Source organism: Eretmochelys imbricata, chromosome 13 (assembly GCF_965152235.1).
Source record: "Eretmochelys imbricata isolate rEreImb1 chromosome 13, rEreImb1.hap1, whole genome shotgun sequence".
In the NCBI taxonomy this organism is placed as follows: Eukaryota; Metazoa; Chordata; order Testudines; family Cheloniidae; genus Eretmochelys; species Eretmochelys imbricata.
In genome coordinates, this window is record NC_135584.1 from 37,804,979 (window position 1) to 37,876,808 (window position 71,830).

Below are 71,830 nucleotides of genomic sequence, written 5' to 3' on the forward strand. Positions count from 1 at the left end.
TAAAGGTGTGACAGATACAGGAATTTCCTGAATAAACCTTATTGAATTAAGTTTAATCCCTTTGGGGTCTGTTGTATTACAGATACAATTGTGCATGCATTATTGTGGACTGAATGTAACTTTTCTAGGAGACTGATGAATGAAATCTTGGGGAAATGTGAGAAACTTCAAAGAACTGTTTGGGACAGTACATGTGAAGGGGGTCACGGAGTACTCTGGAGGTCTTTCAAAGCTATGCCGCATGGAGAAAAAACCCATTCTCTATGGATTACCTGCCCCTGGAAACTCCAGATCAAAGACCCCCATCCTGCATAAAGAATGAACTAAACTTGTCGTGCTGGAGCTAGTTCTGAGCTGAGGCTGTTATGAGCTGGTGACCATGGAAGAGACCTGGTTGTGCGGTTTGAAGGACTAATCCCCTGACAGAGCCCATGTTGGAGTTGGGGTGATCTCTGCTAAGCTTATTACTGTGCATGCAGGTTCTTTTATGTTTTTTCTCTGATTTGCTTTTACCTTAAGAATAAAATACGCTTGCTTAGGAAGCACTGTGTGGTAATTTATAACTGAGACCATTACGCTGTACACCACCCAAAGGAAAGAAGCAAAGCAGGGCTGCTTATGCAGGCTGGCTTTGACGGAATAATGCAGTGAAGGGAACTCTTTATCCTGGAAAAGCCCCAGTCAGGAGGGAGAGAGACATGGGTCTCCACCCAAGGAAGCCTACAGTTAGGGAGCTGGAAGCCTGAGGGAGATGCCCCTGCTGGACCACTATGGAGAAATACCAGTGCAGTTGCTCTGAACTGTGACAAGAATCTGGGCCTAAACACCAAGGCCCATTTGAAAATCCCACTAGTTGCCTATCTGCACCTGTAGGTGGCGATATACCTTTGAAAATCTGGCCAATGTCCCCATGGAATTTCAGTGAGAACTGGGCACCTGAATGGCTTTTGAAAATGGGACCTACTCTCCTCAGTCAATTAGGTGTTTTTTTTAAAATTCATCCTCTGCTTAGATAGAACTAGAAAGATAAGTAAAAAAAGGAATAAAAATGCTAATAGAAGATTTAACAAATGTGAGGACTCTACACTCATCACACACAATGTGTTTTGGGTTTGTGCTGCTTATGTATTGTGTCTTCTGCATGTGGTTGTGCTTGAAGTTTGAGTAATATGCGGTGGGAATAAACCTAACCTGGGAATAATTTTTTTTTCTTGTTTCCTGCCCTCAGCTGTTGTTTGATTGGAACTTGTCTCTCAGTTTTCTGTGCTTTTTCTATGCGTTCCAATGAAAAATAAATCTAGAAACCAGTGTCTGGAGAGGACTGGGCCATTTACGAGACCGGCAGAGAACAAGTGAAATTTAAGAGAACAGTAAAAATATGAAATGAAAAAGGATTTTAAGGTTGGAATTTCCAAAGGAAGACAAAAGTCTTTGGCAGTTAGACACTTAGCCCCTGGGAGGTGTCTTTGAAATTTCCATCCTAAAGTAAAAGTGTGATAGGAAGTTCACCAGAGTGCGCAGATGGTCTGCTCACTGGTTACATACCACTTAAGCCCTAAACCGTTTTATATATTTGTACACTTAGCCTGACAAACTCATGGCCACAAGATATTGAGGCCAAGAGCTTTTTAAATTTCAAAAAAGGATCAGACAAGTGTGCAGATGATGAGAACCTCTTGAGTTATATAAAAGCCAATCACTGTCATCATTATTAAGGACTAGTAATAAATGATCCTTTGAAGCTTTTCTTTGGTGGAAAATTGGGTTTTCAACAGACTTGCATGGGAAATCATCACCCACTAGATGGGAACGTGAACCTCTACGACTGAGAAATTGATTACATCGACACACAATGAACTGAGCACCAAGGAAAGTAATTCTACTGGGCCAGAAAGTTATAGAAATCTCACTACATATAGATATGGCCATATGACCAGCCCCTTACTGGTATAAACTGACATGTCCCCACTGACTTCAGTGCAAACCAACTGGAAATCTGAACCATTGATTCCAATGGAACTAAGACAGGTTCACACCAGCTGGGGATCTGCCTTCGCTGTGGCAGGCACTGTGCAGAGTCAGTCCTTGTCCTAAAGTGCCTGGGATCTAAACAGCCTAAAGGGAGTGGCACTAGTCCCATTTTACAGATGGGAAACCAAGGCATGCACAGTGCAAGGGACATAGGCTGTTTGGAGTCCCACTGGCACCGATTTTCAAAAGTGCCGGGGGGTGCTCAACCCCCGGCTCTGCCACAGGCCCCGCCCCCACTCCACCAAGGCCCTACCCCCACCCTGCCTCTTCTTCCCTGCTCCACCCTCACCCTGCCTCTTTCTGCCCCATTTCACCCCCCTCCCCTGAGCGTGCCACATCCTTTCTCTTCCCCCTACCCCCAGAGCCTCCCGAATGCTGCGAAACAGCTGATTGCAGCAGCCAGGAGGCACAGGGAGGGAGGGAGAGGCACTGATCAGCGGGGCCCGGCAGCAGGTGGGGGGTGGGGGCAACTGATACAGGAGCTGCTGATGGATGCTCATTATCCACCAAAGAACTTTGGCCCAGATCCTACCATTGGTTTCAATGGTCTGGAGTTTTATTATTGCTATTTTCCAGATACAACCGAAATAAGTAAAAGAATAAAACCCTAAGGAAGACAACACAGCTTCAGCAATAGTTAAAATGGTCAGACTGTCACTTCTCTTCAGGTCATATGTTGTATGAGATACTTTATCCTAAGGGGTTCACACATGTTGTAGGAGACCACTTGCAAATTTGTTAGTCTCTAAGGTGCCACAAGGCCTCCTTTTCTTTTTACTGATACAGACTAACACGGCTGCTACTCTGAAACCTGTCACTTGCAATGAAGCCGTCACTTTTAACATCTCTGCAGGCAAAGGACAAAGGAAGTTTAGTAGGCACCATATTATGTTACAAAATTGTTATAATGAGCAATAAAACCAGGGTCTCCGGTTGTTGGGATTTCATCCGATGAAGTGAGCTGTAGCTCACGAAAGCTCATGCTCAAATAAATTGGTTAGTCTCTAAAGTGCCACAAGTCCTCCTTTTCTTTTTGCGAATACAGACTAACACGGCTGCTACTCTGAAACCTTCCAAAGCCTGTTCCACTTGGCTGATCCAGCTCTGGGAGAGCACTTCATCCAGTTCCCTGGGGAAACTCACTTCTACTCCACATCTCATCACTCAGGTCCCTTTATTCAGAATACAGCAAAGTGACACTGAGTTGATCTGACTCAGCTCACCCCACTGATGACATGTCTGAGCAACTCGCAAATCTGTCATGGATTTAGCCTCCCAACAACCCCAAGGGAAGCAGAAAAACAACATTAACTGGAGTGGGACTCCACATAGGCGCCGACTCCATGGGTGCTCTGGGGCTGGAGCACCTACGGGGAAAAACAGCTGATTGCAGCGGCCAGGAGGCACAGGGAGGGAGGGAGAGGCGCTGATCAGCGGGGCCCAGCAGCGGGTGGGGGCAACTAATATAGGGGCTGCCGATGGATGCTCATTACCCACCAATTTTTCTCCAGCCCCAGAGCACCCATGGAGTCTGTGCCTCTGTGGAGTCCCACTCCAGTGCTTTCACCACAGACCCTTTCTTCACTGGGGATCATTGCAGATTATTTTTCATAACACCGATGTGCCTACAGGCCCCCGGCAAGGATCACATGTGTGCTGCACAGAGATAGAGGCCCTGAAGAGAGGACGTTCTAATCGGAGACAAGACAAATCAAGTGCATGTGGTATACCAGGGGTGGGGTAGTGGTGGGGTTTACAAAGATAAGATCATGTGGTGACATATGCCGTCATGTCATTTTTATGAGCGGAAGAGCTTGGACAGTTCCGAGGGCTGGGCTGATGGGATGGATGGCCCAATGGTCTGTTGTTGTTTGGCCATTGCTGTGTTCCTAAAGCAAGTCCAACATCTTGGATTCTGCCCCAGGATCCCTTCTTACATGAGCTTGAAATGGCGTTTCTCTAGCTTCTGCGACTGGAGCCTCTCCTCCTCCTCCCAGTCTGTAATGACTTTGGTCTCACAACCCTCGGTGTTAGGCAGTAGGGAAATGACCCGCATGGGGAAACTGTTGCCAAGTGACTTGCCCAAGGTCATACAGGAGCCTGTGGCAGAGATGTAAACAATGAACCCAGGAGTCCTGACTCCCAGCCCTCCCTGATCTTACCACCAGACACCACTCCTCTCCAAGAAACAGAAATACAACCCAAGAGTCTCAAGGGCAAATCTGGGTGTCTCTACCCATAAGAGAATTGGAACAAACTCCAGTAGATCCCAGGAACCTGGAGTTCAATCGGTAGAACCCACTTCCCTCTCAGAGCCAGCGAGAGAACCCAGGAGTCCTGATGCTAATCTCCAAATCCCTCTCTCCCTGTCCAGTTCTCAGGAAGCTTCTGCTGGACACAGGACAATCATGGCTCAGGCCCCAGCAGTTTGCTGTCCCCTAGTCTCATCAGGGCATCCTTCATCTCCTTGTTCCTCGGAATGTAGATGAAGGGGTTCAGGAGCGGGGTCACCGTGGTGTAGAATACAGCCACCACCCTGTCCACAGTGTGCTGGGAACCTGGCCTCAGGTAGATGAAGACCACAGGCACATAGTAGGTCACCACCATGGTGACGTAAACCTTGCAGGTGGAGAGGGCCTGGCGCCTGTCCTCGGCAGAGTGGATACTCAAGATGGCCAAGATAATGTAGACATAGGACATCAGGATTAGCAGGAAGCAGGTGAAGGTTTGGAAGCTGATGTCCACAAATGTCTCCAGCTCATTGAGCGCCATGTCCCCACAGGCCAGTTTCAGCACAGCCAGGATATGACAGAAGATGTATCCCACTCGGTTCCCCTGGCCACAGGGCAGCTGGAAGGTGAGTGCGGTCTCTATCAGCGAGTGCAGGGAACCCCCTAGCCAGGAACCCGCTGCCAGGCACGGGCAGCCTCTGAGGTTCACAATGACACTGTAGTGCAGTGGCTTGCAGATGGCCAGGAAGCGGTCGTAGGCCATGACCGTATAGAGGAAGCACTCTGTGCAGCCAAGGAAGTGGAAGAACGGGCCACGCAGCCCTGGAAGGATATGGTCCTGCTGCCTGGCAGGAACCCAGGCACCACCTTGGGCACCACCACTGAGGAGACCGTCATGTCCAGGAAGGACAAGTGCCACAGGAACCAGTACATGGGCTTGTACAGCCAGGGCTCCCGGGCCACTGCCAGCAGGACGAGCAGGTTCCCACACAGCGTCAACAGGTAGAGGAAGAGGAAAAAGGGGAACAAGGGAACCCACAGTTCTGGGGGGTACGGGACCCCCACCAGGATGAAAGGTGTCGGCTGGGATCTGTTCCCACACTCCATTCACTCGGTCTGTGTCCCTGCCAGTGTACGTGGGGTGTTAATGATTAACCAAGGAGGAACAATGGGTGATCTTTGCAGGGGTGTTAGAGCTAAAACTCTCTGCTATGCAGAAGCCAGTTTGAACCCCTGTTCACCAATCTAGGGGACCCCAATCCCTTCCCATCTCTGGGGATAGAATCCAAGTGTTCTGACATCTAGCCTGCCCTGCTCTAATCCACTAGATCGCACTCCCCATTCCTACACGGGCTGAATCCCAGCCCCCACTGAACCCCATTTGCCTCACCAAGCCAGCTTTGAACCCAGGTAATGTAACCAGATGTCCCAATTTTATAGGGAGAGTCCCGATATTTGAGGCTTTTTCTTATATAGGCTCCTACTACCCCCTCACCTCTGTCTCCATTTTTCACACTTGCTATCTGGTCAGCCTAAACCCAGGAGTCCTGGCTCCCAGCTCCAATGCTTCAGCTCACTAGACCCTGCTCTTCTCCCACACCCAGGAACAGAACCCCAGAGTTAAACAGAGACACATTCAAATTAGAAACAAAGTTCACATTGATACGTGTGAGGGTGATTAGCCGTGGGAATGGACTCTGAAGGGAAGTAAGGCACGCTCTGACTTTTGTGATCTTTGAGTCAAGATGGCCTTTGTTGAAATAGGCGTTAGTGAGGCATGAGTTATTGGACTTGACATTCTGTGGTATCCAGAAGGTCAGATTAGATGCTGCTGCTGGTCTCCTCTGGCATTAATCTATCAGTCTATGAATCCGCACATCCGGCTATGGTGCCTGGCTATGCGTCCAAGCTGGGCTGCAATGGCCATCATGCTAAGCCATACTCACCTGCTCCATGCCATGCCCTGAGATCTCCCTTGGCCTTCACCCCTCTACATCTCCCACACCCAACCCTTCACACAAAATGTAGCCTTGTCCCCCACGTGAAGCCAACCTCAGCCTGGAAGGGCTTAAGGGGAAACTTGCTTGTGGAGATTAGCCCAGAGTTGCCCATTTCAGGGTCCTTGCCCCTGCCTCTGACACAGCTGGTACCAGGCACTGTGGGACACCTGGTTGGCATGAGGCACTGTGGGATGCCAATCCTAACAGGTAGTTGCTCTATTTCTATTCCTTTCTCTGCTCTGTTTAGTTTCTTCTTCAGCTTGGACGTGTCCTTTCTCTCTGCAGCTTCTTATAACCTTGCACCTTCTCTGTTCTCTCTCTACTTTCCCCCCGGTGTATTTCACTCCCCTGGTCACACAGAGCTAGGTCAGTGTTAAACTGTTGACATTGGCTGTGTTTTAAAGCACATAATGATGCCCTCCCATTGTCAAACTCCAATGGGCCTTGTTAGAATCGTTGTTTGGGGCAAAGTGAAAGAGCTAGCTCATGTATTTCATCAGAGAGGAAAGTCTGTGGCCATGCTAGAACGGGTGGCTCGTGCAGGTTCCGTCTGGTGATCACTATGGGCATTACACCAAAGGTCCTGTGTTTCTTTAATGTAATGCAACAATTCTCACAGAAAACTGCTCTCCCTGATATTCCAGGCCTGGCCTCCCTCTCTGAGCCAGTCCTGAACCCAGGGCTCTGCGAGACGGTGCTGTATTGCAGAGAGTGGAGTGAGTTACTCATTAGGATGTGCGCTCTGCTTGGAGTCAGTGCCGAGCCCAGTGTCCCAGCAAGCTCCTAGGGGGGCATTGTATTGCTGGAAGGACAGTGGGGGGCTCAGTAGATGGCCCTGTCCTCTCTGAGTCATTGCTGACCCCCATGTCCCAGCATGGCAGCAAGGGGTACTCTGCTGCAGAGAGTGGTCTTGTGGGGCTCAGAAGGGAATGTTTGGAAATCTCATGGCACTTTTTGGTCAAAGCAGATATTCTACCCTTCACTTTCTGGCTAAATTCTAACTTAGTTAATTCCATTCCAGTTATAGAGGCAGCTCTAATGTAGAGCAGGTCGTACCCCCAGCTGGAGTAACTCACCAAGGCACCATGGGAGTTATTGCCCCTCTGTCTTCTTACACTGAGAAAATTCACTTTGACTCTTGGTTGTAACGTGTAGACCCCTCGGTGCATGGCTCTCGGACTATACGAGAGCAGGTCTGCTTTCAAAGCAGGCCTGGGCAGCAGATGGTTTTCCCATTCCATGGAAGTTTTTGGCATTTTGAAATTGTTCCTGTTATAAATCGGGATGAAAAGTTAAAATGTTTGTGAGTAAAAAATCTGAAAAAAATCAGTTTGGGTGAATCAAAAAAATTGTTTTTAGATAATTTCACAATGTTTTATTTCTATGTTAACCTTCTTTTCCCATTTAAACATTTTTAGTGTATATTTACTGCAATTTCAAAATGAAGTTAAAACCCCCCAACTTTCTGGTTTGACAGGAGGTTTTGACTATCGTTGAAACTTTTCTAGCCAAAAATGTTTTGAGTTGGGTGTTCCACTGAATACAAAACTGCTTTGTGAGCTGCCAAGGTTCCTTCCCCACTCTGAACTCTAGGGTACAGATGTGGGGACCTGCATGAAAACCTCCTAAGCTTACTTTTACCAGCTTAGGTTAAAACTTCCCCAAGGTACAAATTAATTTTACCCTTTGCCCTTGGAATTTCCACTGCCACCACCAAACTCTAACTGGGTTTACTGGGAAACATAGTTTGGACACGTCTTTCCCCTCCAAAAATCCTCCAAACCTTTGCACCCCACTTCCTGAGGAAGGTTTGGTAAAAATCCTCACCAATTTGCATAGGTGACCACAGACCCAAACCCTTGGATCTTAGAACAATAAAAAAGCATTCAGTTTTCTTACAAGAAGACTTTTAATAGAAGTAGAGGAATCACCTCTGTAAAATCAGGATGGTAGATACCTTAGAGGGTAATTAGATTCAAAACATAGAGAATCCCTCTAGGCAAAACCTTAAGTTACAAAAAAGACACACAGACAAGAATAGTCATTCTATTCAGCACAACTCTTTTCTCAGCCATTTAAAGAAATCATAATCTAACACATACCTAGCTAGATTACTTACTAAAAGTTCTAAGACTCCATTCCTGTTCTATCCCCGGCAAAAGCAGCATACCGACAGACACAGACCCTTTGTTTTTCTCCCTCCTCCCAGCTTTTGAAAGTATCTTGTCTCCTCATTGGTCATTTTGGTCAGGTGCCAGCAAGGTTACCTTTAGCTTCTTAACTCTTTACAGGTGAGAGGATTTTTCCTCTGGCCAGGAGGGATTTTAAAGGGGTTTACCCTTCCCTTTATATTTATGATACGCCCCCCAAATCTCAGCTAGGGTGAAACGCTGGCTGGGATTTCTTCCTGGAGCTCTAGGAAAAACAGAGTTAATAAGACACATGCACCTCTAAATATACTACCAAGTACATAAAGACTAACAATATTTTCTACATCTCAAGGACGATTTTAACTAGTTGATTCTGGGAAACTTTCACGGGAGAGTGCATCAGCCACTTTGTTAGAAGCTCCTGAGATGTGCTGGATGTCAAAATCAAATCTTGGAGAGCTAAACTCCACCGAATAAGTTTTTTGTTATTTCCCATGGTGGTATGAAGCCACTGTAGCACAGCACGGTCGGTTTGCAGGTGGAAACGCCATCCCCAAACATATGGGCGTAGCTTTTCCAGAGAGTAGACAATGGCGTAACATTCTTTTTCACTGACTGACCAGTTGCTTTCCCTCTCAGACAGTTTTTTGCTTAGAAACACTATAGGGTGGAATTCTTGATCAGGTCCTTTCTGCATTAAAACTGCTCCTACACCACGCTTGGACGCATCTGTGGTTACTAGGAACGGTTTGTCAAAGTCTGGGGCCCTCAGTACAGGGTCAGACATGAGTGTCGGTTAAAGGCCGACATGGTTAAAGGCCTTCTGACACTTTTCGGTCCACTGAACGGCATTTGGCTGTTTCTTTTTGGTAAGGTCTGTCAGTGGGGCAGCGATTTGGCTGTATTGCGGTACAAATCGTCTGTAATAACCGGCTAAGCCTGAGAAGGATTGAACCTGTTTCTTTGACTTTGGGACAGGCCACTTTTGGATAGCATATACTTTGGCCTGTAGGGAGCTGACAGTTCCTTGACCCACCTGGTGTCCAAGGTAAGTCACTCTGTTTAGGCCTATCTGACACTTCTTAGCCTTAACAGTTAGTCCTGCCTCCCTTATGTGCTCAAGGACTTTTTGTAGATGTTCCAGGTGTTCTGCCCAGGAATCCGAAAATATGGCCACATCGTCAAGGTAGGCGACTGCATATTCTCCCTATCCCGCTAGGAGACCATCTACAAGTCTTTGGAAGGTGGTGGGTGCATTTCGCAGCCCAAAAGGGAGGTCATTAAATTCATACAACCCGAGATGAGTGGTGAATGCTGACTTTTCCTTGGCGGATTCATCTATCGGTACTTGCCAGTACCCCTTGGTTAAGTCCAAGGTAGAGATGAACTGGGCCCGTCCCAGTTTCTCTAATAGTTCATCTGTGCGGGGCATTGGATAGTTGTCTGGGCAAGTTACAGCATTTAGCTTACGGTAGTCCACGCAAAAACATATCTCCCCATCTGGTTTGGGAACTAGAACCACTGGAGATGACCATGCACTTCCAGAGGGGCGGATTACACCCATCTGTAACATATCCTGGATCTCTTGGTCTATAGCAGTTTTAGCTTGAGGAGACACCCGGTAAGGTTGGACTTTAATTGGGTGAGCATTACCTGTGTCAATGGAGTGGTATGCCCATTCAGTCAGTCCTGGGGTGGCTGAGAACGTTGGCGCGTAGCTAGTGCACAGCTCCTGGATCTGCTGTCGCTGCATATGCCCAAGGATCATGGAGAGGTTCACTTCTTCCACACCACCAGCACTTTTCCCTTCATAGTAGACACCTTCAGGCCACTCAGCGTCCTCTCCTCCCTGGGCTGTAAACTGACAAACCTTTAATTCTCTGGAATAAAAGGGCTTTAGAGAATTAATATGGTACACCTTAGGCTTTCGGTTGGAGGTGGGGAATGCTATGAGATAATTAACAGCTCCCAGGCGCTCCTGGACCGTGAATGGCCCTTCCCACGATGCTTCCATTTTATGGGCCTGGAGCGCCTTTAGGACCATGACCTGGTCCCCTACTTTGAAGGAACGCTCTCTGGCATGTTTATCATACCAGGCTTTTTGCTCTTTCTGAGCATCCTGCAAGTTTTCTTTAGCAAGGGCTAAAGAGATTCGGAGAGTGTTTTGTAGGTTGGTTACAATGTCCAGAATGTTAGTTCCTGGAGAAGGTGTAAATCCCTCCCATTGCTGCTTCACCAACTGTAATGGCCCCTTAACCTCACGGCCATATACAAATTCAAATGGGGAAAACCCTAAACTGGGATGTGGTACAGCTCTGTAGGCAAACAGCAACTGCTGCAACACTAGGTCCCAATCATTGGAGTGCTCATTTACGAATTTACGTATCATGGCCCCCAAAGTTCCATTAAACTTCTCCACCAGGCCATTTGTTTGATGCTGGTAAGGAGTGGCAACCAAGTGATTTACCCCATGAGCTTCCCAGAGGTTTTCCATAGTTCCTGCCAGGAAATTAGTCCCTGCATCTGTGAGGATGTCGGAGGACCAACCTACCCTGGCAAAAATGTCTGCTAGTGCCTGGCACACACTTTTAGCCCTGGTGTTGCTTAGAGCTACTGCTTCCGGCCATTGGGTGGCAAAATCCATGAAAGTCAGTATGTACTGCTTTCCTCTGGGTGTCTTTTTTGGAAAGGGACCCAGAATATCCACAGCTACTTGCTGAAATGGAACTTCAATGATGGGGAGTGGCTGGAGAGGGGCTTTGACATGGTCTTGAGGTTTTCCCACTCTTTGGCATACTTCACAAGACCGGACATAGGTAGAAACATCCTTGCCCATTCCCTCCCAGTGGAATGAGCCCCCCAAACAGTCTTTGGTCCTGTTCACCCCGGCATGGCCACTAGGGTGATCATGGGCTAAGCTCAAGAGCTTGGCCCGGTATTTAGTTGGAACTACCAAGTGTCTCTGAGGATGCCAGTCTTCCCGGTGTCCACCAGAAAGAGTTTCCTTATATAAAAGTCCTCTTTCTACAACAAACCTGGATTGATTAGAAGAGCTGAGAGGCGGTGGGTTGCTCCATGCCGCCGTCCAAGCTCTCTGGAGGCTTTCATCTGCTTCCTGATCAGTCTGTAACTGTTCCCTTGATGCTGGAGACATCAGTTCCTCATTGGATTGTGGACCTAGGCTTGGTCCCTCTGGAAGAGATATAGGGGATGGGGCTGTTTCCGTTGATTGTGAACCGCTGTCCGCTGGGACCCTCTGTTGGAGTTCAGGCTCCAACTGAGCCTCTTGTGTAGGGTTGTGGGCTGCTGCTGGCTCAGGTTCGGTGGGGCCCTCTGGTGTTGAGGTTGCAAGTACTTGATTCAGTGCTGGCAATGGGTCTGGTGTTGGTTGTTCCGCTGGTTTCGGTTCTGGGACTGGATCCGCTACTGCTGTTGCAGACATTGGCCTGGGGTCCGGTTCCATCACTTCTGACCAGGTCCTGATAGAAGTTTCCGGAACAGAGCTAGGCCTCACGGCTTCTTTAGCCTGGCTGCGGGTGACCATTCCCACCCTCTTGGCCTGCTTCACATGATTGGCCAAGTCTTCCCCCAACAGCATGGGGATGGGATAATCGTCATAGACTGCAAAATTGGGGTCCACTAAGGATGCACGGATAGCTGACATTTGTGCTCCGGTGTCCCTCCATGCGGTGACCTTCTTCCCGCCCACACTCACAGTTTCCCCCCACTCCAAGGGTATCTGGGAGGTATCTGGGCCTGCGGACCTCTGGTGTGATTCTGGTGCAATGAACTATAATCTGTTGGGGTTCTTGGGGAAGTTGGCCTTTACATGCCCCAGCTCATTACATTTAAAACATCGTCCAGCTGATGGGTCACTGGGGCGAGATGGGTTGCTGGAGAACGGGGTGGTGGGACGATAAGATGTCTGGAGGGTTCTTTGGGTGGTAGGTGGGGCCTTGGGTGGCCCCCGGTAATAGGGTGTGGTTTAGGGTTGTCCCTTCTGGTCTCCACTCCAACTGAGACCAGTTTTCTTCTTCTCTGCCACCTCTACCCATCTGGCTCCAATCTCTCCTGCCTCGATTATAGTTTTGGGCTTCCCATCTAGGATGTATCTTTCTATTTCCTCAGGAACACCCTCTCAGAATTGTTCCATTTGCATTAGGAAGGGCAAATTTACTGGAGTTTCAACACTTGCTCCTGATATCCAGGCATTCCAATGTATCACAATGTGGTAGGCATGTTGGGTAAATGACACGTCTGGTTTCCACCTTAGGGCTCTGAACCTCCAACGAGAATGCTCGGGTGTTATCCCCATTCTGACTCTCGCCTTGGATTTAAACAGTTCATACTTTAGGCATTTCAGCCGCCACCTCAGCTAAGGGTCCACTGAGCTGCGGCCTCAGCTCTACCATCTATTGGTCTGTAGAGATGCTGTACCCAAGGCAGGCCCTTTTGAAGTTTTCTAAGAAGGCCTCAGTATCATCGCCTGCCTTGTAGGTGGGGATCTTTCTGGGATGGGAAGTGGTACCTGGAGAAGGATTGCTAGGGTTTGTTGGTATATTCTGCTGAGCCTTTATCTTCTCCATCTCCTCCATATGCTTCCTCTCTTTTTCCTTCTCCTCCAGTTCTTTGGCCCTTGCCTCCATTTCCCTCCTGTGGGCAGCCTCCTGTACCTCCTTCTCCAGCCGCATGAGTTCTATCTGTCTTTCATGTTCCTTTTGTTTTTCCTCAGCCTGAAATCTGGCTAATTCCAGCTCTTGTTGAGCCGTGGATTCTGTCATCCTAACCTCTCTGTTTTTAACTAACTTTACATCCGAGGTTTAGAAATAAACAAACAAAACTTGGCTGTAAAATTTTACTGTGCTGGAATAGGATACCTATTCTCTGATAGTGATTGTCAGCCTACAGAAAAAGACAATTCCCTTTGTCTCTGCTCTGGCCTCAAATCAAAGCAAAAAACCTCCAACTACTTGAAACCTGTTTACCAGCAGCCCAAAGGAAAAAAAATCCTTTTCAAACCTGTGCTCCTTGTTAAAAAAAAAATCAAAATCCTGAAAAGAAAAAACCCTGCCACTTTTGTCTCCAGGCAAATGGGTACAACATCCCCCTATTTACTTTTAGGGGAAAAAAAACCCTCAGGTTTGTGAAGACTGTGAATTTCCCTGCAGGAGTTAATTACTCTGCCTCCAGGCAAAGAAAACCTGGAATTCACAAAGGTAATCCCCTTTTTGTCTCTGCTCTGGCCCCAAAGCAGAGAAAAAACTAGCTGCTTTCAGTTGGACCTCCTTTCCAGCAGCCACAAAGGAAAAAAAATATTTCCTTTTTAAAATCTGTTTTTCTGGTTCAGAAAATCTCAAATTGATCTCAAAAGGATTTCAGGTTAATCCCACCACTCTGCCACCATGTCAAGGTTCCTTCCCCACTCTGAACTCTAGGGTACAGATGTGGGGACCTGCATGAAAACTAGGGCAGGAATGGGAACAGGGACACAGGTGTAAGGCTCTGTGGTGTCAGGGCTGGGAAGGGGACACTAAGGAAGGAAACTAGAATCATGCTTGCTGGAAGTTCACCCCAATAAATATTGAATTGTTTGCACCTTTGGACTTCGGGTATTGTTGCTCTCTGTTCATGCGAGAAGGACCAGGGAAGTAAGTGGGTGAAGGAATAAGCCCCCTAACAAGTAAGACCTCCAGATATGCCCAGCTGCCCAAACATGTGCTAGCACCTACAGCAGCCCTGGATCCCGCTAGACACGTCCCCACCAAGATCTTCTCCATCCAGTGATGCACCATCCAGCCAGCTGTGCACATACCCAGCCATGCAGTATCCAGCCAGCTTTTCAGGACAACCAGCTGCTAGGTACTCATCCTGCATTTGGATGACTGTGTGGGTGACCCTGAAGTTTCCTCTCTTCCCCCGCCCCCGCAAGCAGATACACCATCCCTGCCCTGACATTAAACATGCAGACCCAGATCTTGCTCCTGCTCCCCATAGCCTTTCTCTTGCTCCCGTGTCTTAGGCTGGTGAGTAAGGCTGGGATCGGGATCCCCTGGGTCTTTGGGGTGAATGGAGGAGTCTCAGGGATGGGGACTGAATGGGTGGTAACTAGGGGCCTTTGACAGTCTGTACCCCTATGTTCACCCCTTTTACAGGTCTATGATAAATTTCATACAAAGTACACCATGAAAGCTCATAATATGCTGATCATATGGCCCTGGTGAAATATGTGTGGCGTGTGTGGTCAGATGTTTGGCTGTGTGTGTCTGTTCTGTGTGCTGTCCCAGCTCTGCACAGACAGCTGACACATCAGACCTCAATCAAACTGCCCAATAACAACAGACTTGTAAGTAGCTAAGGAACTTGGTTAGGTTAATTGTCAACGAAGCAAGGTCCTAATGCCCTGGCTCGGTGGTTACAGCTACACTGAAAGATGTATGCCTGTTACAATGGACCAGCTTAGTGAACGATGGGACTTTCCGTTCACCCTAGGCCAAACAGAGACACTCCCTTTGGGACTTCATTTTATACATCAATACAAACAAGCTACATATTGCCTGACTGGCATGGTTAGTGACTGCCCTCTGATGTGGTCTGTTACAGCCCATTCATTACCTTGTACTTACTGGTTTGATCAAAACATCTCTATCCATCACACTCTCATCCTGACCTTGTCTCTCGGAAGAGTCAGTTTGCTTTCATTATCTTCGGGGTGTGTTTGTACCATACTTGGTATCGGGGTGCTCTCTGGAACGGGTTTGCGGGAGTGCTCTGTGCCTAGCACTTCTCAGGAATGTGCGTTTCTGCAATGTCAGCCCTGTTCTCGCCAGGTTCTGTGACCTTGCATACAGGCAGAGCCTGACTTCCTCTAACTTTGCAAACTTTGCTTTATGTCAGCCAGGCTTGATCACTACTTTAATTCAGGCTCAGGCCTCACACCAGGCCTCTGATACAAGGGCTTATGTCTCAGGCTCTCTTCCCACGACATCCCCCCCAATTTTTTGACCCTTTCATGGGGAAGATATTTACCCATTTTCCCAGAAGAGCATAATGCATGGACTGAAGATGACCAATTGGGCTAAACACTGTTATGTGGTTACCTTACTTTACCATTCATACACTCATGCCCATCTGTCCCTTGGTCTGCACATTTCCTCATATGACTGATGGACAGATTTTATTTTCCAATTGCGTCTAGTCCCTTATGGTGGGAATGTTAGGCCTGGGACTTTGAGGAATGTAGTTTTGTGACTGAGCCTTGGAGGCACTCCCAGATAATTAATATATATGGGTAATATGGATATGGTATTCATATTTGTAGTGTATATGGGTATATATGTGTAGTCTGTATATGTACACATGACAGCACCTTATATCCAAGCATAGGAATCCTTTTCCAGTGTTGTGTGGTCTGGCCCTTTTACTTTGGTGCCATGAAAAGCAACACATTCCTATTAGGGCAATTACAGTTACCACCCGTATTATTATTATTCCTAGTAAGCTGAGTGTTTTGCAATACTAGGATAGGCATTATTACAGTGCTATGTGTATGAGAAGTAGAAGAAATTAGGAGTAGTGACGTTACAAATGAGGCCTTTATATATAAATATTTTGTAATTAGTTACTACACAGTATTGTCCATCCATATTATAGGTTACCCTTATTGCTGGTTGTTACCCTGCGGTAGGCTTTGCTGGGCAGGAAACAGGAATGGCGAGCTTCTCTGTTCCATTGGTTGCATTGCTCTCTGATACACCAGTAGTTGACATAAATCCAGTTGTTTCTGATGGCTGCTGTCTTCCAGATAACCTACGGAATGCACAGTAACCAATTTAACAAATGTTGCTGTGTCAGGATTTAATATGGGTACCCAGACACTGAACAAGATGTTTATTGAATAACATGTGCCTCAGTTTGGATGCAGAGTCACTGATCCCAAATCGGGACTGGTACTAACAAGTATTTTGTCTACCTGATTGGTAGTTACTGTGTAATTTAATTTCCTTGCCGATTTGTTTTGTTTTCCCTTGCCTTCATGTTGTTTGCTGCCATTCATTTGTTGATTTTCACCTGTGAGTTGGTGAAACACTTTCCTTATGCACTTTGTATACGTTGTACAGAAACAATACAGCAGTGACCCAGGAATACAGCAATGATATGGTTGCTTTCACATAGTAGCCAAATTCAAATGAACTGACAGTGGTTTCTAGCTGACTGCCCGATTAATTGTCCACATCTGGGAGACTGAGGTGTGGTTGACCAGTCTGTTATTCATAAAGCACTTCATTTTTTGTTCTTGATTCTTGGGAGTTTCTTCATGGTGCACGGCTATCTTCTGATGCCTGTGGTCTGTGGGATGCAATCTGAAATAGCTTAAGTTAGTTAATATAATAAAGTTGTTTGTTTGTTTTACATTTCTTCTTGTGTTCAGTAACCCAAATTTAATACGCAGATTAACGTAGTGGGTTTACAATGTAGTGGGGACCAAGTCTTTCATAACTCCAGCTCTCCTTCAGCAATTGTTGTGTAGACATTCACTTTTACCTGAGCTGCATTACTAATATTTTATACTAAATATAGTGCTTAATTGGTAAAATAGATGCTGACTATGTCGTGTAAATAAGACTATGTTTTAATCATGGATATTTTTAGTAAAAGTCATGGACAGGTCACGGGCAGTAAACAAAAATTCATGGCCCGTGACCTGTCTGTGACTTGAACTATATACCCTGACTTTATCTCGGGGGCGGGAGGCAGCCCGGGGTGCTCGTGGAGGGCGGCCTGGGGGGCGCCATGAGTGCTCAGGGGGGCAGCCCAGGGGTGCCATGGGTGCTGAGAGGGGTGAGGGGGGCCATGGGTGCTCAAGGGGGTGGCCAAAGGGTGCTGTAGATGCTTAGGAGAAGCAACCTGGGACCCCCACTGGTGCTGGGGTGGGTGACAGCACGTGGCCTGGGACCCCCGCTGGTGCTGGATAGGAGATTGGTGGATCTGGCAGGCTCTCTACCCAGCTCCCCAGAATCAGCGACATGTCCCTCCCTCAGGTCCTAGGTCTACATGCTGCTTCCACCCCCAAGCGCCAGCTCCACAACTCCGATTGGCAGGGAACTGCGGGAAATGGGAGCTGCAGGGGCGATGCCTGTGGGCGCAGGTGGCGGGCGGAGCTAGGAGCTGAGGGAGGGACATGTCATCGCTTCCAGGGAGCCGCCCCAAGGTAAGCGCCACCCAGAACCCTCACCCCCTCCCATGCCCCAACCCCCAGCCCTGACCCCATCCCACACCCAAAGTGCTGCTGCTCTGTGGGGAGGGGAAGGGTCCGAGACTGCCCCAGCCAGCTGGTGCGGCTGGCCCATAGGCTGCCCGAGCTGCTCAGGCAGCCCCCAGTCCACCTGCACTGGCCACTGCAGCAGCCACGGAGGTCCTGGAGTGTCACAGAATCTGTGACTTCTGTGACCGCTGTGAAGAACTCGCAGCATTGCCTATAAGGAGGTGTATTGCTTTCCCCTGCTGAGCACTCTGTTTTAGAAAAGGCATTCGTAACATAACGTTTACCAAGCTTTTTAGAGTCCATTTGCTTGTGATACCAATTCCACTGCTTCCCTTTAACATAACATAAAAGAAAAGTGTGTAAATTCAAACCAAAGTAAACTTTAAATGCAAGTCTGTGCAAACACTTTGAGGGGATTACATTTTTGTGACACTTTGTTCCGTTTGGGAGGTGTGGAAGTATAACATTGTATAAGGGGACATGCTGGATACATTGTATATGAGAGGGCATGCCAAAACATGTTACAAAGTACCTGAGGGAGCACATAGGGACAGTTAGCTTTTGAATGGAGAAGCAATTAAGATAGAGCCAGTAGCATCAGAGAAGAAGGCATCAGAATGGAAGGTGTGAAGGGCAATTAGTTAAGTTAACTGGAAGCTGTTAAAGGAGATTGTTAAGGGTGGCAGGTAATTGAAGATACGTGACTGGTTTCAGGGATCTCGAAGGGTGGTGACTAAAATCTTTTTCTTCTTTTGTCTGTAACTTCTCTGTAACTTGTTCTCCAAAAAACTGTATAAATTAAAAGACACAAGCCCCACTCGGGGGGCTCACTTCTAAATGTATCAGCAGAGTAGCTTTGCTAATAAAACAGAGTGGTCTGATAAATTGTGAGTCTGAGTCGAACTTTGACAGAGGCAAAAGTGGAAACCTGTTGGAAAGGTGTGGAAACCTGTTGAAATTGTTTTGTTCGCTTTATGCTTAAATGATCTTTAAACATTTTTGCTATGACATTCTTATAATTATATATCTAATACTTAATAAAGGTATAAACAAGTTAATAAAGGTCCAAACAAGACACTGACATTTTGTTAATATTACCTTTACCTTAATGTTGGTTTCCCCTTACATTTTTTTCTTTGAATAACAAATTAAAAAACCCAAAATGGTGATTAGTAAAAGAGAATTCTTTTTGTTTGCAATTGCATTATTTATTGAGGCAGAAACATATGTTCACATATTTTTTACTAAGACTTGTTTGAACTTTCCCCCCAAAATTGGTATTAATAATATTATGATGGTTATACCAACCATAATATTAAAATAGTGCAGTAATACTTATATTAAAAAGGCATAAAATTGACTTTTGTTGCAACAAAATAAAAATCAAAGCAGGACAACATACATGATATATTTCAGAGTAGCAGCTGTGTTAGTCTGTATTCACAAAAAGAAAAGGAGGACTTGTGGCATCTTAAAGACTAACCAATTTATTTGAGCATAAGCTTTCATTATGGGAGATGAAGTCCTCCACGGACTCAAGCCCTTAGGAGAGAATGCAGACCTGAACTACAATACCCATAAGCCAATGCATGAGTAGGAAAAAGCAGTTTAACATTTTGTTGAACTGATGACTAACTATGGAATATTCTGATTTGGGTGGAACTGGCTCAAAGTGAAATATTTAATTTCAATTTTCCTGATGCAAACATGGAAAATTCTCAGGAATATCAAAGTATTTGTACGGAAAATTTCAGTGTTGTGGAAACTGCCTTTTCCACAGGTACATCATCCTGCCCAGCTCTAGATTTCTCTCTCTGCCCACCCATTTTCAGGCTGGTTCTGTTTGGCGGCAAGCGCTGGGCCTTTAGCTGTAGAGAGCACTTGTCCCACATGCAATCTGAAATCTTCGGAGGACAGGCCGGGCTGGGAAATGTCAGTCACTGATGTTATTCTCCTTATTGGCAGGGCGATTCCAGTCGGCCCCTGGTGTGCGACAGGGTGGTCCAGGACATCATCTCCAATGGAGATCCAGATGGGTGACCCCCCAGTGTATACACAAGAATCTCCAAATTCAACTCCTGGATCAACAAAACTCTGCAGAAGCTGAGTTAAAGGAGACGTCCCCCTTTAATGGGCCAGGTTTGCCAAACTGGGCTCCATGCCTGTGTGGAACTCCTGATAAGGTTTACATTAGAGTATTTTTTTCTACTGTTAGAGAAATGCTACGGATGGCTCAGTCCTGAAATCCTTTTGAGGGTAGAAATGTCCTTTTGATCTTTGAAATTTTGTAATATTTTATTGTCACCCCAAACGGCTAGTCAACATTTGGGGCTCTGCAGGTGTCCTGGTTGGGAGCAGAAATTGATGATAGGGTCTGGTATTTAGTCTGACGCAATATGGTTTATTTACAAGGAATATCCAAAGTCAGAATCAAACAGCAGTGGACAACTCCTCTGTTCACTGTTCCCGTCCTGCCTCTCCTGCCAAGACTCTTTGCCAAAAAGGGTTCCTCTCTTAGCTGTCTCTCAGGGTCATATTCCTGTACTTACAGGTTGTGCCTGCCTGGCTTTTTAATTTGCATCTGCCTCGCTTCTGTCCCCAGGTCTCTCTGTTTGTGTTGTGACTTTTCTGATCCAAATGCCCCATTACCCCAGAACAATATTCGGTGACAACTTTTTCTCCTGAGTCATCAGAATTCCCCCCTGTGTACAGGGTTTTACATAGAATCATAGAATCATAGAATCATAGAATATCAGGGTTGGAAGGGACCCCTGAAGGTCATCTAGTCCAACCCCCTGCTCGAAGCAGGACCAATTCCCAGTTAAATCATCCCAGCCAGGGCTTTGTCAAGCCTGACCTTAAAAACTTCCAAGGAAGGAGATTCCACCACCTCCCTAGGCAACGCATTCCAGTGTTTCACCACCCTCTTAGTGAAAAAGTTTTTCCTAGTATCCAATCTAAACCTCCCCCACTGCAACTTGAAGCCATTACTCCTCGTTCTGTCATCTGCTACCATTGAGAACAGTCTAGAGCCATCCTCTTTGGAACCCCCTTTCAGGTAGTTGAAAGCAGCTATCAAATCCCCCCTCATTCTTCTCTTCTGCAGGCTAAACAATCCCAGCTCCCTCAGCCTCTCCTCATAAGTCATGTGTTCTAGACCCCTAATCATTTTTGTTGCCCTTCGCTGGACTCTCTCCAATTTATCCACATCCTTCTTGTAGTGTGGGGCCCAAAACTGGACACAGTACTCCAGATGAGGCCTCACCAATGTCGAATAGAGGGGGACGATCACGTCCCTCGATCTGCTCGCTATGCCCCTACGTATACATCCCAAAATGCCATTGGCCTTCTTGGCAACAAGGGCACACTGCTGACTCATATCCAGCTTCTCGTCCACTGTCACCCCTAGGTCCTTTTCCGCAGAACTGCTGCCTAGCCATTCGGTCCCTAGTCTGTAGCAGTGCATTGGATTCTTCCGTCCTAAGTGCAGGACCCTGCACTTATCCTTATTGAACCTCATCAGATTTCTTTTGGCCCAATCCTCCAATTTGTCTAGGTCCTTCTGTATCCTATCCCTCCCCTCCAGCGTATCTACCACTCCTCCCAGTTTAGTATCGTCCGCAAATTTGCTGAGAGTGCAATCCACACCATCCTCCAGATCATTTATGAAGATATTGAACAAAACCGGCCCCAGGACCGACCCCTGGGGCACTCCACTTGACACCGGCTGCCAACTAGACATGGAGCCATTGATCACTACCCGTTGAGCCCGACAATCTAGCCAGCTTTCTACCCACCCTATAGTGCATTCATCCAGCCCATACTTCCTTAACTTGCTGACAAGAATACTGTGGGAGACCGTGTCAAAAGCTTTGCTAAAGTCAAGAAACAATACATCCACTGCTTTCCCTTCATCCACAGAACCAGTAATCTCATGATAAAAGGCGATTAGATTAGTCAGGCATGACCTTCCCTTGGTGAATCCATGCTGGCTGTTCCTGATCACTTTCCTTTCATGCAAGTACTTCAAGATTGATTCTTTGAGGACCTGCTCCATGATTTTTCCAGGGACTGAGGTGAGGCTGACTGGCCTGTAGTTCCCAGGATCCTCCTTCTTCCCTTTTTTAAAGATTGGCACTACATTAGCCTTTTTCCAGTCATCCGGGACTTCCCCGGTTCGCCACGAGTTTTCAAAGATAATGGCCAATGGCTCTGCAATCACAGCCGCCAATTCCTTCAGCACTCTCGGATGCAACTCGTCCGGCCCCATGGACTTGTGCACGTCCAGCTTTTCTAAATAGTCCCTAACCACCTCTATCTCCACAGAGGGCTGGCCATCTCTTCCCCATTTTGTGATGCCCAGCGTAGCAGTCTGGGAGCTGTCCTTGTTAGTGAAAACAGAGGCAAAAAAAGCATTGAGTACATTAGCTTTTTCCACATCCTCTGTCACTAGGTTGCCTCCCTCATTCAGTAAGGGTCCCACACTTTCCTTGGCTTTCTTCTTGTTGCCAACATACCTGAAGAAACCCTTCTTGTTACTCTTGACATCTCTCGCTAGCTGCAGCTCCAGGTGCGATTTGGCCCTCCTGATTTCATTCCTACATGCCTGAGCAATATTTTTATACTCTTCCCTGGTCATATGTCCAACCTTCCACTTCTTGTAAGCTTCTTTTTTATGTTTAAGATCCGCTAGGATTTCACCGTTAAGCCAAGCCGGTCGCCTGCCATATTTACTATTCTTTCGACTCATCGGGATGGTTTGTCCCTGTAATCTCAACAGGGATTCCTTGAAATACAGCCAGCTCTCCTGGACTCCTTTCCCCTTCAAGTTAGTCCCCCAGGGGATCCTGGCCATCCGTTCCCTGAGGGAGTCGAAGTCTGCTTTCCTGAAGTCCAGGGTCCGTATCCTGCTGCTTACCTTTCTTCCCTGCGTCAGGATCCTGAACTCAACCAACTCATGGTCACTGCCTCCCAGATTCCCATCCACTTTTGCTTCCCCCACTAATTCTACCTGGTTTGTGAGCAGCAGGTCAAGAAAAGCGCCCCCCCTAGTTGGCTCCTCTAGCACTTGCACCAGGAAATTGTCCCCTACGCTTTCCAAAAACTTCCTGGATTGTCTATGCACCGCAGTATTGCTCTCCCAGCAGATATCAGGAAAATTAAAGTCACCCATGAGAATCAGGGCATGCGATCTAGTAGCTTCCGTGAGCTGCCAGAAGAAAGCCTCATCTACCTCATCCCCCTGGTCCGGTGGTCTATAGCAGACTCCCACCACTGCATCACTCTTGTTGCACACACTTCTAAACTTAATCCAGAGACACTCAGGTTTTTCTACAGTTTCGTACCGGAGCTCTGAGCAGTCATACTGCTCCCTTACATACAGTGCTACTCCCCCACCTTTTCTGCCCTGCCTGTCCTTCCTGAACAGTTTATAACCATCCATGACAGTACTCCAGTCATGTGAGTTATCCCACCAAGTCTCTGTGATTCCAATCACATCATAGTTCCTTGACATTACCAGGACCTCCAGTTCTCCCTGCTTGTTTCCAAGGCTTTGTGCATTCGTATATAAGCACTTGAGATAACCTGTTGATCGCCCCTCATTCCCTAGGGGATTCTTCAGCAAGGGTAGAATTTTCTCAGCTGAATTCTATAAGCCCCCTACAGACGTTGATTATTTTTATATCTAATCTATTTGGAAGATATAGAAAATGGACACTTGTTTGTAAAACTGATGGCACTTGAGGGGAAAAAATCCATTTTAAAAACTTAAAACAGTCTTGTTTGAACAATTCACTCTCCCTTTTCCATCACTGGCCTCTTGATTGGACATCACAGTGGGAGCAGTGGGCAGGATGCAGGGAAGCTGGGTTGAGCCACAAACAAAATTAGAGCTAAATGAGACCATCTAGGCCTGGATCCTCAGAGGTGTTTGGGTGCCTAATGCCCATTGAAATCAGCAGGAGCCTGAATACCTGTGAGGATCTAGGCCCCTAGCTCTTCCCTCTGGGAGATCTCAAAGTGCTTTACAAAGGGTGGTCAAAATAATTTTCCCCAGCTGGCTAAACTAAGGAAAGACAGGGGCTGTGACTTGCTGAAGGTCACCCAGCAGCAGAAATGGGAACAGAACCCTGTCGTCCTGAGGCGCAAGCCTGGGGTCTGGCTACTAGACCACACTGTTTCCCCACAACTCCCAGCAGCTCCGTCAGGCAGTCCCAGGCACCACGGCCCCCCAGCCCCTGCACCACACAGCTTGATCATTTCAGTTCCCAACTTGTATCCTCTGGAATCAGTACAGTCCTGATACAAATGTCTCCAGTGCTGAATTCCCTCCTGACCTATGTTGTCTGGGGCAGGTGTTGGGTCCACCAGGGCAGGGCAGGTCTCTGGTTACAGGCTGTGGGGCTGCAACACCTATAGGGCTAGAATTGCATCCACCCTAAGTCAAGGGCTGTGGAGTGGATACAGACAGAATCGATCTATGTGTCTCCACACTCCCCTCCATCTGGCTCGCTTTGTCTGGTAACAGGGGCAGTGGGGGCCAGCACTCCCCAGGACCAGGTGGTGCCGTACTGATGATCCCTGTCTGGCTAGAGGTCAGATTTGTCTGATCCAGAGGCATGAGAGAGATACCCAGAGTTGCGCTCCAACACCCTGGGTGTCGCCCCCCCCATTATGAGTCCAGAAGGGGCCACAGAGCTCGTCCCATCTGACCCCTGGGTAGCCCCAATCCTAGGATGGCCCTGAGCTAATCCCGGCTCAAACTAGAGTAGGGCTGTTAGAGAAAGATCCCGGCTTGAGTCACACATTGCCAGGGATGGAGAATCCAGCCCAGCCCTTAATAGCAATGTCTCCAAGCCCGACGCTGGCCCAGCCACCGAAGGGATTTGAATGAGAAATTCCCAGAAAATGTCATTCAGATCGCCTGGGCTGGGTGCTCTGGCCCCCACTGTATGGGGGCAGGGGGAAGAGGAGATGGTGTAATGGTCCCCTCTGGCCATCACCTCTCTGGCTCTACAAACAGCTCAGCATCGACATGATAGAAACCTTCCCACCTTCACGGTGTTTCCGTCTCTGTATTCAGGGCAATTCCTGTTCAACAGAGGACGCAACTGGCAAGCCTCAGGGCTGTGCGGTCTGCAGGTGATTATCACTGTGTTCCCAGGACAAAGCTGAGATGCCCCAAAGCCATTGGGTTTAGGGGCATCAGTGTGTGCCCAGGACACAGATGGGGAATTGTGGAGCCTGGGGGCAGGGAGCTAAAGTGGGAGGAAGAGAGGAGGGGCTTGATGCTACCATAATATATCCCCTGAGAGGGAATTGACGCAAAGAAACTCAATCAGGCTGATGTGAACAGTCATCTTAAGAAAGAGATCTTGAAGTCATTGTGAATAACTCTCTGAAAACATCCACTCAATGTACAATGGCAATCAAAAAAGCTAACAGAGTACTGGAAATAATTAGGAAAGGGATAGATAATAAGACCCATGTCCCTCCCCCCAGTTCACATCCCCTCTGCAGGGGAGGGAGGCTGTTAAGAAGGATCCAGGGACCCACCAGAAGCTCAGCTGTATCTTGATAAAACCGCGGCTCCCACCACAGTAGCACCCAGCCGGGGCGAGAGCTCAGACGCTCTTATTAGCTGCTGAGCCCCCTCCCCCAGCTCTGCTTAGCGGCTGAGCCACTTCCCCTGGCTCAACAGGGCTGCAGGGCACTGCCCAGGGTGAGCACAGCACTGCGATGCCCATGGCCCCACCAGAATGAACTCAACGGCTGAGGGGTTCTAGAGGGTGACTCCCCCTTTTCGCCTCCCCCCACAGCTGGTGTGATAGGGAGTTTAAGCACTGAGATGGCAAGACTCCCACTCAAGGTGCTTATCACATGACCCTGAGGTTTCCTGCCTTTCATCCAATCAGCCGGATAACACATCTTCCATGCAGATGCCCCCCCCCCCGACTTGACAGTGCTGCTCCTACTTCTGCTCCCTGGGGCTCAGGCTGGTGAGTAGGGGGGTGTCATAAATATAAAGGGAAGGGTAAACACCTTTAAAATTGCTCCTGGCCAGGGGAAAAATCCTCTCACCTGTAAAGGGTTAAGAAGCTAAAGGTAACCTCGCTGGCACCTGACCACAATGACCAATGAGGAGACAAGATACTTTCAAAAGCTGGGAGGAGGGAGAAAAACAAAGGGTCTGTGTCTGTCTGTGTGATGCTTTTGCTGGGGACAGAACAGGAATGGAGTCTTAGAACTTAGTAAATAATCTAGCTAGAGATGTGTTAGATTCTGTTTGTTTAAATGGCTGAGAAAATAAGCTGTGCTGAATAGAATGAATATTTCTGTCTGTGTGTCTTTTTGTAACTTAAGGTTTTGCCTAGAGGGATTCTCTATGTTTTGAATCTAATAAACCTGTAAGGTATTCACCATCCTGATTTTACAGAGGTGATTCTTTTTTACTGTTTCTTCTATTAAAATTCTTCTTTTCAAGAACTGAATGCTTTGTTCATTGTTCTCAAGATCCAAGGGTTTGGGTCTGTGGTCACCTATGCAAATTACCAAACCTTCCCCAGGTAGTGGGGTACAAGGGTTGGGAGGATTTTTGGGGGAAAGACGTTTCCAAACAACACTTTCCTAATAAAATAAACCCGGATAAATGTTTGGTGGTGGCAGTGGAAATCCAAGGGCAAAGGGTAAAATAGTTTGTACCTTGGGAAGTTTTAACCTAAGCTGGTAAAAGTAAGCTTAGGAGGTTTTCATGCAGGTCCCCACATCTGTACCCTAGAGTTCAGAGTGGGGAAGGAACCTTGACATGGGGCATCAGGGCTCCAGACGTGCACCTCCTCCAAGGTGTACAGGCAGGGCCTGATTAACTCTTCTGTGGGCCTGGGGCAATTAGATTTTGTGGGGCCCCTGTATACAAGTATTTTTCCTAATTTAAAACAAAATGATCTCATGGGGGGGCAGAGGCTCGGTGCTTCCCCTAAGCTCTGGGGTGGAGCAAAAAATGAGGGGTTCAGAGTGCAGGAGGGGGCTCCAGGCTGGGGCAGAGGATTGGGGTGCAGGAGAGTGCGAGGGCTCCGACTGGGGGTGCGGGCTCTGGGATGGGCCTGGGGATGAGGGATTTGGGGTGCAGGAGGGGGCTCCAGGCTGGGGGGTCAAGGGGTTTGGAGTGTTGGAGCGGGCTCAGGGCAGGAGGTTGTGGTGGGGGTGTGGGATCTGGATGGGAGTTACGGTGCAGGAGTGGGCTCAGGGCTATGGTGCGGGGTTTGGGTGGGAGTTAGGGTGTGGGAGGGGGCTCAGGGCTGGGACACAGGGTTGGGGTCTGGGGTCCTTACCTGGGGCAGCTCCCATTAGGTGGCACAGCAGGGCTCCTTGCCTGCCGTGGCTCCACGACACTACCGGAAGCTACTGGCGTGTCCCTGGCTGAGGCTGCTGATTGACTTACCCAACATGTGAACTCCTCCCATGGGGCTGTGGTTTGCCCTGAGTCAAGCATCACCTGTGGGGGCAGCCCCTCCCTTTCCTTCTCCCCCAGCCAGGTCTATAACTGACCCTTGAGGCAGATGCATCGCCCCCTTCCCCAGACTCCCTCTGACAGTACTGCTGCTGCCCCTGTTCCCCATGGTCTTTCCCTTCCCCCCGGGGCTGAGGCTGGTGAGTACACGGGGAATAGGATCCCCAGCCTCATAGGTGCTGGTGCTATGGGAGCTGTCTACAAAGCCTGTCTCCACCCCAGAGTCAGCTGCTTCCCCCAGAGCCATTGGTGTGTCCCACGCACCCAGCTGGGGTGCTGGGGCATCTGGGGAGGTGGGGGGCTGGTGTGTGCCCAGGACACAACTGGAGAGCCCCATAAGGTCTCAGAGCAGCATCAGTATGTGAACAGCCAGTGCCAGGACAGGAAAGGCAGATCTGCACAGCCTTTGTGCTTAGAACAGGGGGGGACTCCTGGGTTCATCTCGCAGATCCACCACGCATGACGGCAGAGATTTGGAGTGAGGCACTTTTTCTCTTTGTGCCTGGACTTCCCAGGCTGTGAAATGGGGATAAGGCTGCTTCCTTTAAATGTCCTGGAGCAGGGATTCTGTGCAGCACCTGGTACAATGGGGACCCTGATTGCAGTCGTGATCTGTGCAGCGCTTGGACATTGCGGGCCCTGATCTCAGTCGGAGTCTTTGCAGTGCCTGGCACAACAGAGCGCTGGTCTCAGTCAGGGGAAGGGTACACCAGCTTGCAGAATTCGGGGGCTTTTCTTTTTTTGGGGGGCTCTGGCAGGGGAGATGACTGGGGGATGGGAAGCCCAGCCTCACTCCAGACCCTACATGACCCTATGTGGTCTTCACGAAGACAGAGACAGAAGGAAAAAGAGCAAAAGGTTGCAGGGGATTCCTGATCTGGGAGAACGTGGTGGTAACGACAGCTCCTTGTAACTGCAACCTGCAGTAAGAAATGGAAGATCCCCTGTCCCTGAGCCGGCCACTCCCTGTCCTGGGCCAGTTCAAAGCTGTCACCCTGGAGCGCTGGCTTCTGTACATTCATCCTGAATCCAAGGCAGCGTCTACACGCACCCACTTTAACAAGGTTAACAACCCTCGGTTGAATCCACGGTATTGGCCGGTCTGCAGCACCTGCATCCCCTTGTATTGCATAGTAACATCACCGTGCTGCTGGGGGCCCGCAACACTGAAATAGATGAATGGGGGACACCAAAGATCTGGGTACATCCTCGAATCCCCCACCCAGAATACAATGACATGACGGATGGAAATGACATCATGCTGCTGTAGGTACCACCCCCCATCCCATCACCCCGCCCACAATGACCTCACACTATGGCAGGTACCACTCTTGTCCCATTACCCTACCCTCACTGACCTCACCCTGCTGTAGGTACTGCCCCTGTCCCATCCCCCCATCACCTGTCACCTCACACTGCTTGGGGCGAGCAAAGGTAGCTTGGGAATTCAGGGCTATGGGAGGGGAGGAAGGGGGTTCCGGGGGCACTAGGGCTGGGCTGGGGGGCTAGGGGAGGCAGCAGGATCCAGGGGGGCTGGGGGATTATGTGGGGAGCTGAGGGAGGCAGTAGGGGCCAGGAGCCATGGGGATGGGTCGGGGGCTGGGGGAGGCGCTGGGAGCAAGAGGGGAAGGGTGGGCATCTGGGGGAGGCAGTGGGGTCAGGGGTGATGGTGGAGATGTCTGGGGGGGACAGCAGGAGCCATGGGATGGATGGGTGGGAACCAGGAGAGGGGCAGGTGGGGAGGCGGGGGGGCCACAGTGGCAATGGGGGGTGAGGGGAGGCAGCAGGGGCCAGGGGGATGGGGAGCATGGCGAGCCGGGGCAATGGGAGGGCATCTGGGGGAGGAAGTGGGAGCCACTCGGTGGATGGGTGGGGGATGGGCCTTAAACATTACATCAAAGTGCTCTAGAAACCAAAACTTCTTTGTCTCTTGAGTACCTGCCTTGAACCCTGCTGCATACCACCATACCCTGGGATGATTTAGTTGGGATTGGTCCTGCTTTGAGCAGGGGATTGGACTAGATGACCTCCTGAGGTCTGTAATCTTCTATGATTCTATGATGGATCTTAATAGTCAGGGACAGATCCTAGAAATCAGGGTTGGGAATTAGCTGGATCCTAGGAGTCAGAGAGGGGAATTGGTGAATCAAGAACCCAGGGGTGGATCTGAGAAATCAGCAGGAGATCTAGAAATCAAGCACAGGAGTCATCCAGATGCTGGAAATCAGGATTCGGAATCAGGGACAGGAACTGACTAGGCTAAAGAAATCGGGCATGGATGCTAGAAATCAGACACCGGAACTGGGCAGATCCTAGAAATCCGGGACGGGGCCAGCTAGATCCCTGGACTGTGGGGTGGTAGCCCTGGGGGTTGGGGGTGGGGGTGGGGAGCGGTCCTGGGGGATGACTTGATCTTGAGTCCCCAGGAAGCAGGATACAGAGCTGGATTTCGGGACTGTGAATACAGAATGCACCCTTTGCTTGGACACCGGTACCCGCACCTGCTGTTTGCTTCTCAGGGCGACTCCAGGGCCCCTGGTCTGTGATGGGAAGGCCCAGGGAATTGTCTCCCATGGCAGCACTGATGGGTCAGCATCCAGGGTGTTCACCAGGGTCTCCATATACTTCTCTGGATCAAGAAAACTCTGCTCAAGCTGAAGCCATAGAGGGAAGCCTCCATCTGCTCTAGTGTCACTGGGGAGATCCATACAATGGCTGGTTGGCTGGGCGTTGCAGATGGATGGATGGATGGATGGATGTGTAGCCAATGATTTTAGTTTATTGGTCATTTATTGTGTGACGTTATGATTACCATGTCATGTCATATATAATTGCATGCTGAAGAGTGTTAACTTGTAGGATTATAGAAGTATAAGACTGATCAGTAGTTAGAAGAGATAATTAGGTATCTAACTAAGCAGGACTGAAATGCAAGGCCTACAGGCTGCGGACTGTCAGATTTTAGCTTAGCCATATTAGGCCATAGGCTTCAGAAATGCTTGACATCAGTAAGTGACCAAAGAATGACCCTATGCCACAAGATGATGGGGAAAGATGTGCCCTTGAGGGATATTGTGAAAAATTAAGAGCAAGGGTAATTTTTGGCTTACAGGATACCTGGTAGTCACATTTCTCTAGCACGTGCCCTAATCGCAGGGTGCGTAATGTGCATAAAAGCTAATGAGACATAGTTGGAATCACATTATAAAAAGAGGGTGCCCAGATTAGGGAAATTGACTTCCCTGTGGGAAACGCCAGAAGGAACCATCCTCTACTGACGATCAATTGGCCAGGCAGCCATAAGATCTAAAGAATATCGTTAAGGATGTGAGTAGAAGTATATTTGTCACTTGTTCACCGGTCTTTATAGAATTTCTAGATGTTTGGGTAATCATAACTTTAACTGTAACTTTAATAAAACTTGTAAAACAGACTGGACCTTTTCTGTGTGAAATGTGGTCACCACCCTGGGTCTTTATGTGATCCTAGAGACTTCAATTTCTCCCCGCAGAGCCTGACTTTAACTCAGGCCTTAGGCCTTACACCAGGCCCCTTATAGCGGGCCTCATGTCTCAGGATCCCTCTTTCTGTTTCACCCTCCATGTCCATCCTCCTGTTCCATCTGTCCCTCCCTCGCTCCCTCCCCATCTACACCCTTCTATCAATCCAGCCTGCCATCCCTCCACCCCTCTCTCCCTATGCATGGGGAAGATCCCAAGGTTCCCAGCCTCCCCACCCACCCCCTCCCTCCATCCATCCATCCCCTGGCAGTGTAACCCATTGCTGTAGCATCTCAGCTTTGTTGGTGCCTTCACCTTCACCCTGTTTGCTTGTTAATTTCATTCCCTGTGCTCTGTCTGCCGGCATCGATGGAGTTTAGTGACATTCAGCCCTTGCAGGTCCTTACTTCTCTCCAGGGCCTTTAGAACTGGCTGCTGGTATCGCACACAGGCAGGCTGGGATGTTCAAAGCCTTCTGTAGGAGTGAGGTGTCGAAATCCCAGTGACTTTCAGTGGGAGTTGGGGCCCGAACAACCTGACCCCCCCTTTACAAGCCCCAGCCCATCCTGCCAAGTGCTGGGGCTCAATCCCATGGAAGCTCAGCGCCCAGCATCTCCCAATAGGGGAAATGGGGAGATTTTCAGAAGCGCCAAAAATGCAGTGGGTTCCCCTAGTACATATGGCCAGGAGCAGGTACACACCGGAGTCCACTCAGCCCCTCCCCCCGTGCAATGGGAGCAGGTCCTTATGGGATCCAGCCTCACACTACACAGCGACCCTCCATGAGAGGGTGGGTGGGGAATTGATATGGGGCCTTTCCCCTCCAGGGGGCTTTGGCTCCAATCCAGCCCCAGGACAGGGAATGGGTAACTCCAGGGGGATGGGAAATTGAACACAAGGCCTTGCCCGTCCAGGGTGCACCCACTCCCATCCAATATTTGCTGACTTGCGAGGGGATTGTGAATCAGATTCACCATTTCGCTCCCCGGCCCCAATCCAGGTGTTTGTGGGAAGCGGTGCTGTGACAGACAGAAGTATCTGGTCTCTCTGACTCAGGGCCCTCCCCACGGCTCACATCTTCTCTGCAAGGGAGGGGGACAGCTGAGCAGAATCAGGGGGGCGGGTTTCCACAAGAAGCTGAGCCGAGTCTCAGTCAAACCGCGGCTCCCACCACAGGAGCACCCAGCCGGGGTGAGAGCTCAGACTCTGCTATTAGCTGCTGAGCCCCCTCCCCCAGCTCCACTCCAGATGTGCACAGTATCCAGTGGTGCACGGCCGCTGGGGGCACGGGGGGGGCACAGGTAGGTGTGGCCACAGCTGTGCCTGGCACCAGAACAGGCAGCCCCCAGCTCCAGGAGTTCAGCTATTGGGTGGGGGGGTGACCCAGCTGGGCCTGATCTTCTCTGCGGTATGTGTGGTGGGGGGTTTCCGGGGACGGAGACGGCTGAGGCATGGCAGGTGGAAACATCACACTGAGGTGTTCCCCCTACACACATCTCTGCGCCGACCCAGGCATCTGGAGGAAGAGGCCAGAAAAGCCCTGTCTGTGGATGTCTCAGCCCTAGCCACATGCCCCACTTGGTGCCTGCACGGACCTGGGGGGGAGGATATCAGTGCAAGCTGCAACAGGGCTCAGTTCCGTGCCAGATGTGCACGGCTCCAGGCTGATCCAGTGCCCAGATGTGCCACATCTCCAGCTGTGGAGGGCACCAGGCTGCTGAGGAACCTTCTTCCAGCTCCTTCACCGGGACGCAAGGAGGGAGCGAGGTGGCGTTGCTTTGCAAGAGAGCAGGCAAGTGAGCCTGTGAGTCTGCCTTCCTGTTGCAGAGAGACACTGGGATGAAGCCGGGTTAACCACAACACAGGCCTCAGACTTGGCCCTGCCTCTTAGCAGCTGAGCCACTTCTCACCCACTCAGCAGGGCTGCAGGGCACTGCCGAGGGTGCTCCAGCTCCAGCCATGCCGGCGGGTCCCCATCCCCTGCCTCTCCAGCCCACTCGGTTAACGGTTAACCAGTTAAACAATATAATTCTAATCGTTTAACTGGTTAACTTTTTAAACCAATTTTTACCTCCCTAGTCCAAGCGCTGAGATGGCAGGTCCCCCACCCACATCCTGGAGTGCATGGCCCTGAGGTTTCCTGCCTTGCATCCGTGCTGCTCATGCAGGCCCGTAACCCACCTCTCAGGCAGAGGCCCCCCCTCCCAGCTGGGCCATGACAATTCTGCTCATTCTCCTGCTTCACAGGGCTCAAGTTGATGAGGGGAGGGGGCACAGTAGCCCCAATGTGCACAGCCTCCAGGGATGCAGGGCCCCAGATATGAACAGTCCCAGGGGCACAGAAAGTCACATGTGCACAGCCCCAAGGGCTGAAGGGCACCACGTGTGCACAGCCCCCCAGGGATGCAAGGCCCTATAGCTACTCAGTTGCCAGGGTGTGCAGGGCCACATGTGCACAGCCCAAAGGGGTGGAAGGCCCCAGATATGCACATCCCAAGGGTTGCTCTCTGCTAGCTCTGCAGGGTGGCTGGTGACTGCCTTACCCTAAGAGTGAACTCCTCCCTGGCAGGATCCAGAGGTTGTGGTTGACCCCGAGCCAAGCGTCACCTGCGGGGGGGCAGCCCCTCCCTTTCCTTTTCTCCTGGCCAGTCTTATAAGTGACCCCAGAGGGAGACGCATTCGTCTCCTTCCCCAGACTCCCTCTGAGGATGCTGCTGCTGGTGCTGTTCCCCAGGGCCTTTTTCTTCCCCCCGGGGGCTCAGGCTGGTGAGTACAGGAGGGGATCAGCCACCTGGCCTAATAGGGAGCAGAGCCTGGTGCTATCGGAGCTCTCTGCAAACTGAGCTGCTCCCCAGAGTCAGATGCTTCCACCACGGCTGTTGGTGCATCCCCATCACCCAGCTGGAGTGTTGTAGGGTCTGGGGGGGATGTCAGTGTTTGCCCAGGGCCAAACTGGCGAGCCTCAGGGCTGAGGGGTTTGGGGGCAGTTATCAGTGTGTGTGCGCCCAGGTCAAAGCTGAGGTGCCCCAGACCCGGTATCGGTGCCTAGGACCCAGCTGGGGAGCTGTGGGGTCTGGTAGCAGGTGGGCAGGGAGCTAAAGGGGCAGAGGGAAAGGAGGGGTTTGATGCTACCATAATAAATCCCCTGAGAGGGAGCTGGCACACAGTAACTCAACCAGGGCTGATGAGAACGGTCATCTCCTAGACAGGAAATGCAGAACGGTGCAGCCTGTGTTGTTAGAGCAGAGGTTGGTGGAAGACAGGACTCCTGGGTTCTTTTTCCAATTCTATCGCACACTGCACCCGTGATCTGGAATGAGTCGCTTTTCCTCATTGTGCCTGGATTTCTCAGTGTGTGAAATGGGGATGAGGATCCGTCCTGTGTCTGCATGAACTCTCCGGAGCAGGGCTTCTCCCTCTGCGTCTCTGCAGTGCCTGGGCACGATGGGGGCTTGATCTCCGGCGGTGTCCGCACAGCACTCAGCACAACAGGGGCCCTGGTCTCGTCGGGGTCTGTGCCGCGCCGAGGACAATGGGGGCCCTGATCTCGGTCAGGGGAGGGGTTCACCAGCTGGCTGGATTGGGGGCCTGAACTAACTCCTTCTCTTGGCGTCTCTGCCAGGGGAGATCACTGGGGGATGGGAAGCCCGGCTCATGCCCTACATGGCCTTTGTGAAAATAGAGAGAGAAGGAAAAGGAGGAAACATGTGTGGAGGGTTCCTGATCCGGGAGGACGTAGTGGTGACGGCAGCTCATTGTAACTGCAACCTGGGGTAAGAAATGCAAGAGCCCCTGCCCCTGAGCCAGCCATTCTCCTAACCTTGGGCCAGGTCAAAGCTGCCCCCCCACCCCAGCAGGGGAAAGGCCCTGGAGTGCTGGTGTCTGAACATTGACCTGAGTACCAGGCAGCATCTACACACACCCACTTTAACACAGTTAGCGACCCGTAACTGACTCAAGAGTAGTGGCCTGTCTGCCGGTGGGCAGATGGAGCCCAGGCCATGGCGGATGGGCCAGCCAGAGGACCTCATCTCTGCCCGGTCCTAGCTGTGGGACCCCAGCCCCAGCAGGACCCCAGCCCCTGCATTAACTTAGATTAATGTTTAACCAGTTAACCGATATAATTTTAATCATTTAACTGGTTAACTTTTTTCACCCATATTTTCATCGCTACTTCGAACTGGGGTACCACCTGAGCCTCCTCACCACCAGTCCGGGCTCCGTTTACACTGTACTGCTGCAACAGTCTCTCACACCCCCTCCATCATAGATATTGGTAGGGACCCATCCAGCTGCAGCTTGACACCGATGCTGAGATCAGCCCTGCATGGGAAGGGGGCCATTTTGGCAAAAAACCTTCAATGTGAGAGCCACATCCCCAAAGCCCCACCCAGCTCACTCCACCCCCCCTCCCTCCCTCTCTCTCCCACACCCTCACTCACTTTCACTGGGCTGGGGCAGGGGTATGGGATCGGGTTCCAGGTTGGGGCCAGGGATGAGGGCTTTGGGGTGCAGGAGGGGGGTTGGGCTGGAGCCAAGAGGTTTGGAGTGCAGGAATGGGCTCAGGGCTGGGGCAGTGTGTTGGGGTGTGGGAGCTGATGTGGGCTTTGGCTGGGGCTAAGCGGTTCACAATGTGGGAGGGGGCTGCGGGCTGAGCCTGAGGCAGGGGTTTGGGGTTTGGCGGGGAGGGTTCAAGCTCTGGGAGGGTGTTTAGGTGCAGGAGGAAACTCCAGGCTAGGGCAGAGTGTTGGGGTGCAGCAGGGAGTATGGGGTGCTGGCTCTGGGAGGGGGAATGGGGTGCAGGAGGCGGTATGAGGGGCTGGCTCCATGAGGGGGTATGGGATACAGACTAAGTGCTGGGGCAGGGGGTTGGGGTGCAGGAGGGGGTATGAGGTGCTGGGGCCAGGAGTGGGCAGCACTTGCTTCGGGGTCCCCGGCCCCACACCACTTCCAGAAGGGGACAATGCACCCCTGAGGCCCCTCTCTGCAAGCACCGCCCCCACAACTCCCACTGGCAACAGTTTTCTATTCCCAGCCAATGGGAACTGCGAGGGTGGTGCTTGCCGACAGGAGCAGCACATGGAGACCTCTGCTCCCCCATTCAGGGCCACGGGGGCATGCTGGCTGCTTCTGGGACTGGCGTGCCCCTCTGAGCTTCCAGAGACCAGGGAGCCACACTTTGGGTCCATGGGAGCAGCCACTGGCTCGCAGGGCCTTGCAGTGAAGAATACTGATGTAAGCTCATGAAATCCATCTCCTCCCTCAATGTGGAGAGGGACATGCACAGCTTTGTGCCACAAGTTATAATTTACACACACACACTGGTTTTAGACAAAACAAAACTAGTTTATTAACAATAAAAGATAGATTTTAGGTGATTATAAGGGATAGCAAACAGATCAAAGTAGATTACCTAGCAAATAAGATAAATATGCAATCTAAGCTTAATATACTAAAGAAACTGGTTATAAGTAGCAAATTCCCACCCTAAATGTTGTTTTAGGCAGATTGCAGAGATTTTTAAAGGCCAGTTGCATTTGCCTGCAGCTTAAAACTTCAGATATTTCATTTATAGGCTAGACAGCCTTCCAGACTGAGCTCAGTCCTTCGGCCCTCATTCAGTCTTTGTTTCTTAGATATTTACAGCAGTCATCCTGGCGGGGATTCAGTGAAGAAAGAACCATGATTATGTCACTCCCCTGCTTTAAATAGGTTTTATATATGGTGGGAATCCTTTGTCTTCCAGTGTGTTTCCCACCTCTGGTCAGTGGAAAAATACTAATATTATCATGGAGTCCAGTACCAGGTGGCTTGATCACATGATCCTACCACCATAACATAAAGGCAATTTGCAGTGTTCCCAGGAAGGCTTGCCTAGGAAGGCTCCCTGGTGAGAGATTAGCATCTTCTAAGAATTTACCAGCCAGCAATCTAGACTGACTGCATTCTGTCTAGTGGGTGTTCCCCAGGTGTAAACACATTTGTAATAGGTGCATAGACAATATTCCTAACTTCAGATACAAAAATGATACATGCATACAAATATGATAATCATGTTCAGTAAATCATAATCTTTCTCATGATATCTCACATGCCTTATCTTTCACAAGATACTTCACAATTGTGCCATACTCATATACCAATATTACTATGAAGAATATGGGGCGTAATGCCATCCCCACCCCAGTGAATTTCCACTGCTTCAGGTGTCACGCATATCCCATCACCTTGCCCCCAGTGACCTCACACTGTTGCAGGTACCACTTTCATTCCTCCCCCCCCCTCAAGTTGTCACATACTGCAGCACGTACCGACCCCGTCCCATCACCCCATCCCCAGTGACCTACACTACTGCAGGTATCACCCCCATCCCATCACCAAGCCCCCAGTGGGCATCACAGATTTGCACAGTTCTCATGGGGATACCCCACCTGGTCCCATCTAACCCTATCCCCCCATGACTGATTGATCCCTGAATAGGAATTTGCTTTTCCTTCTCTCTCTCCCCTGCATCACAGCTGAGGGATACGGCCCAGATGTCATTGTCTCCCATGGCACTGGTGACTGGTCAACTCCCAGTGTGTTTACCAGGCTCTCCAAATACGTGTGCTGGATCAAGAAAACTCTGCGCAAGCTGAAGCCTTAGAGGCAAGTGTCCATCTCTACTGTGAGTGGAGAGATAGATGGGTATTGCAGAGCGATGGATGGCTGGCTGCCTATTGCAGATGGATGGATGGATGTGTAGCCAATGGTTTTAATTTATTACTCATTTCTTCTGTGATGTTATGATTAATTAACGTGTTATGCTGTACATAATCTTTCTATGCTCAATAGAGTTAAGTTGTAGCATTAGAGAAGTATAAGGTTGATCAGTAATTGAAGTGGTAATTAGGTATTAGGTATCTAAATAAGGAGGTCTCAAATGCAAGGCCTACAGGCTGAGGCCTGTAAGATTTTAGCTTAGCCATTTTAGGCCATAGGCCTAAACAATGCTTGACATCAGTAAATGACCAAAGAATGACCCTATGCCACAAGATAATGGAAAAAGATGTACCCATGGGGGATATTGTGAAAAATTAACGGTAAGAGTAGTTTTTGCTTTCAGAATATCCAATAGTCAGATTTTTCTACCACATATCCTAACCACAGGGTGTACTATGTGTGTAAATGCTAATGAGGAATAGTTGGAATTGCATTATAAAAGGAGGGTGCCCAGATTAGGAAAACTGAGCTCCCTATTGGAAACCCCAGCAAGAACCATCCCCTTAATGATGTTCATTTGCCCTGGCAGCCATCAGATCTTAAGAATATTGTTAAGGATGTGAGTATAACTATATCTGTATCTTGTGCATAGGTCATTATATAATTTCTATATGCTTTAACAATCATAACTTTAACTGTAACTTTAATAAAACTTGTAAAACAGACTGGACCTTGTACTTGTGAAATGTATGTGTGGTCACTATTCTTGGTCCTTATGTGTTCCCAGAGATGCTAAATCTGAAGCAAGAAGCAGAGGTGACTTTCAACCTGTGAGCTTGAAACTGTAGCGATCAGAGCCAAACTCATGGTGGTGTAATACCACATTACAAAATTGACTTTAAATAAAATAAAAGGTGATAGATGGATGGATATTGCAGAAGGTCGGATGGATAACTTAATGGTTGGATATTGAGGATGGATGGAATGAAAACATAGATTAAAAGACTTCTGGATACTGCAGAATGATGGATGGATGGACAGGGCAGATGAGAAGACAGATGCTGAAGAAGGATGGTTGGATGCCTGGATAATAGAGAAGGATGGATGGATAGAAGGGTAGAGGGATGCATGGATATTGCAAGAGGATGGACAGATGGATATTGAAGAAGGGTGGATGATGGTGGATAGATACTGGAGGGGATGAATGTATGGACATGGTATATGAAAAGACAGACATGGATATTGCAAAAGGATGGATGATGGGTAGTTACTGCAGAAGGATGGATGGTTGAATGGATGGATGATGGAAATTGCAGAAGAATGGATACTGCAGATGGATGGCTGTATTGACGATGGATAGATGTTGAAGAAGGTTGGATGGATGGATGTGTCAGATACAAAGACAGATATCTGGATATCGCAGAGGAAAGATTGACAGAGAGCTACTGATGTTCAAGAGAAATGAACAAACTGCCAGATAAGCCTGCCCTGAGATCTCCCTCCAGTCAGAACTTACTCTTATTATTTTCCAAGGCTACAGTCTCTGCCCTAGCTATACAAATTCCATTCTATGTTTCTTCCCCACTATCTTTCTTAAATTCATATGGACCTCCTTTGCTGGCAAACCAGTGTGTCTATATCTCATCAAACTCTGTGGGGATTTGCAGGGAGTGGATGAGGGATTCCCTAGCTTGTAGCTTTCTGCCATGTTAGATCATGATTCTTACAGAGGATAAGTGACCTACTTACCAGATCAGCGGTCGGGGTCACCAGTGTTGTCAGTTGTTGGCTGCATGTGTGTTCTGTGTGTGCTGCACCAGCTCTAGCCAGGTAGCCCGAACAGCAGACTTCTATCAAACTGCCCAAGAAAACCACAGACGTGGCGAAGGCGCTTGGCCAGGTTTATTACTGACAATGCACAGGATTAGTGCCATATGTGTGCTACACGTACACTCACACATGTATGTCTGTGACAATGTACTTGGCTCAGTGAGGGGCAGGACTTCCCACTCCCCCTCAGCCAGACAAAGACACCCCTCCGTGACCCTCTTTTATACCCTGATAAAAACAAGTTACATATTGCCCCTCTGACATGGATAGTTACCACCCTTTACCTTGTACCTGTTGATTCGATCAAAATATCTTTATCCATCACTCTGTCATTCTGACCTCATCTTTAGAAGGGGGTCAGTGTGTCCCTGTATCATCTTCAGGGAATGTGTTTGTTACGGGGCGCTCCGTATGCTTTATGAAAATATGCTTATGAATATGAATATGATAACTGGAACATGCTTCATGTGAAATACCCCTTGTAAGGTGTCAAGGCTGTTTCCCCACTCTGGCACTTCAAGTGCAGAAGGTGGGAGCCCACAAAAGACCTTAAAAGTACTTGCCACTAAAGGCATGCCTTAAAACGCCCCAGGGTTACAGATTCCCTGGCCTTGGATTGTTATTGCTGCTACCACACAAATGCAAAAACCCTTTTGAGAGCCTAGGAAGGCGCACTTGTGAATTCCTTCCTGTGAGGTACCCCCCAGCTCTTTTAACCCTCCTGTAATTTTGTGTATTTGTGATGTGTGTTTGGAAACCCTTTCTTTTACAAACTGCCCCGACATGAAAAGGTATAGTAACCCTGCATGCATGGACTCTCGGGGGGTGGGACACCTCGTGTGCAAGTGAGTGGAGTTAACGTTCAACGCTCGCACAGAGAGGGGGAGAGAGCTCTGAGAGGCAACATCTCTACTGCTTACCTCCTGGTCATGATCTCAGTCCTGATCCAGCTGCTGTTGGTCCAAGTTCCTCCTGTGCTTCCTGACATCCTGGGCACAGTGGCAGGTCCAGATCCAACCTCCCAGAGTCAAGGCAGAAAACCAGACAAAACCCTTCCTGAAGGTGGACTTTGATCTGTAAAGTACAAATGCCTCCATCTATTATACCTGAGGTGAAAAGGGGTCTGGGCTTCACGCCCCCACAAATCTCTGAGTTATATTTTTATTTACCTACTTGTCCCATGTTTAATAAACCACATTCTAGCTTGCTTTAATTTGTTCCTTATTAGTCCTTCCCAGTAAAACCAGCAGGTGACAGATCCTGACTCGCGGATAATCCGTGCCTGTGTTTTCTTTAGCAGGGGTCCTTTAATATTTTTCTAAATCACCCCATTACACTCCCTCTGGAGAGAGCTTGGAAAAATCCAGCTGTTGATATCAGATGAACATGAAATTTTAATTTCTTAATTCTTCTTCTTAGCTTGTTGTGAAATCTTAGACACATGCACACAGAACCTCCACCTTCTAGGTTTAAAACCACAGAGAATTGCTTCTCTGGGATTCAGCTTGTAAAGTTACAGTACAAGGGGGAAGCTATATGTTCTCAGCACAGAGAAGTCCAATGAACCAAAATAAAGAAATAACCTGATTGCATCTGACAAAACATTCCCTGTTCTACTCACATATCTGTAGTTCAAGGTTTAGTCCCTTCCTAAGCTTGGATTTCATAGAATCATAGAATATCAGGGTTGGAAGGGACCTCAGGAGGTCATCTAGTCCAACCCCCTGCTCAAAGCACGACCAATCCCCAATTAAATCATCCCAGCCAGGGCTTTGTCAAGCCTGACCTTAAAAACTGCTGAGGAAGGAGATTCTACCACCTCCCTAGGTAACGCATTCCAGTGTTTCACCTCCCTCCTAGTGAAAAAGTTCTTCCTAATATCCAACCTAAACCTCCCCCACTGCAACTTGAGACCATTACTCCTTGTCCTGTCATCTTCTACCACTGAGAATAGTCTAGAACCATCCTCTCTGGAACCACCTCTCAGGTAGTTGAAAGCAGCTATCAAATCCCCCCTCATTCTTCTCTTCTGCAGACTAAACAATCCCAGTTCCCTCAGCCTCTCCTCATAAGTCATGTGTTCCAGACCCCTAATCATTTTTGTTGCCCTTCGCTGGACTCTCTCCAATTTATCCACATCCTTCTTGTAGTGTGGGGCCCAAAACTGGACACAGTACTCCAGATGAGGCCTCACCAATGTCGAATAGAGGGGACAATCACGTCCCTCGATCTGCTCGCTATGCCCCTACTTATACATCCCAAAATGCCACTGGCCTTCTTGGCAACAAGGGCACACTGCTGACTCATATCCAGCTTCTCGTCCACTGTCACCCCTAGGTCCTTTTCCGCAGAACTGCTGCCTAGCCATTCGGTCCCTAGTCTGTAGCGGTGCATTGGGTTCTTCCGTCCTAAGTGCAGGACCCTGCACTTATCCTTATTGAACCTCATCAGATTTCTTTTGGCCCAATCCTCCAATTTTTCTAGGTCCCTCTGTATCCTATTCCTGCCCTCCAGCGTATCAACCACTCCTCCCAGTTTAGTATCGTCCGCAAATTTGCTGAGAGTGCAATCCACACCATCCTCCAGATCATTTATGAAGATATTGAACAAAACCAGCCCCAGGACCGACCCCTGGGGCACTCCACTTGACACCGGCTGCCAACTAGACATGGAGCCATTGATCACTACCCGTTGAGCCCCACAATCTAGCCAACTTTCTACCCACCTTATAGTGCATTCATCCAGCCCATACATCTTTAACTTGCTGACAAGAATACTGTGGGAGTCCATGTCAAAAGCTTTGCTAAAGTCAAGAAACAATACATCCACTACTTTCCCTTCATCCACAGAACCAGTAATCTCATCGTAGAAGGTGATTAGATTAGGCAGGCATGACCTTCCCTTGGTGAATCCATGCTGACTGTTCCTGATCACTTTCCTCTCGTGTAAGTTCATCTCTACCTTAGACTTAACCGAGGGGTACTGGCAGGTACTGCTAGATGAATCCGCCAAGGAAAGGTCAGCCTTCACCACCCATGTTGGGCTGTATGAATTTAATGTACTCCCTTTCGGGCTGCGGAATGCACCCGCCACCTTCCAAAAACTTGTAGATGGTCAACGGGATTAGGAGAATATGCAGAAAAAGACCTATGGGTTACAGCGGATGAGAAGCTGGATATGAGTCAACAGTGTGCCCTTGTTGCCAAGAAGGCCACATGCATTTTGGTATGTATACGTAGGGGCATTGCCAGCAGTTCGAGGGACATGATCGTTCCCCTCTATTCGACATTGGTGAGGCCTCATCTGGAGTACTGTGTCCAGTTTTGGGCCCCACACTACAAGAAGGATGTGGAAAAATTGGAAAGAGTCCAGCGGAGGGCAACAAAAATGATTAGGGGACTGTAGCACATGACTTATGTGGAGGCTGAGGGAACTGAGATTGTTTAGTCTGCAGAAGAGAAGAATGAGGGGGGATTTGATAGCTGCTTTCAACTACCTGAAAGGGGGTTCCAAAGAGGATGCATCTAGACTGTTCTCAGTGGTAGAAGAGGACAGGACAAGGAGTGATGGTCTCAAGTTGCAGTGGGGGAGGTTTAGGTTGGATATTAGGAAAAAATTTTTCACTAGGAGGGTGGTGAAGCACTGGAATGTGTTACCTAGGGAGGTGGTAGAATCTCCTTCCTTAGAAGTTTTTAAGGTCAGGCTTGACAAAGCCCTAGCTGGGATGATTTCTTGGGGATTGGTCGTGCTTTGAGCAGGGAGTTGGACTAGATGACCTCCTGAGGTCCCTTCCAACCCCGATATTCTATAATTCTATGATTCTATGAAAATACATAAAAGTCAGGTCCCCTTCATATTACGTGAAACAAAACATTCAAAATTTAAATTTTTTTCACAGAACCATTTCAATGTCCTATTCTCATATGCTATTTAATTTGGCTAGCTATGCTTCGTGGTGATATGTTGGCCACTAAAGCCACATGGCCCCGTTCCTGCTCTCTGGTTGGGTGAAAGAAAGTTTTAAAGACACCAATGACACGTTGCAGCTAGGAATTTTGATGGTAGAAAACCCTTGAAGAATGCAAAAGATATAAAAATGATCAGCATTTGTAGAGGGTGTATGGAATTCAACAGAGAAAATTCTACCCTTGCTCCAGAATACCCTAAGCTGATGTAAAACCAGTGGTAAGCTGGAGCTGGTTTGCACCTGTTCGTACGAACTGGTTGTTAAATTTTGAAGCCTGTTTAGAACCGTTTGTTAAAGGGGTGGGGAAGCTCAGGTGGGACGGACAGGATATGGCCCGTGGGACCATCCTGTCCGTCTCGCCTGAGCTCTTGGCTGGGGAGGCTCCCATGTGAATTTGTACTGACCTGGCGGCAGTCCAAGCCTTCGGCGGCACTTCGGTGGCAGGTCCTTCAGTGCCACCAAAGACCCAGAGGGACTGAAGGATGTGCCACCGAAGTGCTGCCGAAGACCTGGAGCGAGTGAAGGAACCAGTTCTTGAGCTTCTGGCAGCTCATCACTGTGTAAAACCCTATGCACATGTAGGAATTCTAATGATTCAAGAAGAAAGGTTGTCACCAAATATTGTTCTGGAGTAATGGGGCATGTGGATCGGACAGATACAATACAGAGAGACGTGGGGACAGAAGAGAGACAGACGGAGATAAAAAGCCAGGCATATATGACCTGGGAGCACAGGAATGTGGCCCTGAGAAACAGCTAAGAGAAGTAGCTTTTTGTGCACAGTCTTGGCTGAAGAGGCAGGTTTGGGACAGAGGAGCTGTCTGCTGCTGTTTGATTCCAACTTTTTTCAGGGAAACAGGACTTTGGATAGTCCTTGTAAATAAACCAGATCGTACCAAAGGAAATGCCAGACTCCATCATCAATTACTGCTCCTAGCCGGAACACCACACGGTCCCAAACATTGATTAGCCACTTGGGGAGACAATAGACTAGAACAAAATGTCAAACATCAATGGGGTATTTCTAGCCACAAAAGGATTTCAGGACTGAGCCATTTGTAGCATTTCTCTAACACTAGAAAAAAATACTCTGATCTAAAGCATCTGGGGGTTCCATGTAGGCACAGAGCCCAGTATGGCCAAATGGGCTCTTTCAAGGGGAGCGTCTCCTTTAACTCAGTTTCTGCAGAGTTTCACTGATCCATGGGATGAATTTGGAGATTCTCATGTATACACTGCCAGGGGTGAGGGTGGGGCACCCATCTGGATCGCCATTGGAGATGATGTTCTGGACCAGCCCGTCGAACACCAGGGGCCTGTTGGAATTGCCCTGCCAATAAGGAGAATAACATCAGAGACTGACATTACCCAGCACAACCTGTCTTCCAGAGATCTGAGATTGCATGTGGGACATTTGTTCTCTGCTGGTGACTGCCCAGCCCTTGCCGACAAACAGAACCAGGCTCAAAATGGGTCAGCAGAGAGAGAAATCTAGAGCTGGGCAGAATGATGTGCCCATGGAAAAGGCAGTTTCTACAAAATTGAAATTTTCCACAGAAAACAATCAATTTTTGCTTTTTGCTTTAAGAAAATTGAAATGAAATCGAGAGGGGAGAGGGGTTCAGAAAATGTGGTGATGATGAGAGGAGGGGGGTGTTCCCCATTTTCATTAACATTTTCCCTGGAACATTTTGCTAAAAACTCAAAGCCCAAAAATGTCTAGTTATGGTGCATCATCGGGGTTGTATTTCAAGAGCCTCATGCCACGGTGGGGACACAAGACCGGACGTCTCCTACTGTGTCATGGAGTCGAGTTCCCGTTATCCCAGGCAGCCCCATTCTATCATCCCATCAATTAAACTTACCAAGCTCTGTCTCCATCCTTGTTAGGTTATTCCCCCCAAACTGCTCCCATTGGAGGTTGTTCCAGAACCTCCCCCTCTGATGGTTAGAAACCTTCTCCTCTAGCCATCATTGATCCCTTCCCCATTTATTCACATTTGATTTGACCTTTAGCTTCAACAGCTCGTCTCCCTCCCGGGTGTTCCTGCCCCCTCCTCGTGTATTTATAGAGCAATCAAACCCTGCTCAGCCTGTGTTTTAGGCTAACTTGCCCAGGTATTTTATCTCCTCTCATCAGACTGGCTCTCCATTTTCCTGATTGTCCCACCAGCCCTTCTTGGCACCTACTTCATCCCAGATCCCACATTTTGGGACAAAGCAGCCCAGAATTGGGCACCATATTCCAGGACATAAAAAAAAAGTGGGGGAAAGTCATGGCAGAGATTGTATCCCTTCGTCTTTCTTTAATCTCTGTATCTGGTGTTCTCCTGTTGTCTCTGCTCTCGGCCTAGTTGGACCTGAAGGATTTTAACTAAGTCAGGCTCTATGACTGTTTCTCCTTCATCCGTCTAAGTCAAGGGCCTAGGAGAACCTCCAACGATAACTTGAGGTGACTGCTTTTGATGCTTTAATCTAGTGCTCTCCCAAACTAGAATTAGCAGGGACCACATTCATAGCACACCTTAAGGGAAAGTGCATCTTTAGTGCCCAGAGAATTAATGATGTGCAGTGTGAGAAATGTGCTAAAGACATGAAAGAATTGATGGCTCATGAACATAAGTGAACACAGTAAGAAATCCTGGGGACTGGATCATTCTCTGGTGAACAGCTGAGCCCCAGCTCTTATCGATGTCAATTGCCAACGAGGTTGTTCTGTTCAGTATGGCTCAGATCCTCAAGTGCAATTAGGGGATTTCTTGATTGGTTAAGAACAACCTAGTGTCTGGGTTTGTGAAGTGACGGCCATGGGAAAAGATCTGAGAAGAAGCTAGGGGGCCTAATGCATGTTTGGTGCTTGTGAAAATTGCCCCACATCCCTCCATTGGGAGATGCTGGGTGCTGAGCTTCCATGGAATTGAGCCCCAGCACTTGGCAGGATGGGTTGGAAATTTCAAAGGGGTGTTAGGGCCCAATGCCCACTGAAAGTCAATGGGATTTTGACACCTCACTTCCACAGGAGGCCTTAAACATCCCAGCCTGGCTGTGTGCGATAGCAGTGGTCAGCTGTAAAGGTCCTGGAAGGAATTAAACACTCAGGAAGGCTGAACATCACTCCACTCCATTGAGGCTGGCAAACAGAGGACAGGGAGTGAAATTAACAAGCAAACAAGGAGAAGGTGAAGGCGCCAACAGGGCTGAGATATTACAGCAGTTGGTAACACTGTCAGGGGATGGATTAATAGAGGGTGTGGATGGGGAAGGAGAAAGGTAGGGATAGATGGAAGGGGTGGATAGACATGGAGGATGTAGGAGAAAGAGAGATCCTGAGACATGAAGCCTGCTATACGGGGCCTAGTGTAAGTCCTAAGGCCTGAACTAAAATTAGGCCCTGCTAAGGTAAAGTAAAGTTAGCAGTAGTCAGGCTCTCAGCAAAAGTCAGGCCTTCTTACAAAGCAGGTGCCTGCTTAAAGGTTCATTATTAAGTTAAGGAAGTATGGGCTGGATGAATGCACTATAAGGTGGGTAGAAAGCTGGCTAGATTGTCGGGCTCAATGGGTAGTGATCAATGGCTCCATGTCTAGTTGGCAGCCGGTATCAAGTGGAGTGCCCCAAGGGTCGGTCCTGGGGCCGGTTTTGTTCAATATCTTCATAAATGATCTGGAGGATGGTGTGGATTGCACTCTCAGCAAATTTGCGGATGATACTAAACTGGGAGGAGTGGTCGATACGCTGGAGGGGAGGGATAGGATACAGAAGAACCTAGACAAATTGGAGGATTGGGCCAAAAGAAATCTGATGAGGTTCAATAAGGATAAGTGCAGGGTCCTGCACTTAGGACGGAAGAATCCAATGCACCGCTACAGACTAGGGACCGAATGGCTAGGCAGCAGTTCTGCGGAAAAGGACCTAGGGGTGACAGTGGATGAGAAGCTGGATATGAGTCAGCAGTGTGCCCTTGTTGCCAAGAAGGCCAATGGCATTTTGGGATGTATAAGTAGGGGCATAGCGAGCAGATCGAGGGACGTGATCATTCCCCTCTATTCGACATTGGTGAGGCCTCATCTGGAGTACTGTGTCCAGTTTTGGGCCCCACACTACAAGAAGGATGTGGATAAATTGGAGAGAGTCCAGCAAAGGGCAACAAAGATGATTAGAGGTCTAGAACACATGACTTATGAGGAGAGGCTGAGGGAGCTGGGATTGTTTAGTCTGCAGAAGAGAAGAATGAGGGGGGATTTGATAGCTGCTTTCAACTACCTGAAAGGGGGTTCCAAAGAGGATGGCTCTAGACTGTTCTCAATGGTAGCAGATGACAGAACGAGGAGTAATGGTCTCAAGTTGCAGTGGGGGAGGTTTAGATTGGATATTAGGAAAAACTTTTTCACTAAGAGGGTGGTGAAACACCGGAATGCGTTACCTAGGGAGGTGGTAGAATCTCCTTCCTTAGAGGTTTTTAAGGTCAGGCTTGACAAAGCCCTGGCTGGGATGATTTAACTGGGAATTGGTCCTGCTTCGAGCAGGGGGTTGGACTAGATGACCTTCAGGGGTCCCTTCCAACCCTGATATTCTATGATTCTATGATTCTATGATTATCTGATACCTGAATTTTCCAAGAACAGGGCTGGCATGGCAAAAACACAAGCACTTCTAGGCACTAAGTATTTATGTAAACACATTCCAGAAGGATCATGTCAGAAGACCCCAATACAAGGTAAACACCCTCATGTAGACAGGACCAGGCAGGGTAACTAGGCTAATTGATCCAGATTCAACATTTAGAGACATATTAGTAGATGTTTGTGTTTTTGTGTGTTTACATATATATTGTTTGAGGTTGATAATGTAACCAAATAATTCCTGTCTATCTCTGTATTCTGTTAATTCAGAGATCAAAAGAAGATATTAACATTTAAATGAACTGTGAATGTAGTGATATCACTGACTTACTTTCTTTTTGAAGTCTATAGCAAATCACCTGCAAATGGTGAGAGATAGGCAATTTCCTTATGTTAATCCATGTAGCTAATTACCAGTGATGCTTAGGAAATAGAAGGTTATTTGAAAAGCCATTTGTTCACCCAAGGACTGTATGATGTCAAGGGTCTACAAAAAAATCTATAAAAAATGCTTGGGACCTGATCCTTTTTATCTCAAATCTGTCATGCTTCATCAGGGAAGCTTGAGCCACACGATGGAGGTCTCCAGTTCCATTCTGGAGCATTCTGAAATTGAACATTGGCCTGAACCTATGGACTAATTCTGGAAAAAACCTCTTTGTAACTCTAAAGATCACCATCTTTACTATGAGACTAACTGAAGAATTCTTTTCATGTCTCTCTGTATAACAATCTTTTAACCACTATTCTCTCTCTTTTCCTTTTTAATACATTTTATTTTATTCAATAAGACATGGCTGTAAGCGTGTATTTGATAAGATCTAAGATATTCATTAACCTGAAGGGGAATGTGTCCAATCCGGACGAGTTGCATCCGAGAGTGCTGAAGGAATTGGCGGCTGTGATTGCAGAGCCATTGCCAATTATCTTTGAAAACTCGTGGCGAACGGGGGAAGTCCCGGATGACTGGAAAAAGGCTAATGTAGTGCCAATCTTTAAAAAAGGGAAGAAGGAGGATCCAGGGAACTATAGGCCAGTCAGCCTCACCTCAGTCCCTGGAAAAATCATGGAGCAGGTCCTCAAAGAATCAATCCTGAAGCACTTGCATGAGAGGAAAGTGATCAGGAACAGCCAGCATGGATTCACCAAGGGAAGGTCATGCCTGACTAATCTAATTGCCTTTTATCATGAGATTACTGGTTCTGTGGATGAAGGGAAAGCAGTGGATGTATTGTTTCTTGACTTTAGCAAAGCTTTTGACACGGTCTCCCACAGTAGTCTTGTCAGCAAGTTAAGGAAGTATGGGCTGGATGAATGCACTATAAGGTGGGTAGAAAGCTGGCTAGATTGTCGGGCTCAACGGGTAGTGATCAATGGCTCCATGTCTAGTTGGCAGCCGGTATCAAGTGGAGTGCCCCAAGGGTCGGTCCTGGGGCTGGTTTTGTTCAATATCTTCATAAATGATCTGGAGAATGGTGTGGATTGCACTCTCAGCAAATTTGCGGACGATACTAAACTGGGAGGAGTGATAGATACGCTGGAGGGGAGGGATAGGATACAGAAGGACCTAGACAAATTGGAGGATTGGGCCAAAAGAAATCTGATGAGGTTCAATAAGGATAAGTGCAGGGTCCTGCACTTAGGATGGAAGAATCCAATGCACAGCTACAGACTAGGGACCGAATGGCTAGGCAGCAGTTCTGCGGAAAAGGACCTAGGGGTGACAGTGGACGAGAAGCTGGATATGAGTAAGCAGTGTGCCCTTGTTGCCAAGAAGGCCAATGGCATTTTGGGATGTATAAGTAGGGGCGTAGCGAGCAGATCGAGGGACGTGATCATTCCCCTCTATTCGACATTGGTGAGGCCTCATCTGGAGTACTGTGTCCAGTTTTGGGCCCCACACTACAAGAAGGATGTGGATAAATTGGAGAGAGTCCAGCAAAGGGCAACAAAAATGATTAGGGGTCTAGAACACATGACTTATGAGGAGAGGCTGAGGGAGCTGGGATTGTTTAGCCTGCAGAAGAGAAGAATGAGGGGGGATTTGATAGCTGCTTTCAACTACCTGAAAGGGGGTTCCAAAGAGGATGGCTCTAGACTGTTCTCAATGGTAGCAGATGACAGAACGAGGAGTAATGGTCTCAAGTTGCAGTGGGGGAGGTTTAGATTGGATATTAGGAAAAACTTTTTCACTAAGAGGGTGGTGAAACACTGGAATGCGTTACCTAGAGAGGTGGTAGAATCTCCTTCCTTAGAGGTTTTTAAGGTCAGGCTTGACAAAGCCCTAGCTGGGATGATTTAACTGGGAATTGGTCCTGCTTCGAGCAGGGGGTTGGACTAGATGACCTTCAGGGGTCCCTTCCAACCCTGATATTCTATGATTCTATGATTCTATGATTCAATCCTTTGGGATTAGTAGAAATTTTATATGATGAATAAGATTTTCAGTAGTCCTCATCATATTTGACATGTCTGTCTGGGTGGGAGCCAAGGCTGGGTTGCTTTAAGGAAACTGTGTTTTGGGCTTCTGGGTATCCAGTAAGGTACTGTAGAAGCTGTTTTGTTGCTGGGCTGATAAAGTAAGTATTAGAATAAACACTAGCTTTGGGGATTGCCTGCCCCATTCTTTCAAATTGGTGCATCTTTTCCTGTAATCTTGTGGCATAGAATCATTCCTTGGTCACATACTTATGTCAAACGTTTCTTAAGCTAATGGCCTAGTATGGCTAAGCTAAAATCTTACAGCCTATAGGTCTTACAATTGAGCCCTTCTTACTTAGACACCTGAAACCTAATTTCCCTTCTAATTCTACTGATCAATTTTATACTTCTGTAACCCTACAATTTAACTCTAATAAGCATACAAAGATTATATATGACATGACTTGTTAGTTAATCATAGCATCACACAGTAAATGAACAATAAACTAAAATCATTGGCTACACGTCCATCTATCCATCCATCCATCCATCCACTCATCCATCCTACCCAGCCAGCCAGCCCTCTGCAATACCCAGAATCATAGAATCATAGAATCATAGAATATCAGGGTTGGAAGGGACCCCTGAAGGTCATCTAGTCCAACCCCCAGCTCAAAGCAGGACCAATTCCCAGTTAAATCATCCCAGCCAGGGCTTTGTCAAGCCTGACCTTAAAAACTTCCAAGGAAGGAGATTCCACCACCTCCCTAGGCAACGCATTCCAGTGTTTCACCACCCTCTTAGTGAAAAAGTTTTTCCTAATATCCAATCTAAACCTCCCCCACTGCACTTGAGACCATTACTCCTCGTTCTGTCATCTGCTACCATTGAGAACAGTCTAGAGCCATCCTCTTTGGAACCCCCTTTCAGGTAGTTGAAAGCAGCTATCAAATCCCCCCTCATTCTTCTCTTCTGCAGGCTAAACAATCCCAGTTCCCTCAGCCTCTCCTCATAAGTCATGTGTTCTAGACCCCTAATCATTTTTGTTGCCCTTCGCTGGACTCTCTCCAATTTATCCACATCCTTCTTGTAGTGTGGGGCCCAAAACTGGACACAGTACTCCAGATGAGGCCTCACCAATGTCGAATAGAGGGGGACGATCACGTCCCTCGATCTGCTCGCTATGCCCCTACTTATACATCCCAAAATGCCATTGGCCTTCTTGGCAACAAGGGCACACTGCTGACTCATATCCAGCCTCTCGTCCACTCTCACCCCTAGGTCCTTTTCCGCAGAACTGCTGCCTAGCCATTCGGTCCCTAGTCTGTAGCGGTGCATTGGATTCTTCCGTCCTAAGTGCAGGACCCTGCACTTATCCTTATTGAACCTCATCAGATTTCTTTTGGCCCAATCCTCCAATTTGTCTAGGTCCTTCTGTATCCTATCCCTCCCCTCCAGCGTATCTACCACTCCTCCCAGTTTAGTATCGTCCACAAATTTGCTGAGAGTGCAATCCACACCATCCTCCAGATCATTTATGAAGATATTGAACAAAACCGGCCCCAGGACCGACCCCTGGGGCACTCCACTTGACACCGGCTGCCAACTAGACATGGAACCATTGATCACTACCCGTTGAGCCCCACAATCTAGCCAGCTTTCTACCCACCTTATAGTGCATTCATCCAGCCCATACTTCCTTAACTTGCTGACAAGAATACTGTGGGAGACCGTGTCAAAAGCTTTGCTAAAGTCAAGAAACAATACATCCACTGCTTTCCCTTCATCCACAGAACCAGTAATCTCATCATAAAAGGCGATTAGATTAGTCAGGCATGACCTTCCCTTGGTGAATCCATGCTGGCTGTTCCTGATCACTTTCCTCTCATGCAAGTACTTCAAGATTGATTCTTTGAGGACCTGCTCCATGATTTTTCCAGGGACTGAGGTGAGGCTGACTGGCCTGTAGTTCCCAGGATCCTTCTTCTTCCCTTTTTTAAAGATTGGCACTACATTAGCCTTTTTCCAGTCATCCGGGACTTCCCCGGTTCGCCACGAGTTTTCAAAGATAATGGCCAATGGCTCTGCAATCACAGCCGCCAATTCCTTCAGCACTCTCGGATGCAACTCGTCCGGCCCCATGGACTTGTGCACGTCCAGCTTTTCTAAATAGTCCCTAACCACCTCTATCTCCACAGAGGGCTGGCCATCTCTTCCCCATTTTGTGATGCCCAGCGCAGCAGTCTGGGAGCTGACCTTGTTAGTGAAAACAGAGGCAAAAAAAGCATTGAGTACATTAGCTTTTTCCACATCCTCTGTCACTAGGTTGCCTCCCTCATTCAGTAAGGGGCCCACACTTTCCTTGGCTTTCTTCTTGTTGCCAACATACCTGAAGAAACCCTTCTTGTTACTCTTGACATCTCTCGCTAGCTGCAGCTCCAGGTGCGATTTGGCCCTCCTGATTTCATTCCTACATGCCCGAGCAATATTTTTATACTCTTCCCTGGTCATATGTCCAACCTTCCACTTCTTGTAAGCTTCTTTTTTATGTTTAAGATCCGCTAGGATTTCACCGTTAAGCCAAGCTGGTCGCCTGCCATATTTACTATTCTTTCGACTCATTGGGATGGTTTGTCCCTGTAACCTCAACCTGTAACCCAGCTCTCTCTCCAGTCACACTAGAGGAGATGGACGCTCCCCTCTAAGGTTTTAGAGTGTGCAGAATTTTCTTGATACAGAAAACATATTTGGAGACCATGGTGAACATCGTGAACATCCACCAAATCTGCTGTAGGATACAATGCACTGGGCCTTCCCATGTCAGATTGGGGCCCCCCAGAGTCGCCCTGAGAAGCAAATTCCATGTGTGGGGTTATTACAGATGTGCAAGCAAAGGGTGGGCTGCATTCTTTATTCATGTTCTGAAATCCAGCTCTGTATCCTGCTTCCCGGGAACTCATGGCCCAGGACCTGTCTGACGCTTAAGTCCAGGGATCCATCTGGCCCCTATCCCTGATTTCTAGGATCTGGCCAGTTCCAGTGTTTGATTTCTAGCATCCATCCCTGATTTCTTTAACCTGCTCAGTTCCTGTCCCTGATTGCTAACCCTGATTTCCCACATCTGGCTGACTCCTGCCCTTGATTTCTAGGATCTCCTCCTGATTTCTCAGATCCACCCTTGGGTTCTTGATTCAGCAATTCCCCTCACTGACTCCGACCATCCAGCTGACTCCTATCCCTGATTTCTAGGATCTGTCCCAGACCATTAAAATCCATCCCTGATTTCCAGGATGTGGCTGATTCTTGTCCCTGATTTCTGTTATCCTGCTGGTTCCCATCCCTGGTTCCTAGGATCTGCCTGGCTCAACATGGATCCTGACTCTCCCCATTCTGCCCAGCCCTGTCGGTCTCCTGTTCTAGCAGCACCTTGTCCCGGGCACTGTGTGCCCCGTCCCACACTCACCCAGAACGACGCCTTCCTCTCCTAGGGTTCCCCCACGCACAGCATCCTAGATAGGTGGTAGGGCAGATAGGGCTGAGACAGGCAGATGTCCTTGCCCATTACCTTCAGTTCCACCTCCTGCAGTGTCAGGGAGGGCCGGACGTTTGCCTTGGTACCAGTCTGGCCCCAGCTGGCCACACTGCACACAGCCCCCTACTTCACCTCTCACTTGGGCAGGGGGATGGTTCCCACAGCATGGGTCAACCTGGCCTTGTGACTCAGCTGTGATGGGGGAGAGAGAGAAGGGAACCAAACTTCTCTTGGAGGGCGGGGGCCAGATGAGACCAGGTGGGGCATCCTCATGATGACTGTGCAACACCTGTCATGCTGTGTGCCACCTCGAGCACCAACCTCCAGCAGTGTGAGGTCACTGGGGGCGGGGTGATGGGAGGGGGCGGTACCTGCAGCAGTGTGAGGTCACTGGGGGCGGGGTGATGGGAGGGGGCGGTACCTGCAGCAGTGTGAGGTCACTGGGGGCGGGGTGATGGGAGGGGGCGGTACCTGCAGCAGTGTGAGGTCACTGGGGCGGGGGGATGGGAGGGGGCAGTACCTGCAGCTGTGTGAGGTCACTGGGGGCAGGGGGATGGGATGGGGGTGGTGCATGCAGCAGTGTGAGGTCACTGGGGGCGGGGTGATGGGATGGGGGTGGTACCTGCAGCAGTGTGAGGTCACTGGGGGCGGGGTGATGGGAGGGGGCGGTACCTGCAGCAGTGTGAGGTCACTGGGGGCGGGGTGATGGGAGGGGGGAGGTACCTGCAGCAGTGTGAGGTCACTGGGGGCGGGGTGATGGGAGGGGGTGGTACCTGCAGCAGTGTGAGGTCACTGGGGGCGGGGTGATGGGAGGGGGCGGTACCTGCAGCAGTGTGAGGTCACTGGGGGCGGGGTGATGGGAGGGGGCGGTACCTGCAGCAGTGTGAGGTCACTGGGGGCGGGGTGATGGAGTGGGGAAAGGACCTGCAGCAGCATGATGCCATTGTTACAGGTCTCATTGTTGTATTGGGGGTGGAGGATCCGGTGGCGCATGGAGATTGTCTGTTGGCTCTGTTCCCATTCTCTAATATTATGGGCTCCCAGTGTGACAGTGATCTCGCTGTGAAAGACAAGTGCAATCCACAGGGCATTGGGGACAGGAGCATACGTGAGGTGGGGGATGGGCACATGTGAGTCTGACTCATGAACAGTGACATGGGGGGGCAGACAACTCAGCTTCTGGCTTGGAAAAACATATAAACCACTGTACACATTGCCAGGTCCCATCAAGCCCCAAGGCTTGGAAATAGGTGGCTCAGGAAGGTGGGAAATAACACAGCACCCTCAGGGGTGCTGGCTGCAGCACATAGCACCTGCCCAGGTCCCAGCCTATGTCTCTACCTGCCCTTGTGCTATTCCCATGAGCTGCTTCACCCCTGCGTCTCAGCTCCTCTCCACCCCAGTGGCCCTTCCCTAGCTACATCCAGACAGGTGTCTATGCCCAGCTCTCCCCAGCCCAGAGCCCTGCAGAGCTGTCCTCCTTCTAGCGATCAATGGCTCCATGTCTAGTTGGCAGCTGGTATCTAGCGGAGTGCCCCAAGGGTCAGTCCTGGGGCTGGTTTTGTTCAATATCTTCATAAATGATCTGGAGGATGGTGTGGATTGCACCCTCAGCAAGTTTGCAGATGACACTAAACTGGGAGGAGTGGTAGATACACTGGAGGGCAGGGATAGGATACAGAGGGACCTAGACAAATTGGAGGATTGGGCCAAAAGAAATCTGATGAGGTTCAATAAGTGCAGGGTCCTGCACTTAGGACGGAAGAACCCAATGCACAGCTACAGACTAGGGACCGAATGGCTGGGCAGCAGTTCTGCAGAGAAGGACCAGGGGTGACAGTGGACGAGAAGCTGGATATGAGTCAGCAGTGTGCCCTTGTTGCCAAGAAGACCAATGGCATTTTGGGCTGTATAAGTAGGGGCATAGCGAGCAGATCGAGGGACGTGATCGTTCCCCTCTATTCGACATTGGTGAGGCCTCATCTGGAGTACTGTGTCCAGTTTTGGGCCCCACACTTCAAGAAGGATGTGGAAAAATAGGAAAGAGTCCAGTGAAGGGCAACAAAAATGATTAGGGGACTGGAACACATGAGTTATAAGGAGAGGCTGAGGGAACTGGGCTTGTTTAGTCTACAGAAGAGAAGAATGGGGGGGATTTGATAGCTGCTTTCAACTACCTGAAAGGGGGTTCCAAGGAGGATGGATCTAGACTATTCTCAGTGATAGCAGATGACAGGACAAGGAGTAATCGTCTCAAGTTGCAGTGGGGAAGATTTAGGTTGGATATTAGGAAAAACTTTTTTACAAGGAGGGTGGTGAAACACTGGAATGCGTTACCTAGGGAGGTGGTGGAATCCCCTTCCTTAGAAGTTTTAAGGTCAGGCTTGACAAAGCCCTGGCTGGGATGATTTAGACGGTTATTGGTCTTGCTCTGGGCAGGGGGTTGGACTAGATGACTTCCAGAGGTCCCTTCCAACTCTGATATTCTATGATTCTATGATTCTCCAATCCGGGCAATGAGGCCAGACCCTAGCTGGTGTCAATGGGCCGTATAGGGTGACCAGATGTCCCAATTTTATAGGGACAGTCCCGATTATTGAGTCTTTTTCTTATATAGGGTCCTATTACCCCCCCACTCCCTGTCCCGATTTTTCACACTTGCTGTCTGGTCACCCAAGGGCCATAGCTCCATTGATTTACCCAGCGCTGGATCTGGACCATGGTTTGTAGAGGCCCCCAGAGACACGGCGATGCCCCCTGAGCAGATCAGACCCCTGGGCTCTGCTCTCCAAGCCTGTTGCACTAACTGCTCCTTTCCTGCAACCTACGACAGCACCAGAGCTCCCGGCTCCCCCATTACCCGCTAACACCGACCTGCCCGACATCCCCAGCACAGAAGCACTTAGTCTCCATTGCAGTGAGCGGCCGTCAGAGCGAAGTTCTCCGCCACCAGGAACCCTCCGTGGCTGTAATGCTTGTTTCCGCGTTGTATATCCAGCCAGGCCATGAAGGATCTGGAGTGGAGTTTGGCTTCCTGGCCTCCGATGATCTCACCTGGGGTGAGACAAGGTTCATACAAAGAGGCCCCATCGTCTCCCTGAGCCAGGCTGGGACCAAGCTCCTCACAGCTTCAACCCACCCTCTTTTATGCTCTCCCTGCGGGATCCCTGTGACTGGAACCCTGCCCCCTGCTCAGCTCTGCCCCAGACTGGACACTCCATGGGACTGGAGGGTAAATCTAAAGCTCAGATCTTATTGGGTGGAGAATCGGTGCAAAACACACCAGGAGGGAATCAGTAATCGCATTGCCTTGAGTTAACAGCTTTGGAGGGCAAAGTCACCACCGATTAGGCCAGGCAGCCACAGAAGGGCACTGACAGGTCCTTTGTGGAGGCTTCTCCTTCTGCATCAGCCCACAGTGACCAGCCAGGGCTGCTCCAAGGATTGCGTACTAAACATTTGGTCTAGTGGAAAATTGTGGGTTTTACTAAAGGTATTTTTTCCCCAGAAAGCCTCATCTTGAACCTGTCTGAATTATTGTGGTAAAACTGACTCCCTCTCCCCACCTGGTTTTGGTAATTTTTAAGGGAAAGTTTTCAGTTTTTGCTCACTGTAAAAGAAACACTTTGTGGTTTTTCCCATAGAAAAATAATAAACCTTCTGTGATCAGCTCTCAACAAGTCTTCACCCAGGTGGGCGGATGTGTTGGAAAATCCGACCTTTAACACATGGCTGCTATGGTAGAGCCGCAGAGTTATAAACACCAGAGTTAGGAACTGACCGGTGAACAACACACCTCCCTTGGAACAGGCAGTGTGCCATCAGGCAGCAGCAGAGAACACAAAAGAAAAAGAAAAAAAGAAGGAAATACACCTCAGTGCTGTGTTAAATGTAAATCACTGAAAAATAAAAGGAAAGTTTTTAAAAAGAAAGACATGACAAGGCAAGGAAACTGTTTCTGTGCTGGTTTCATTTAAATTAACATGGTTAAAAGCAGCATTTTTCTTCTGCAGAGTAAAGTTTCAAAGCTGGATTACGTCAATGTTGAGTTGTAAACTTTTGAAAGAACCAGAATGTTTTGTTCAGAGTTAGGAACATTTCAGAGTTAAGAACATTTCAGAGTTATGAACAGCCTCCGTTCCCAAGGTGTTCACAACTCTGAGTTTCTACTGCATTTGCATTAGGGTGGCACCGAGACTGAGAACAGGGCACGCATTGTTCCGGGTGCTGCACAGACCCACAGTCACTGCCCTCAAGAGCATCCAGTTCAAACAGACACAGGCAGCATCATTCTTCTCATTATACAAATGGGGAAACTGAGACCAGGGGAGATTGTTCCTAAGGGGTTTGGGTGCTGTGACAGGGTCGGGCCAGATGGCTACAGGAGAGTATTTTTTTTTTTTTGAAGCAGAGAGGAGTTTTATTTGCATAACACTTACAAAAAATCACCAAAAAGGATAAAGCAAAACTATGCAACAAAACAAATCAAACCACAAGGTATAACTCAGCAGCCTTCAGGAGGGAGAAGTGTTCAGGCTAGCCTGGGCCCAGAGCCGGGGGGCTTCCTTGACACTCATGGTCTTCCACCCCCTCGAGTTACCTAGTGCCACGCCCAGTGTCACCGATTATTCCGCTCCTGAGAGTGCCTGACAAGATGGGCACGCCTGCAGGGTGGGCGGTTTGGGGGTGGGGGGATGTACACCCACGTGTGATAGGACCCCTCCTAGGTGACAGTAATGATGGTATCCACAGTGGCAACGGCTGGGGCTGGGGTCTCTCGCTCTTCCCCTCAATCAAAGGGTCAGACGGAGGGAACTGGACGGGGTCACTGAGCACAGAACCTCGGACAGCGCCCACCGCTCCTCAAAAGCATCAAGGGAGTCGGTGGATGCCGCACAGAGGAACTCCGTCCGGATACGTGAATGTTCTGAGGATCGGAAAACGGCCCTACAGTCACAGGACGCTTCATTGGCCAGCCTCCCCTCTCTGGTTTTATAGATGGCTGTTTTAGCTAGGTCTAGGAGGAGGTTAACCAGGAGTTCCCACGACTTTGTGGGGCCATGGATGGGGAGTGTGTAGATAAAAAGGTGAGAGGAAAAGTGTAGCCAACAGATTAAAAAAATATTCGTGAGGAGCCAAAAAAGGGGCTGCAGCCTTGCACATTCTAAATATACGTGTGCCAGGGTTTCCCTCACTTTGCAAAAAGGGCAAGTATCCGGGATGGGGGTGAACCGCGTCAAAAACACGCCCGTGCTCACAGCTCCGTGAAGCAGCCGCCAACTAATGTCCCCGACGGGCCTCGGGACCAAGGTGGAATACAGGCTGGCCCACCAGGGCTGCTCACCCTCCAAAGGTGGCAGGTGGTCTTGCCACTTTGTATCGGGGTGGGACACCAGGGTGTGGGCGTGAAGGGTGTGAAGCGTGTGTGTGTATATAGACGTTTCCGTGGTGTGATTTGGAAGCTGACCAGCTGCAGTTCATGCAGCCGGCTCGCAGTGAAAGGGTGAGGGGTTTGTTGGGATCTACAGGCTAGGGGCCCAATTGAAAGATCTGGTGGGCCTGGGGTAGAGGGTGGGTGGGGTACACCCTCGCGCAGCGCTTGGTTGAGATAAGCCTGAGCAGCGGGCATCAAGGTGGCCTTCACCTCCTGAAGTACGCGCCGGGGGGTATGAGGTCTGGAGAGCCCCATGAGCCGAGCGAGCATCAGGGGATCCAGCCAGTCTCCCCGGTCGTAGTCCAGGAGATCTCCGACTCTCGTGACTTCCGCCAGGACCAAACTCTGGCGCACCGAGCGGGACTCTGCCACCTTCAGACGAAGCTGGGGGTTGTGTAGCAGGGGCTCCGCAAGGAGATCTGCTCCCAAGGTGGCCACCACGGACCTGGTCGTTGAAAACAGTTTCCAGGTCCGGAGGAGGTCCTGGTAGAAGACCGGCAGCCCAGAGAGGTCTCACGGAAAACCTCTCGGACAGAGATAAAAGAGCTGCCAATCATATCGGAGGCCTTGGAAGCGGCTCAGGAAGGCATGCGACAGTATGCTCCACGTCGAACTACCTGCACTATAAAGGAGCCTCTGCAGGGCCTGGAGGCAGAAGACACGGACCTGAGTGTACAGACACTTCAGGCCCTGCCCTCCTTCCTTCAGGGGTAGATGAAGAACCCCAACAAGGGCCCAGTGCATTCCTGACCAAAAAAACTCTAGAATTGATGTCCGGAGGTTGGTCAGGAAACCTGGGGCCAGAACCAGAGTGTTGAGCTGGTACCAGAGCGTGGACAGGACTAGTTGGTTAAGCACCAGTGCTCTCCCTCGGAGGGAGAGACATCGGAGTAGCCTCGTCCATTTCCGGAGCCGCTCTATCACCCCGCCCTCTAAATTTTGCCAGTTCTCCGGCGGAGAAGGGTGCATGGCAGAAAGGTAAACGCCTAAGAAGAGCAGTGGACCCGCACTCCACTGGATGGTCTGAAGCACGGGTGGGAGGGAGCCTACCTGCCGCCAGTCCCCCACCGCCAAGCCAGAGCTCTTGACCCAGTTGACTCGGGCGGAGGATGCTGCCGAATAGATGGCCTGGCAAGCCTCCACCCGCGCCAAGTCGCCCGGGTCCTGGACCACGAGGAGTACGTCATCGGCGTACGCCGACAGGACCAGCCGCAGCTCCGGCTCCCGCAGCACCAACCCTGTCAACCTCCTGTGGAAGAGACAGAGGAAAGGCTCGATCGCCAGAGCGTACAGCTGGCCCGAGAGGGGGCACCCCTGCCGCACTCCTCACCCGAAGCTGACCGGCTTGGTCAGTGTCCAGTTGAGCCTAACCAAACACTCTGCGGAGGCATACAGCACCCGGAGAAAACTCACAAACTGAGGTCCGAATCCAAATGCCTGCAGAGTGCTCAGGAGGTACCCATGGTCTACTCTATCGAACGCCTTCTCCTGATCGAGAGACAGGAGGGCGAACGACAGACCGTCTCTACGCCCGAGTTCCAAAAGGTCTCAGACTAGAAATAGGTTGTCAAAAATGCTGCAACCCGGGACAATATAGGTCTGGTCTGGGTGGATCACGTCCGCCATCACGGACCCTAGCCACAGCGAGATTGCTTTCGCTACGATTTTGTAGTCCGTGTTAAGGAGAGAGACGGGACGCCAGTTTCGTAAATCGCGGAGGTCCCCCTTCTTCGGCAACAAGGCGAGCACTGCTTGCCTGCACGAAAGAGGGAGGACCCCGCCCTGCAAAGACTCAGCCCAGACAGTGGCTAGGTCTGGGCCAAGGATGTCCCAGAGGGCGCGGTAGAACTCCACGGTCAGCCCGTCCATGCCCAGAGATTTATTGGTGGGCATGCGACGGAGGGCTTCCAAGAACTCGGCCAGGGTGAGAGGCAGCTCTAGTCGGTCTCGGTCGCCCACGCTGACCGTGGGGAGTTCCTCCCAGAGCACCCTGCAAGCGCCAGAATCAGTCGGATCCGGGGAGAAAAGGCTTGTGTAGAAGTCACGGGCCCTCCCACACATCTCCACCGGATCCGTGAGGGGGGCCCCATCTTCTGCTAGAAGGCAGGTGACATGTTTCTTGGCCCCCCTCGTTTTCTCCAGGGCGTAGAAGAAACGGGAGACACAATCCATCTCCCGAAGGAGGCAGATGCGGGATCGAACAAAGGCACCTCGGGCCTGATGGTCTTCGAGGGCCCAGAGCTCCTCCCGCTTCTCCCGGCATGCTCCGCAGAGGAACGGGTCTTCGGGGCTGGCAGTCAGATACCTCTCCATCTCTAAGAACTCCCGTTCCAACTGCTCTATCGCTGCATTTCTCCATCGGCTGGTGCCCCGGGTGTAGTCACGGCAGAAGAGCTTGGCGCTCACCTTCCCTAAATCCCACCATCACCGCGCCGAGGGAAAGGCACGCTGCTGCTCTCGCCAGGCCAGCCAAAACTCCCGGAAGGATGTCACGAAGCCCTCATTCTCCAACAGGCTGTTGTTAAAGTGCCAATAGGCCGGCCCATGCCTCTCTGCACGGAGGGAGGCTGTTATGGTGGCTAGATGATGGTCGGAAAATGGGGCTGGCCGAATGTTGGAGGAGTGGGCCTGTGAAAGATGGAAACGGAATAAATAAATACGGTCCAAACAAGAGTGGTGTGACCGATGGGCCTCCACCCGAACAAAGGTGAACGTGGATGTGTCATCTGGGTGGTGGTCATGCCAGATGTCCACTAGGGAGTGATGTTTGACTATTCCTCGGAGAATGTTCGTGGCGGCCGGGCTCAGCTCTGCCCCTGAGCGGTCTTGTTCCTCGAGGGTGGTGTTAAAATCCCCTCCCAGGACTAGGCACTCATGAGAATCTAGGGTGCCGAGGAAGTCGGACACCCGCTGATAGAATTGTGGCCGTTTCGGGCTCGTAGTAGGGGCATAGATATTAACAAAGTTGACCACGAGCCCCTCCATACGGACTCGGAGATGCAGCAGGTGGCCCAGCACAGCCTCAGTGACCCCTAGCACCTCGGGCCTTAGGTTGGGGGAGAACTGGGTCGCCACTCCAGCTTGCTACTTCATGAAGTGGCTAAAGTAGACCCCGTCCCCCACTCCAGCCGCCAGCTGTCCTCGGCGGTCAGATCCGTATGGGTCTCCTGCAGGAAAACTACAGAGTTCCCACCTTCCCGAAGGTAAGAGAGCACCTGGGACCTGCGGAGAGCCATCCTACAGCCCCTGGTGTTCAAAGTTGCGATAATGAGAGGCGTCATGCGGAGGGCTGGGGGGGTGGGGGTTCCTTATTGGCGGGGGTGTTCACGGCCCCCAGCGGGTCGCGCAACAATCTGTGACCCATCCTGTAAGTGAGTAAATCATTACAGAAGCCGCGGGCCCGCCCGTAGGCCGCAGCACCGTGCCTTCCTTGCCCTCTACCCTCCTTTATAAGGGCCCTTGTGGCCTGGAGGATTTGATCAAAGTCCCCCCATAGCTGGAGAGCCAGCTGTGCCCTGTTGCGGGCGCCACGTATGTTTTCTAAAAACTTCCGCAATGCATTTCGCAGCTCATGGGGGTATGGGGTTGTGATTTCCGGGTTGTTCTCTGGTGGGGCTCTTGGTGCAGCCTCGTGGTCCACTGAGGCGGGCAGGCAGGGTGCGGACCACCGACGGGGCGTCTGACAGGCTAAAGTTATTAGGTCTATCTCACGCCTCGGGGTAGAAGGGGATGGAGGAGGGAAAATTGCAGCTCCTAATGGGTCGTGGCAAGAAAATGCGAAGGCTGCTCCCTGGGGGGAATCCGCAAAAAACGGAAAAGAAATAACCCCAGGGGTGGCAATAGCATTGCAGGAGGAGGTGGATTGGGCAGGGGCAGGGGTGGGGATGGGGGCGGGGGCAGAAGCGAGGCTCTGGGCTTCAGGAGGCAAGCAGCTGAAAGATGGTGCCTCCTGAGCAGATTCGAGGGTTGAGGGGTGGGGGAGGGGACTCCCAGTGATGCTAGGTGCAGGCTCTGTGGTGGATTTGGTGGTCATGGCGTCAGGTGGTGGAACACCTTCTGTAGGGTGCCCGTCCGGGAAGGCGGTTGGGGGAGGGGGCATGGGGAAAGGGGGACTGGGGTGAGGTTGCCCAGATTGAAGCCAGCCGGCAGTAGATCATCCTCTCCCTGGGTGACGGGGGGTCAAACCTCTGGGGCCCGCCTCGACGGTTGCTTCGGGGTTCACGGGAGGTTCAGGTGGTATCCGGGTAGAAGGGGCTTCCTCAGGGGTCTCGGAGGGGAGGGTCTCCCGTGGAGGGGAGATTCTACCTTCCAATGCCATTCTGTCTTCCCCTCCCGACACTGGCGGATGGATCTCACTCGTGGCCGTGGCGGGAGGCTCGATATCAGTGCCTCCCTTCCTGGTCTTCCGGGGGGCCTCCGCATCGGATGGGTGCAGTGGAGCTCGAGCCTTCCGCTTGCCTCGCTTCCCCTGGACTAGGGTCCAGCCCTCCATAGCATCATCTAGGGGTTGGTTAGCACGGGTCGTGTCGGGGAGCAGAGGTGATGGTTTAGGGGTTCGGGGAGGTAGCGGTGAGGCAACATGAGGGGCGGGGGTTTCTCCTTGGGACGGGCCCTCTCCTATACCCGGTAATAAATTTGCTGCACCCTCCTCCATAGGCTCTGTTGGATTGGTACTAGCAAGGGTGGAACTCCCTTGCTCGCCCGGGCGTTGTAGGGAAGGTATCTCTTGGGCCCGGACGGGAGCAGCGATGGGTCGAGTAGGAGGAGGGTTGGTTTCAGGTGCTGGGCAGCCAGGGGCATCGGCAGCGACGGGGCCGATGTCCTGCCGGGTCTTGGGGGTTTCGGGTGCCCCTCCCCCCCGGGCCAAAGGGCAGTCTCTGCGGACATGCCCCGCTGAACGGCAGAGGTAGCACCGGGCCTCTCCGGTAGAATAAAAGACCCGATAGCGGGCTCCCTGGGAGGGGACTAGAAAGGACCCCTCAAGCGCCTCTTCGTCACACACCCCTGCCGGTGGTAGAAGCTGCACTTGCCGGCGGAACGAAAAAATGTGACAGAGGGTGGGGTCCTTGCAGCCCAACGGGAGAGGGCTGATGACAGAGACAAGTTTCCCCAGGGTGGAAAGAGCGGGTAACAGGGCAGCATTGGGTAAGAAGGGAGGAACGGAGGTAAGGACGAGGCGAACGCACAGGTCTTCTAACGGTTCTAGGGGGACAAACACCCCCCCACCGTCAGGCTCCTCTCTACCGCCTCCTGGGAGGCATCCTCCGAGGCCAAGAAGAAAACGACCTTCCCGTACATCTTGGAGGCCGCCACAATAGCCGTGGGCCCTACCACCTTCGCCAACGCCTGCACGTATGTCTCCACGTGGGGCGAGGCGGGCACCAGGAGGCAACGGACGCCGTGCTTCCTGGTCAAGGCGAGGAAAGGGCCTCGGCCGCTGGTGATGGTGGCGGAGGCGGTGGGTGGGTGAGATGACGAGGTGGCAGGTGGGGGGGGGGGCTGCCACCGCCCAGGCATATGTCCTGGGGGCCGGGGGAGGGATGCTCGCAGAGCGGTGGAGGGAACAGCAGGGAGGGATGCCATGGTCGATGACGAGGCCACAGCGGTGGGGGCAGCCCCTGCCATGGAGGGCCTGGTGGTTTTAGCGGGGCCTTTTCCTTTCTTCACACCCTGGCCTTTCCGGCCAACTGGGCGGGGGGGTTCCTAGAATCTGGGGGGTCGATGGACGTTGCAGCGGCAGTAGTCGCCCCGGTGTCTCCTACTGCCGATGCCCCAGCGGGGGCGGTGGTAGGTGTTTTGACAGCAGTGGTGGGGGGGAGGGCTTGGGGGTTGGGTAGGGGGGTAGGTGGGGGAGGGGCAGCTGAGGTTGTTAGAGGGGCCTCACCCCTCTCATTCACCGCCATTGTGAGCAGGGAGAGACGGGGAGACACCAGAAGGAGGAGCGGGGAGGGGGAAGCAGATTAACCACTCCTCCGTGCTGGGCTGCAGGCGGGGGGGGGGGGTGCCAAATGGGTCGGACTGGACGGGGGAGGAAAACAGGAACTGGGGTCCGGTAATAGGGGCAAACTGGGGGGTAAACAGTCCGGGGCGGGGGGAAGTGGACCCACGCACGTTTATCCAAAGAGTCTCATTTGGTCAGCTGTTATGTCTGGTCCGAAACAGCAAAATTCAAAGCAAACAGCTGAATCCAAAGGCAGATGGAAAGTTGCCAGCAGGGACGGATGGCGGGGGGGGCGTGACGGTTGTAATAGTGTTGGCGGGGGGAACCGATGGATCGGGGGGCAGCTCCGTGCCACACCCCCTGTGCCCCCACAAATGCAATTAAAACACAGTCAAATTCCCCCCACACGAGAGTACAATTCAAAAGTTACTCAGTCTTACGGCCCCCTCCACAATGGTTTGTAGCTTCCCTGGGTGATTTTTTCTGTTGGCTATCTTCTCTTCCGGCTTTGTAATGAGGCTTTCAGCAGGCCAAGAATGTTGCAGAGATAAGAAGAATCTTCCTAGCTTGGTACGGGTTTAGAAATAACAGCAAAACGGCTGGGTCTGGGGGCTTCCACTCCCCTCCTCAGGGTAGCGGGTCGGCAGTCCTCCCGCCTGCTCCAGGGGTTTCAGCCGGAGCAAAAGCGGCATCCGAGAGCAGGCGTGGGGGGCGGGGGGGAGCTGGCAGCAAGCTGGCAACCGACCAGCCCTCGAACGGCAGCAAAAAAAACAGCAAAAAAAAAAAAAAACGAAGAAAAAGCATCTGGCCCGGTCGGGGGGGACTGAAGCACGGTCAAAAAGTAAGAAAAATCCAGGCCAGGGGGCTTTAGGAAAGCATAGAAAGCAAATAGAGTAGCAGCAAGCGAAGGAGGTCCCTTTTGCCTGGGTAAGGGAGCAGGGAAGGTTGTTTTTTTTGAAACAGAAAGAAAGTTTATTCATGATACTTACAAATTACCAAAGAAAACAAAACAACTATGCAACAAAACAACGCAAAAGAAGGTATAACACAGCAGCTTTCAGGAGGGAGAAGTGTTCAGGCTAGCCTGGGCCCAGAGCGGGGGGACTCGACTCGGACTAGAAAGAGGTTGTCGAAAATGCTGCGACCCGGGACAGTATAGGTCTGTTCTGGGTGGACCACGTCCGCCATCACGGACCCTAGCCGCAGCGAAATTGCTTTCGCTACGATTTTGTAATCCATGCTAAGGAGTGAGACAGGACGCCAGTTTCGTAGATCGCGGAGGTCCCCCTTCTTTGGCAGCAAAGCGAGCACCGCTCGCCTGCATGACAGAGGGAGGACCCCGCTCTGCAAGGACTCAGCCCAGACGGTGACTAGGTCTGGGCCGAGAATGTCCCAGAACGCGCGGTAAAACTCCACGGTCAGCCCGTCCATGCCCGGAGATTTATTGGTGGGCATGCGACGGAGGGCTTCCGAGAACTCAGCCAGAGTGAGAGGCAGCTCTAGTCGGTCTCGGTCGCCCACGCTGACCATGGGGAGTTCCTCCCAGAGCACCTCGCAAGTGTCAGGATCGGTCGGGTCCGGGGAGAAGAGGCTTGTGTAGAAGTCACGGGCCCTCCCACACATCTCCTCCGGATCCGTGAGGGGGGTGCCGTCTTCCGCAAGAAGGCAGGTGACGTGTTTCTTGGCCCCCCTCATTTTCTCCAGGGCATAGAAGAAGCGGGAGCCGCGGTCCATCTCCCGAAGGAGGCGGATGCGGGACCGAACGAAGGCACCTCGGGCCCGGTGGTCCTCAAGGGCCCAGAGCTCCTCCCGCTTCTCCCGGCACGCTCCGCAGAGGGACGGGTCCTCGGGATCGGCGGCCAGGCGCCTCTCCATCTCTAAGACCTCCCGTTCCAACTGCTCGATCGCCGCATTTCGCCGTCGGCTGGTGCCCCGAGTGTAGTCACGGCAGAAGAGCTTGGCGCTCACCTTCCCGAGATCCCACCATCGCCGCACCGAGGGAAAGGCACGCCACTGCTCTCGCCTCCTTTCCTGGTCTTCCGGGGGGCTTCCGCGTCGGGTGGATGCAGCGGAGCTCGAGCCTTCCGCTTGCCTCGCTTCCCCTGGACTAGGGTCCAGCCCTCCATGGCATCATCTGGGGGCTGGTTAGCAGGGGTCGTGTCGGGGGGCGGAGGCGATGGTTTAGGGGTTCGGGGAGGTAGCGGTGAGGCAACATGAGGGGCGGGGGTTTCTCCTTGGGGAGGGCCCTCTCCTATACCCGGTAATATCCTTGCCACACCCTCCTCCATAGGCTCTGTTGGAGTGGTACTAGCAAGGGTGGAACTCCCTTGCTCACCCGGGCGTTGTAGGGAACGTGTCTCTTGGGCCCGGACGGGAGCAGCGATGGGTCGAGTAGGAGGAGGGTTGGTTTCAGGTGCTGGGCAGCCAGGGGCGTCGGCAGCGACGGGGCCGATGTCCTGCCGGGTCTCGGGGGTTTCGGGTGCCCCTCCCCCCCGGGCCAAAGGGCAGTCTCTGCGGACATGCCCCGCTGAATGGCAGAGGTAGCGCCGGGCCTCTCCGGTAGAATAAAAGACCCGATAGCGGGCTCCCTGGGAGGGGACTAGAAAGGACCCCTCAAGCGCCTCTCCGTCACGCGCTCCTGCCGGTGATAGAAGCTGCACTTGCCGGCGGAACGAAAAAATGTGACGGAGGGTGGGGTCCTTGCAGCCCAACGGGAGAGGGCTGCTGACAGAGACAAGTTTCCCCAGGGTGGAAAGAGCGAGTAACAGGGCAGCATTGGGTAAGAAGGGAGGAACGGAGGTAAGGACGAGGCGAACGCCCAGGTCTTCTAACGGTTCTAGGGGGACAAACCCCCCCCCCCACCGTCAGGCCCCTCTCCACCGCCTCCTGGGCGGCATCTTCCGAGGCTAAGAAGAAAACGACCTTCCCATACATCTTGGAGGCCGCCACAATAGCCGTGGGTCCTACCACCTTCGCCAGCGCCTGCACGTACGTCTCCACGTGGGGCGAGGCGGGCGCCAGGAGGCAACGGACGCCGTGCTTCCTGGTCAAGGCGGGAAAAGGGCCTCGGCCGCTGGTGATGGTGGTGGAGGCGGGGGGGGGGGGCGAGATGACGAGGCGGCAGGCAGGGGGGAGCCTGCTGCCGCCCGGGCATACGTCCTGGGGGCCGGGGGAGGGACTTTCGCAGAGCTGGTGGAGGGAAACGCAGGGAGGGGTGCCACGGTTGATGACAAGGCCGCAGCGGTGGGGGCAGCCCCTGCCATGGAGGGCTCAGTGGTTTTAGCGGGGCCCTTTCCTTTCCACCCGCCCTGGCCCTTCCGGCGAACCGGGGGGCGTTCCTAGAATCTGGGGGGGCGGTGGGTGCAGCAGCAGCAGCGATAACCCTGGTGCCTCCTGCTACCGGTGCCCCAGCAGGGGGGGTGGCAAGTATCTTGACAATAGTGGTAGGGGGGGGACCTTGGGGGTCGGGCAGGGGTGGTGGTGGGGGAGGGACAACTAATTTTGTTAAAGCAGTCTCGCCCCTCTCGTTCCCCGCCATTGCGAGCAGGGAGAGACAGGAAGACACCGGAAGGAGGAGGGGGGAGGGGAGAAGACGAAGTAGCCCCTCCTTCCGCTAGGCTGCGGGCAGGGAGGGGGGGAATGCCGAGGGGGTTAAACTGGGGGAGGGGGGGAAAAAACAAAATCGGGGTCCAGTAATGGGGGCAAGCTGTGGGATAAGCAATCGGGGGGGGGGGCGGGTGCAGACCCACACACGTTTGTCCAAGGAGTCTCGGTTGGTCGACTGTTATGTCCGGTCCGGAAGGCAAAGTTCAAAGCGAACAGCTGGATCCGAAGGGAGATGGCTGGTTGCCAGCAGGGACAGACGGCGGGGGGCCGTGACAGTTGTAATAACAATGGGGGGGTAGGGGCACCGATGGATCGGGGGTGGGGGTCTCCACGCCACACCCCCTGTGCTGCCACAAACGCGAGTAATCACAGTCAAACTCCCCCCCACGAGAGTATAATTCAGAAAATTACTCAGTCTTACGGCCCCCTCACGATGATTTATATTATTTCTTCTGTCTTCTGAAATCTTCTTCTCCGGCTGTGTTGGCTGTGTTCCAAGCCCTCCGGCATGCTAAGAATGTTGTAAAGTCCGAGCTGCTGGCAAAACGGCTGGGTCTGGGGGTTTCCACTCCCCGCTCCGGACAGCAAACCGGCAATCTTCCCCCCCCTCCTCCGGGGGCTCAGCTGAGGCAGGTAGCTGCGCCCGAAAGCAGGCGTGGGGGGGGGCGGGTGCTGGCGAAGGACGTAGACGGGAAAAAAAAACAACAAAGAATCAAGAAAAAACAAAAAAGCGTCTGGCCCGGTCGGGGGGGGGACTAAGGCAGGTGCAAAAAGTAAGAAAAAATCCGGGCCAGGGGGCTTTAGGAAAGAATAGAAAGCAGATAGCTGAGGAGCAAGCAAAAGACGTTCCGTTTCCCAACAGGGAAGGCTCCAGAATAAGCAGGAACCTTCTGGCAACAAGACAGACAGGCTGATTAGAACACCTGCACCCAATCAAGAAGCTGCTAGAATCAATTAAGGCAGGCTAATCAGGGCACCTGGGTTTAAAGAGGAGCTCAGTTCAGTTTGTGGTGCGCATGTAAGGAGCTGGGAGCAAGAGGCGCTCGGAGCTGGGAGCGAGAACGCGGACTGTTGGAGGACTGAGGATAAAGAAGGTGTTGGGAGGAGGCCACGGGGAAGTAGCCCAGGGAGTTGTAGCTGTCACACAGCTGTTCCAGGAGGCACGCTAGACAGCTGCATTGCACAGGGCCCTGGGCTGGAACCCGGAGTAGAGGGCAGTCCCAGGTTCCCCCCAAACCTCCCAACTCCTGGTGAGACACAGGAGGAGTTGACCTGGACTGTGAGTTCACGAAGACAGCCAAACTGAGGGCTACCATGAAGCTCCAACGCGAGCAAATCTGCCAATAAGCGCAAGACCCACCAAGGTAGAGGAGGAACTTTGTCACAGTTCCCATCAGGACTGCATGAAAATGCCAGCCCCAGGGACTGGCCCATTGTCCCCACAGGGAGCTTGGGCTGAGCTGGGAAATGATCCCAAATTTCTTGGGTCCCAGCCCTGTGCCTTAGCCCCACGGCCAGCCTCCCTGTGTGGGGCATGGATTGGCAGTGGGGTCCCAAAGGAACCTATGGGGGCTGGGCCTCCCCACCGCCTAGGGCTGCTCTGAAAGCCCCAGTCACACTCAAGAGAGGCTGCAGGGTTCACTACAGCCCCCTTAGCCTCAGAAAGATCAGGGGGAGACCTTTACTGCTGCCCATATCTCCCCTTGCTGGGCAAGGGCCCTGCTCCCCACAGGATCCAATCCTTCCCCCCCAACACTCAACAGCCTCAGCCACAGGGGGCAGTAGAAAGGCAGTGGCCAGCAGGACCAGGATCAAGAGCTGCATCATCAGAACCATCCAGGGACAGACAAGGAATCTGTGCCTCAGCCCTGGGGTTATATGGACCAGTTGGGAGCAGGGAGGCACGGCCTGGGAACCACAGGGATACGTATGCTCCTTCTCGGAAACCCGCATGCCGGATGGGCCAGAAGCAGAGATACCAACTGGGGAAACCTCAGTTCACAGCTGTGCCCTCATTCGGGGAGGGGGTGTGTTCTCCTCTGCTCTGGTGCTCAAACAACCGGGCTGGGGAAGTGGCTAACAGTGCTCATCCCTGTTACCGGTGTAAGAAACGCCCCAGAGCTTCTCTGCACCTAGATACCCAGCCCCATAGATTTCAAGGTCTGGAGGGGCTCTGGTCACCTACCAGCCTGATCCCCTGGACACACAAGAGCCAGAACCCACCCAGCAGTTCCTGCCTCCACTGTGGCCCCAGGTCAGTTATTCCCCTGTTACCGTGTTCAGTGTTTGCACTTTAACACACTACTGTTATTTGCATTAGGTGATCAGCCCCCCGCTCTCGCTTCCCCCCACCATCGCCACCATTGTGCTGGGTGGTGCACTGACCCACAATCCCTGCCTGAAAGATCATCCAGCTCAAACAGACACAGACAGAATCATTCTTCTTATTGTACAGATGGGGAAACTGAGGCCCAGGGAGATTGTTCCAAAACCTGCCTGAGGGGTTTGGGTGCCCAGTTCCCATCAGCAGTGCATGAAAATCCCAGCCCCAGGGACTGGTCCAAGGTCTCCACGGGGAGCCTGGCAGATCGAGCCACATCTACAGATACATGTGCATCAGATCTGGATCAACTCACATCTATGTGCTTCCATTCTAGATCCATCTAGACTAACACCATTAGTTTCTACACCTATCTCCCCACCCTGTCAGTGCTGGACCCGCTGCTATCTGGATCCCACAGGCAGCTACAGTAGGGGTCACCAACTGTGCTCCAAGGCAGAGCTGGGAACTGGTCCCAAAATTTCTTGGGTCCCAGCCCAGTGACTTAGTCCTGTGGCCAGCCTCCCTGTGTGGGGCATGGCATGGCAGTGGGGTCCCAAAGGAGCCAGTGGGAGCTAGGCCACCCAACCCCTCAGGCTTCCCTGAGATCCACAGCCTCACTCCCTCCCTGTCACTGGAGGTGCCCTCTCCATGGCGGGATTCACATACACAGAGCAGGGAGCATCAGTGGTCCAGCCATTCCTCCATCCCGCCTCCACTGGGGCCAGTACTGGATGCTCCCATCCAACCCCCTGATGGCCTTGGAGCACAGT

General features: G+C 50.9%; 2 pseudogenes; both read right to left on the reverse strand.

Moving 5' to 3' along the window:
• Positions 1 to 4,437: 4,437 nt before the first annotated feature.
• LOC144273243 (olfactory receptor 10G6-like) lies at positions 4,438 to 5,369 on the reverse strand (annotated as a pseudogene).
• Positions 5,370 to 44,355: 38,986 nt separating this feature from the next.
• LOC144273244 (mast cell protease 3-like) lies at positions 44,356 to 54,749 on the reverse strand (annotated as a pseudogene).
• Positions 54,750 to 71,830: the final 17,081 nt, after the last annotated feature.